Genomic DNA, 72089 nt, shown 5'->3' with positions numbered 1-72089 from the left:
ATAGCCATATGCATGGTCCACTCCATTTGGCTTCTTCCTCCATCCATTCAAAAAAGCCTTTGATTTCTTATGTGTGCCTAGCTGAAATGTTGTAGTTCTGCCTGCCTAATGCAGCAGCTAAAGCGCAGGAAAACAAACCTCTAGTTTTCTTACTTAAAAATTATTTGTAATTCATATGGTATAGATACATGGGTGAGTTAAAAAAACATCTTGAATATTCCCGCACTTCATCAGGTTCAACATACAACATCAAGATCACAATCATTCAATGCGACCCTTGAACATCCAATTATTTACCATTAACACTGGAACACAAAAAAAGCAATAGAGCTAGTGTGTTTTATTTAAAAAAGAAAGAATATATAAAACAAATTATTGTCAGAAACAAATATCAGTTTTGTGCATAACCCTTTTTTTTTAATTGAAGGGTAGACCTCTCCCCTTCTTTTTTATATAAAGATATTTTTTATTTTTATATCAGGAAAAAAATGAGTTATCAATATTTTTTTTTTAATTAAAGGTGAGACCTCTCCCCTTTTTTCTTTACTGCCACAGGGGAATAGACCTAATGGAAGCCTGCAACCTCCTGGGATACCTACATAACATATCCCTGGAGGGTGTGGGCTATTCTTTCTGCGCATGCCTGATCTCAGGGATGAACAGAAGGAGCTTTCCACTACTGTTCTGATCTCACACATGCACAGTGAGAGATTGCGTGACAGAAGGAAAAGGAAGAAGATGGCCCTGGCCAGTTCATTGCTTTTTTACCCTAAAAAAGGTAAGTGTTCTTTTTTAATGATATTTAAACTGTAAAACAAAACTAAGGAAAGCCAAAAATGTGTAAAATAAAAAAATGCACATCACTAACATTTATAATATCCAAAAATGAAAGTGTGCACTCATCAGAGCATAAGACCCTAAAAAACTAGTGGTCAGAATAAAAATGGTTAATATAGAAACTGTTCTGGTCTTCCAGGTCGTAGTAACAGACACAACTGTGTCAAGATGTTATTTTTCCTGTGTTGTTATGGAATAATTTCCTTACTTCCTCAGATGTACTCACAAGTTAAACAAGCAGATCAGATTTTTAGCACTGTAAGGCCCTGGTCAGTATCTCCAGACACCAATTCATGTTGAGCAAGGCAATGAGACGCCAGTTCTCCAGGTTTGATAGGTCACCTTTTTTAGGGATCAGAGTGATGAAACCCCATAGCCAGGAGTCCAGAGGCCTGTTAGTTGACAAAACTTCATGGGAAATCAGAAAAATAATTGCCCTTGCATATATGCAAATCCAAAAGAGATGTAGGGTCGATTTCTTAACCATTCACCCAGACTGGGGACATATAGGAGATCAAACAAATCCCCTACTATGCCGAAAGGCACGCAGGGGCAGGCACTCATGGACACCCTGCCAAACAATATCTTTTAATTTGTTTGATAGAAATTGATCGTCCACGTTTTTCCAGATTTTTGCTGACCTTTCTGTAGTAAAAGTAGGTACAAGTGTAATTTCCTCCTCTACTTTGATGAATTTCCTAATTTTGTTTGCATCCAATAGAGTATTTTGGTCCAGGTTTTGTAGGTTCCAGATACGGATAGATTTTTCCAAAATTTTGTAACTGTTTGGGGTGGTTGGTACTTCTCCTCCTAAACACATGACCAGCTGCATACTTGGGAAAATATGACCATTTGTTAGATTTGGTTTGGAGGCACTTGAAGCAGAGGGAGAAATAAACTGGACCACCTGTTTCCAACAGTTGAGTTACAGAAAAATATGAAGATATTTCAGGTAATTTTTCTAAGTATGGAGAGTGATGGTGGATAGACAAGGCTTAGGTATTGTAATTGAGGCAGAATTATTGATTTTACAACCAGCACTTTACCTTCTAATGTTAAGTTTCGTAGTTTCCAGAACTCTTTCCAGAACTTTTTGGCTTAATTTTCATTGGACAATGCTCCAGCTTTGTTGCCCGTTGATTTAATGGTCAAAAAACAATCCCAAAATTTTCATAACTTTACATGATGTGGCAATTTTTAGATGTTGAAGCTGCCATTGGCCATGATAAATACAATTACACTTGTTTATAGTTAGCTTGAATCCTGAGCCTGTGCAAAAAAAATCATTGTTTAGAACTGCCCTGTTGAGAGCAGCCTCTTTAGTACAGAGGACAGTAACATCGTCCATGTATGCACAAATTTTGGCGGACTGACCACCACTCCCTGGTATAGGGACTCCTCAGATTACCTTCTCCTTTCTTAATGATAACAGAAGTGGTTCCAAGGCACAGATAAATAGAAGAGGAGAGAGAGGGCATCCTTGTTTAACTCTGGACTTGAGTTGAACATCATCCGATAGGAAGCCGTTGACTAAGACTTTGCTAGAAGCACCACTGTTAAAACTTGTGGTGAATTAGTGTACCGGAAAACCCATTTTTTTCAACCCTTTCCAAAGATATGTGAAACTTTAGCTCTTTTTCACTCAGATCTTAAGAAAAGACTTGTTGGTCAACATGATCTAATTTAGGCTCCAAGGCTTCCTGTATTCCTTTCTGGATAAAGAAGGACCTTGTTTTCTATTTGATGTTATCCCACCTACTTATGAGGTTGGGATATTTGCATATGTCCCTCCGCCATGACTTGTATGCTAATGTGTATTGTGTTTTGATCCCAGGATCCTCTAGAAGCGTGGTATTTAGCCTTCAGATTACTGGTCCTTTGGATATAACTGATAATTTTAGGTGAATGTACAATAACTTATGATCTAAGAAAATGTTGCTTTGAAGAGTGATTTTCCCTGGAGTGATAGAGTGATGGCAAAAACAAAAGTCAATGCGAGACTTACTTATATTGCTGGACCATGTATAACCAGGATCATTCATATGTAACTTTTTCCAGGCCTCCTGCAACTCGAGATCAGCCATCATGTTTTTCAGCTGTTTAGATGTTTTATCGTGCCTCCTTCTACAGCCGACTCACTTTTCACTTGGTAATACACAGTTAAAATCACCACAAACAATCGCAGGGTGAGGAACCTGGAACAAAGAACTGTATGATATTAAGCAATTCAGCTTGCTCATTTTTCTCGGGGAGCAGTAGATATTAAACACCTTCTCTCACCTGGGCCATCATAGCTCTCCCATGTACTATTTCAAAAAATGATGAAAAGGTGATACTTTGCAAGGATACCAATACCTGTAGCTGAATTTCCATTGTCTCCTAACCATACTGAAGGGCCGTGAGTCCAGGATTGTCTAAGGTGGTTATAATTTGGGTGGTGGTCTGTTTTGCACTCCTGAAGACAAAACATCAGACAAACATTCACAGTTATTGCTATTTAAATAGTGAAATATTGCTGCCCTTCGTACAGAGCTTTTCAGACCCCTGACATTCAGGAAACAAATTTTAAACTCCCCCATTTTCAGAGTGGTAGGACTCTATACGACACTGGGTGCTGGACTAAAGGGTTTCTCATTTGAGCTGGTCAAAGGTGGAATTGCCACAGATGGTCGAACCTGTTGACTCAGTACAGTCAACTCCTCATAGAGACCTGAATAAGGTTCCTGGTCACCAACCTGTGCTGATACGCCAACTGCAGCTGCGCTTAACTGTAGTTTTTTCCTTGTATGAACTGGACCGAGACTCCCACCTGGTCCTCCTTTGTCCAGGTGTCTGGGGGTCAGTCCCTGCGGACTCCTCCACTGGTCTGGCTATCCCTTCTGTAACAACTTCAGGACTGCTTGGTAAGGCTTCCATCTCCTCCTCCTCATCCACCAGCTCGGACTGAGATGGTCCTGCAGGGGCTTCAGACACTGGGTCACTCTGAAGGGGTGCAGCTACCTGCGCCAAATGAGCAGCGACAGCATCCACACCCCCTGACCTTTGGCTACTTTTATATATTTGGCTGCTGGTGCAGTGGAGGCAACATCCGCCCCTGATCTCTTACTCCGATGTGGACACCCTTTAAACAGATGAGCAGAACTTCTGCACAGGTTACACACCTGTTTAACAGGAAAGTTTTTAGTTTTGACCCCCCAGGGCAAAAAGAGGAGGGAGGGTGTTTCAAGATTCAATCCCCCCAGGGTCAGACTTGAGCTTGACTCTATACTGAATTTTGCCATTCACAGACATTTTAAACTTTCTTGGGCTCGGATTCAGAGAAAAAGTATTTGTGGAGGAAGGTTCTGATGTCAGCTTCTTTTACAAATGGATTTTAAAAGTGGGTTGTTAATAATACTTCCTCCTGTGAGTACAAAAGTACAAACTCCTAGCCATCATCCAACATCCAAGTCCTCATTTTCTAGCTGTTTTTTCAGATTATTGCACAGAATATTGCAAGCACCCATTCCAATAAGTGACAGAATAAAATGACCTGACCTTTGTTCTTGCAGGCAGTGGAATTCCTTTTTGTTCACTTTGAGTTTTTCCACCACGTATTGCTCCACAGGTTTTTGCAAGGGGGGACGCTCCTCTTTCATTCTTCAGCTCCAGAATTCGGAAGGACTGGTGAACTTTCCCATCCTTATCACTTGCATATGAGATGACAAGGCCTTTCCTCTCTCCTTTCCTCACAAGGTCCTCCTCCATGATGCAAAATGAGCTGAAAAAGATAAACTATAACGGGCACCAAAGACTGGAAGCAGAGAGGCTATAAGGCCCCACCAGCATATGACAGCAAAGGATTGCTTCAGGAAACACTCTGCTAATCAGCTGCAACACAGCTCCAATTCCACTCAGCTGTGCAGTCTCAGTGCAGGGGATGCCGAGCAGAAAACCACAGCTAAAGGGAAACAAGGATGCATTCTTCAGAGCACTAATCCTCAAACTCCTGTGCTACTGTGAGCGCAGCCACCGGAAGGAATAGGCTTATAGATATCTCATTGGTTACTGGTTCCCCCTATAAAGTTATAAGTATCCAAGTGTCATGAATTTAGGATACGATAGTTCTAAGGTACTGGGGCTAAGTTGCTTCATTACACAGTATACCCATTATGTATAGGCCTTAGCAAATACTCTACAGGCATGTTTAATAACTATAATACTAAAATTATAATTGAATATTAGGGGAAGAGCCAAGGAACCATTGGGAAACACAAAAATTGGCTGGGGATACTTGTTGTTACCAAAAAATATCAATGTTAAAGGATGAATTAGGAGGAACATAAAATATAGAAGAATTTAATGTAGCGTTATGTACGCTGCATAATATGGCCCTATATAAATCCTGTTTATTATTAAAATATAATAATAAAAATTTAGAAGTATACTCTATAAGTGTTCTTGTGTTCCATTTATGTGATACAATTTGCTAGTCTTTTAACCTATCTAAAAATTCAGATCCCATTTCCAACAGAAAATAATTTTGGATGTCCTTTCTTAAAGTGATTTCCATAAATTGGCATGTGTAAAAGCTATGAAGCTAAAAATTGTTCCTATGTAATAAATTGATCACACCAGACTGTAATATTTACAGCGTCTATCAGTGACCCATTATGCTCATCTTCTGTCATTTTGTTGAAGAACTTGGTCACTATTGTTTCATCTACCTGGTACTACAGGGAGAACTGTAAATTAAACCATCAACTATATGTATCTGATTTTGATGATCTTAGACACCGTTTTGTAGAGAGCATTTACTTGACAACATACTGAGTGTCTTAAAAGTGGATAAAACTTGATATTACACAGTTCCACTCATATGTTAATGTGTTCTCACAGTTTTAAAAAGGACCATGTTACACTTAAGGGTCTACTAAAAAAGCTAAACTATTGGATTGTGCAAGCAAATTAGAGGATTATACTAGCATGGGGAGATCATACACAATCAATGCAGTGTCCATGGTGGGATTTTAACTTTAATCTCACTTTTTCTAAGCCATAATGCTCCCCACATTTGAATGGGTGATACAGTATGAAAAGCAGTCAATAGACTATATCTGTAATGAGAGGGCTGCTAGTACATCATTGTAGGGCAATATTTCTCAACCAGGGATCTGTGGAACCCTGGAGTTCCATTAGAGGTTGGTCGGGGTTCCTTGAGTAATGAGCAATTTGTGCCCCTAAGGTCAGTTTAAGTGACTTCAATATTCTGTTTTTCTATCTCTAAGGGTGACATTCTTACCAATGGACAGTATGTAACAAGGATTCTTCCCACTGATCACCACACTAATATACTGTGAGTTGAGGATATAGTATTTAAAGCATTGGTTTCAAAAGTTATTTCAGAAGCTCCCCCATGGTAAAAAAGTTGAGAAAAGCCTGGTCTAGGCAGTGGCCTTTGTGAGGGATTGGCACAAAATGTGAAGTGGAAACTGATAACTATGCAAGAATTATGTTAATTCACCCTTTGTAGCAAACAATTTTCTATAAACTGCTAAGGAAGGGAAATAAAACTAAAAAAAGCCCTAAAACAGACACTGCAGTGGAGTTGGATTTGAGTCATTAAGAAGTGCTGAAAGGCATTACTTGGACTTGTGTGACAAGCTTTTTTCTCATAATAGCTGTAGTCACTGTATATTTCTGATACATATTTGGCATGCCATGCCTGTATCAGATGATGCTGTCAGATCTATTCTGCTTTTATCCATGGCTTATAGTTGTGGAATTCTAATTTTCTCTGTAATATAAGAGGTCCAGTAATAGTCTGAAGTCACTTGGAAATGTACCAATGAGTGACAGCAAATGGATTGTGAAGTTCCTGCTCTGAAATGATCAAGACAAAAAGCTCTATTCATTCCAAAGACTAAAGCTTTGGCATCTATTCATTTAGTGGAATGGAGCTTATGAATCAGTGAATGCATTAGTGATCTTGTTTAGAGATTCACACCGAATATATCAACTGTATGTGAAATAGGCGCATGGTGGTAAGAAATGTTTCCAGTAAAAGCTATTGCTAAATTGCTTTCTCGTGTCATGATTCTGTATCATTTGCTGCAACTATTTTGTGATAGACTTATTCTTATTACAATTTTACCATGACTTTATCCCGTTAGGTAATAGACAGGTTTTGTTTAGGTAAAATGCATAGTTTAGGAATATTATACATATGAATGTAAAACATGGTGCACTACACACAACAAACAACCACCTATTGTACTTTTTTTCTACCTTCCATTAAGCACCCAGCCGTTAAACCCGACCTTGGTTCGGGGTAAAAACACTTGTAGAAAGTGTTAAACCCAAACTTTTCCCAGGTGGTTAAAAGCCATCCCTTAGTCCCTTGGTCCCGCTGTAATCATCCTGTGTTCTGTTGTTCCAGGGTCGTTTTCCAGCGTCGTTCTCCAACGTCGATCTCCCTCTCCAGCGTCAATCTCCCTCTCCAGCGTCGGGTGCCTGTCTTCTCCGCCAGCTTCTTCTTCTCTTCTCTGTTCGGGTTGCGTGTACGTGTCCCTCGGCGATCCCTGATGACGTGCGGGCGGGAGGCGGGGCAGGAAATTCAAATAACTTTGCATTGAACTCAATACAAAAAAGCTGTATTGAGTCCAATACAAAGAAATCTTTAAATAATATATAAATAATTGTATTGTATATATAAATTATATAAGCTACTGTACAATTACATTACATTATACACTATTTTCTTTTTTAAGATTTTTTTTTTTATGTTTTATAAAAAAAATTTTATTATTAAATTTATAAAATTTTGGACATATTTCAGTGAGTTATGCGGGAATTCGGTGAATTATAAGTAAATATTGAGTAATTCGGTGAATTTTAGCCTACAATCTAAAATAAATTTCCATGCAAAAAATTTTACACTTTTTGCATGGAAGTATGGAAGTTTGGAAAGAATTAGAATACCCGGCGTTCGCGTCCCTCTGCAATTCCTGATGATGTCAGTGCATGCGCCCGTCGACGGGGGTCGTAGCGGGAAATTCAAATATTTTGTATTGGATGCAATACAAAGTCCTGTATCCCATCCAATACAAAATAATACAAAATATATTTATGTGGTTTGTTATAGGTATGTGACGTTGGACTAAAATTTACCACACTAGGGAGGTGTTTTAGAAAAATATATTACTATACAGTATACCGAATTATTGCATTTCAGTATTTTTAATTTATTTATGTATTCTTGTTTAAGCTGATTTTTGTGTTTTTAATTTATTTTATTAAAAGTAATTTTTTTTTTTTTTTACATGATTGTGTGTGTTATAAACTTTTTTTTATATTCATGATATCTACTAGACCCTTGTTCGGACATATTTCTGTAAGTTACAGGTCTACAATAAAAAAAAAATTTCATGAAAAACAGTGTACCGCTTCTGGTACAGAAATCCAGACATCAGTGAAACGCCCAGGAGGTTAATACTTAGGGTTGGATACATTTAAGTAATGTTGGTCCTGTTGGTACAAGGTTTGTGTGGCCTTCTGCAGCTATCACAATACCCACAGTATGTTTTAAAACCCCAACCTTATAACATATATTGAGTTCATTATTTTTTTATGCTACAACACTTGTGATATTATTATTATTATTATTTTTAATAATAATAATAATAATAATAAACAGGATTTATATAGCGCCAACATAATATGCGGTGCTATATTAAACAAATTGTTGCAAAATGACAGACAGATACATATAGTCACACAGTAAGAGATAACCCTGCCACATAGAGCTTACAATCTAGGAGGTGGGGATACGTAACAGTTAATATCTTAACACAGTTACTAAACTGAAAAAAACAGCATGTAAACATTAATATCTAAACAAATATTAGAAGAGTTGTGTTATGTTGTAAACCCCCACTCATGTATAATGAAAGGTTATACATTTAATGCTTTGGATCAATGTACAATATCCTTGTCCCTTTTTATGTAAGGTAGCTAGTATATTATTTTTAGATGGGATATTAAAAAAATTTGGGCAGCTTTCCTAGACTTTGAGGATAAACCGAGGATTAACGATTTTTCAATATGCATCAGGGGTAGCTGAAGAACAATGGAACCCAAGGATATATGTGTTTATCCTACACTATCACTATTCTACATGATCACTATCCTCCTTAATGATGTCATTCTGGAGGCAGCACCCAACTATTTCCATTGCCTAAACATCACAGTGCTTTTTAAATCCAGTGAAAAGGGTACATTAAATGCTTTTGTTTGTACAATAAAGTTTTTTTTATATACATAGTAAAAAAAAATATATATATTCCATCAGTTTAAAAATGTATAAAATGGATACGTTCTTAATATGTTACCAAAGTCAATAGGGCCTGTTCCCACTTGTCCATATTTATGCAGAAAAATACATACAGTTTACTGTATTAGGATGCATGTCAAGTAGAAATCCTTATTGTTTTATGTAGATGAATCACATCAATGTGCTGCAATTTAGTATGAACAGGAAGGACTGAATTTAAACCTTTGTGTTTTTGCTTGATGTATTTTGGATTAGAATCAATAGAAATACCTCACAATTCACATCAATGCATCATGACATGCGTAAATATTGACATTTATTATAAGGTGAATTGCATCGAATATTAGAAAAATATGACAACGTCTGTTAATTCACAAAATGTGGTTTTACATGTGTTTCCAGTAATTTCAATGCAAAATGCAGTGGGAAATAAAGCACATATTTAGCCAAAGAAAAACTAAATATGCCTATTCATATGTGCATATATTATCATGCCTGCTGTAATGCAGAAAAGTCTGAATGTAGCTTCATTGTTTCCAGGTAAAGAGATTATATGGCAATAATTTGCATTCTATTAGTACAAAATGTTATTGGTAGCTAAATAGTCTCGGATAAACCGATATGGTAAAATCAAGTGGAGAAATCCATCTTTCTGAGTGTCCATTAAATTTCCCATGAAAATGAAACTTCATATTTTCTAAGGATATTAAATACCAATAGCAAGATCTACGTATAACACTGAGCAGCCAGAAACTGTTTTTTTATGATAGTTTTCCTTTCATTTCAAGCAGTTTTTTGTACCAATGCAAATAGATGGTAATAACATATTGTTCCTGCTGTAGTAACAACCAAGTATCAGGTGAACTGGACAGAGATAGTCATGTTTAATAATTCAGATGAAGTTTAGAACATTCATGTCAATTAGTGAGCTAGAAGAGAAAACACAGTTTAGAGACATTTTACTGAGAAAACCCACAGGACCCTGAACTATTAACAACATAAGATTACCAACACTGGGACAGGTTATATTTTCTTTAAACTGTCATATAAATAACTGAAACATTTAAAAATGCTAACCAATTGAGTTTGTTTAAGATGACATTTCTGGGCTCACTGTGCAAAGCAAAAAAAAACATGATTATCAAAAATAATTCCAGGATATAAAAGGATGATGATTGGATGATGTTACCACTTTTCTTTTTTTCTCCCTATGTTGGACTAATTGGGATGATATCCTATTCAGGTTATGCTTTTTATGTTACATAATAGTGTTCATACTGTTAATAGTTAGCCCTCATGGTAATAGTCAGTTCTTTACGTCAGGTCTTTACATGTACTTTTACACATATAAAGATAATCTTTATTGAAGATTTAAAATTTGCACAGAATAGATGAACAAGTCCAAAGGCGACAATGAAAACAGAGGATCTATCAATCCACAAAAATACATAAGCAAACAACCCCAAACTATTAGCCTGCTCTATGCTTTAAGCATATAACGATAATTTACACAAATATTTGCGATACAGATGTAAGTCAGGAATTTCAGTTCCAATGGCTGTTAAATAAGTTTGGTTTTGGAAGTATGGAGTTGCATAGTGAAGGCACAGACGTTTCTACACTTTGTCAGTCTTCATTGTGAGTCTCCGTCATACATTTTTAACATCACATGATTGTGTCTTTCTAATGGCATCACAACTATTTTCCATCCCCATTTCCAGATAAACCAACCATTCTTTTCAATATCAATAGAGGACTGCCAGAATATAGCTGGATGATACCTATAAAAATAAAATAAATGGCGATTATAATACACCACAATTTAAGATGATTAGAACCACCATTTAGGAGATTTAGGGTGATTAGAACTCTATCTCTGCAAACAATCACAAACATTAAGATTGTACACATATCTGTTATAGTATCATATATGTTATAGTATCATCTGGCATTCATCACAGCACTATTTAAATCGGGATTAGCCAACTCCAGCCTTTAGGGCTAGGATCTGCACACATTTGCAATATTTCTTTGACAACAATTTGACAAAATTTTTAAGGTGTGGTTTCCAAACATCATCATTAAAATGACTCTGTTTATATGCAATTTCTGGCATGTATGTTCTATAAAAAATACTATTAAACAGCTAAAGCCTAAATCTTGTGAATGTTATTTTTTAAAAAAACTATATTTTTTTTTAAAACTAAGATACTTTATGTGTACTTTCAGATACAGGATTTAAATAAGGAATAGATAAAGGCTTTTTAGATCTGGAGCATAATGGTCTTTACAACATGTATTTTCAAACCTGGTTAGTACTAGTTTTGATAGTTCCTTCCTTAATCAGTTTGTGGAATATTATCAGATTCCAAACATTGAAAAAGTGACCTATTTAGTTGAAAGTGAAGATTAGACACCACTGTATCTGTCTACCATTGAAATGTACAAGCAGGTATAATTTCAGGGATGAATAAAGAACAATTTTGTAGCTAGTAGGAAATTTAAGGGATATATGGATATGTAGGGATAAAAGTATTTATTGGAGTCAAATGTTTTTAGTGAGTGGATTTGTATCAAACATGGGGTTTAGAGCTTGATTTGATTTAAACAAAGTTGAGAGTTCTATGAGATCAAAATCTGTTGTAGTTGATTTACCAATTGTGTAGACATTTTCAGATTGAAAAATTTGTTTTCACCGAGCTTAATAAATAAGACGAATCTAAATTAAATTTCACTTGGAAAAAAAAAAGTATTTATAGTAATACCTTATATGTACTTCTCTGCTTTGAGTGTATGTTATGTTCCTTTTTCTGTCCTTACTAAAAATTCTTCAATAAAAATTATTTAAAAAAACTAAAATATTTAAATACTCAGTAGATGACGTTTCAATATCTCAGAAAAGCCTTTAAGCCACCAGAAAGTGTTCAATTGTGAGGAAAAGTTTTATTTGATGTACGCTGAGTAGCAAAAAAGTATCTAATTGCTATGCATACAAACCAGAAAGACTGCGGTGACAGGTGAAATTACAACAAAAACAAAATATTTTTCTTCTCACATGCTCTGCAAATTTCTCCCTCTGGCCAGGCTTCAACAGGATCAATCATGCAATATAGCTGCTCCCCACACAGATAACATTTCTTTGGGACAAAGGCAGGTAGGATAACTATTTGGATAAATTTGATTGAATTTGTGTTAGGAGGCGCTTATCTGGCTGATCCCATAGTATGCACCACTGCGGATCATCCCTGTTTTTTCTTTCCATTGGTGTCGCTTGCAGCAACCAGGAGATCAAAAAATTCATTGTCTGCCCTCTGCCATCTCCTGCTCACCTTTAAACATGCAGCCTGAGATATCTTCCCAGCATCCCCAGCACACACTTTAAAGACTATGCACAGTTGAAGGGCATTTTAGGAGCAGATTAGTTCCTGACTCTATCCTGCACTGCCATTGACTGCTGGGGCTTTATAGCCATTCTGCTCATAGTCACCAGTTGCCTGTTGTAGTGTTAGGCTTAGCTGACCTACTGTTGGAATCTAACTCTGACATTTCCTGTCACCCTGACTCCGTTTTGTGTTAACACTTGGATACCTTGTTTGGCAGACATATTTCCTGTGTATGATCTCTGGCTTTGCTTTCTGGACTTGCCTCTGCTGGACTCTCCTGTACTGAGTTACCTCTGGGTTCCGGGTTTTGTCAGTCCTTCCCCAGATGCAGTCCTTTTCACACAGAAGTCCTGGGGGGCAATGGTGTGCCGGGAAAGTGGAAATACCCTTCCCAGAGTGAGAGGAGGCTTGCTATAGGTGAAGAGTGTGGAGCTAGATTGAGGGACTGGCCTCAAGTGAGAGTTGGTGCTGGACCAGGGCTTTACTGGGTCTTTAATTGGGGGACAGTCATTTATGGTACATTAGACTGTACATTTATTCTTGTTTTTCTATTTTTACTTCAATAGGATCTTAATACCCAGAAACAGAAATTTACAAAGTTTAATATATGACCACCCATATTTGATATATTGGGTGTGTACTCCTTACTGCTAAATATTTAAATTTATCATTCTTAACCTCCCTAGCGGTTCCTTTCTTTCTGTTTTTTTTGTGTGTCCGTTTTTTATGTATAAAAGCGGTATATTCAAATTTTTCAAGTTTTTCATTCAAATTTATTTTACAGTATAATATAATAGTATGAGTATTATAAAGTTTGAAACACAAAATCATGTAGAAATAATAAATTAAAATAATAAAAAAAAAAAAAAATGTAAAATATATATATATTTTTTATTTTATTTTTTTTATTTTTTTTAAAAACTAGTTATTATACTCATACTATTTTATTACGCTGCTTTTACACATATAAATCCCATGTATTGCATTCAATAAAGTTATTTTGTATTGAATGCAATACAAATCTATTTTGAATTTCCCACCCCGCTCCACCGGCAATGTACACACACACCGGCGTCACCAGGAACTCCCCCAGTGACTCATTGTGTGCAGAAGACGCCAGAAGAAGAAGGAAGAAGACAGGGATCCCGGCGATTGACAATGTGGGATGCCAGTGGATCAGGTAAGGCTGTATTTACTAACCTTCCCATAGGTTTACCTGCCCTGAGTGTGACTCGCAGTTACCATTTTCACTCGGGGTTACAGCTAGGGAGGTTAAAGGACAACACCAGCTATGAAAACAAAAGGGCTAAAATAGTTTGCAGAATACAAAGTTGCCTCTGGTATTATTTCCCCCCACCCCCATTTTTGTATTCCTGTGCATATTTAAAAACATTCACCATTTAGCACCCTTGCACACTACCACCCTGTTGTACTTCTGGTAACCTGAGAGTGGTGGCTCCCATTAAATGACGTACCTTTTATTGCCTTGGCCTTTTACAGACCACTTTGTATTCTGTCATTGACCAGTTCTAATTATGGAGAGAAGGGAGAGCCCCACTAACATAGGTGCACCTATAAATGAGGGCTGTCATAAATGGAAGTACACCAAAAGCCGAACTGTACATTAGCACTAAACCTTGGTTGTTTCTAAATATACACAGCACAAACAGTGAGGAGGCCACTACAGGAGGTAAGGTAAGAACCGCTGTATTTTGGCTTTTTGATTTCCATAGCTTGAGTTGTTTCAGCACACCATTATTAAATATTGATTTACAAGTATTAAAAAAATGGGGTAAAAGGGAGAATTTTAACACTTAAATGTACAGATCACTCTTGGATTTTGTTGGTGATTGTTTGAGAGGTCAGTCACCAAGGACCAGCAATGTCGGGCTGTGGGGAAAAAAGAAGTAGGTCACATGCTATTGGACGAAATAGGTATTTCTTTCATTTTCCTGGTCAAAAGAAGCAGTGGGAAAGCAGCAGGGAAGCAAAGGGAAAGCATTGAAACTGGAGAGGAAAACAGTGTATAACTTTTTATGATCAAAAGGGCAACTATATTTCCTCACTATATACCCGAGTCATACTCCAATTGTAGTAGTGCTACACAATGGTTGTGCTTTTCTCTTCTTTTTATTCAAAGTGGACGATGCTGAAAATGTGCTTCTTCTATGGCCACTGTCTTATCTCAACAGCTGTCAAACAGTAGGGCAGAGGAGGCGTGGCATAGCCGGCTAGCTGGATGGACGGCTGATCTGTGTCCTCCGCTAGTGTTGATCACCATCCGCAGCATCCCGGGCAGACACAGGCTTTTTTATGGGCAACAAACGAAGGGTTAAAGTGGGGAAGTTCCCCCCTACTCCAGCGCCCCAGCAGAACTTACTTCAGCCCTCCATACGGGCTTATATTGAGGATTCCTCGCCGGCCTCCTCTCCTGTATCTAAGATGGCGCCGGCACCATCCCCGCGCACGTGGCAGCGGGGAGAGGGGGAACGGGACCCGGCTGCCACTGAGCTACGACCCGCTGATGACTCTCCGGATGACAGGGAGATATCATCCGCATCACCTCACAGCTTTGCCTCTCCCTTACTGCAGCCGGTGAGTCCTTCAACCTATAATGGGGAAATCTTCTCTGCTGTAACCTCCCCCATGCCGGGGATTCCCCAGCCATTAGATACCCGGGAGTCATTTAGAGGACAGGGGGGGTCTCCTGTGTGCTGGAGGAGTTCCCATGCCATTGTGCAGACCAGCTCTACCGAGGGGACCCAGGGTGCACAAGCGCCGGGCTCCCCCTCGGGTACCGTGAGTCCCCCTTTTTTGGATGCAGCCCCTGCTGTTGGTGGGGACCTGGTGGAGGGGACATCTGGCTCAAAGGCCTGGCGGGGCTCTAATATGAGGGGAGAGAGAAACCATCATATGCTGGATGACTGTTCTACTCCTCCCTGGCAGCAATACCTACACTCCTTACCCACCAAGGATGATTTTCAAAGATTAGTGACGGATGTTCAGGCGACCTGCCGTGCTGAAATTGGGGCCTTGCGTGATGACCTGCACTCCCTGGCAGTTAGAGTTGATGGTCTGGATGACACTGTACAAGCAACCAAGGTGGATATTACAACGCTCTCACACAAAACTGTGGACAGTGACCGGAAAATAAGAGAGCTTCAACGTTCACTTGAGGATTTGGATAACAAATCTAGAAAGAATAATATTAGGGTACGGGACCTCCCTGAGGCGACACGTGACTCTGATCTTAAACCAGTCCTACAAGCTTTTTTTGGCAAGGTGCTGGGGCGCGCATCCTCCAGGGTAGTACAAATATCTAGAGCGTTCCGAACCTCCAGGCAACCTGGGACGGCGGCCAGACCTCGAGATGTAATCTGCCAACTACTAGATGCGGATCTGAAGGATCAAATCATGACCACTGCCAGAAACATGCGTAATCTGGAATTCGATGGGGCTCCATTGCAGCTCTATCAGGACTTATCCTGGCATACATTACAACAACGCTGCTTGCTTCAACCCCTGCTGACTGTGCTCAGAGATCAACGTATTCCTTACAGAAGGGGATTCCCGTTCTGTCTCTCTGCCCGTCATGAAGGGAAGACGGCTTTATTGAGGTCTCCTGAAGATTTATCCTCTTTCTGCAAGACCTTGGGAATAACTTGCCCTAAACTGCCGGGCTGGGAGAGAGAGGAACCTTTGCGACCCCGCTCCCCACCTTGGCAGGTGGTGGCTTCTCGGAAGAGATCCAGGGGCAATTATCGGGACTCTGCATCCCCAACTGATCGTTCACCTAACCAACTTCGTTGATTCAACAGACTGATGTCTTGCAAAGTGCCCTTTTTTATATGTTGGTTCCTCACTTTACTCTTAGTCCGCTCTGCCCACTGTTCTGATGCTTTTTCAAAGTTTACATAACGTGATTTTGCTGCTCTAATTGCCCTAATATGGCTGTTTTCAGGTTTTTTTGCTGTTTGCCTAGGTATATCGCGGCCCTGGAGGGGGGTACGGGGCCTTTTTTCTCCCCGGCCTCTCTATGGTGGCCTAACACTGAAGGTGGTCGGCACTGGCCGTCCATAACTTAATGTGGATGGGAATTATAGATCTCCATCTTCTGGCCCTCTGGGTCCATGGTCCCTCTGGGAGGACTCTGCCACCTGCCCTGTACTTTTGTTCTCTGTTTCCACCTTTTAGGTGACGGAGACCAGCGGTTGTAGATCCCTCCCTACTCGCTAGTTGGCGAGTTTCTACCTACTGGTTTACATTTTCCCTTTGCTTATTGGTTTTTTTTGTTTGTGTTATGGGAATGTTATGTGTCTCCTTCTCCCTTCCCTCCTCACTTGTTTGTGACATATTGTGGGGCAGAATCTGTATATGGTTGTTGACTTATGGGATTACCGTAGGATACTTAAATGACAGGGTGACTCTAATGATGATTTATTGCTTCCCCCTTGTTCCTAATGGCTACTAGGATATTATCCTTTAATGTAAGGGGTTTAAACTCTAACACAAAGCGGAAATTGGCTCTGAGAGAGTTTAAACGCCTAGCCCCTGACAATATATTCCTGCAGGAGACTCATTTTGACACATCTGGGTCATTTAAATTCGCCTTCAGAGTCTACCCTCAGGCATATCTTGCTAATGCCCAGTGCAAGAAGAAGGCCGGGGTAGCGATCCTCTTAAAGGACACCCTTAAATTTAATTTGTTGCATTCTATAGTAGATACTGATTGGAGATATATTATTTTGCATGGCACAACCCAGGGAGTTCCTATCACACTATGTAACCTATATGCCCCTAATTCTAATCAAACTCACTTTGTCAGTAGTGTTCTATCCCGCCTTCAAGATTTCAACCATACCTTTCTCATAGTATGGGGAGACTTTAACATGATTTTCTCCCCCACTAGAGATAGACATACCTTGCACCACTCCCACCCGCCGGCCCAGGTGTCTAGACATTCCAAAGTATTTAGGCAATTGCTTAGAAAGCATCAGCTTTATGACAACTGGCGGATCCACCACCCTACAGGGAGACAATATTCTTTTTACTCCCCCCCACATGGCACCCATACCCGAATAGATCACCTGTTCACTAATCTTCCTCTCCTGAGGAACAGTATCTCTGCGGAGATACACCCAATAGCTTGGTCTGACCATGCTCCCATCACGCTAGATGTGGCCCTCTCCCCTGACTCAGTGATAATAAATTGTCACTTTCCGCAATGCTAAACTCCTTCTTCAGTGAAAATTTAGGTACTGTAGCTCATACTTCCACGCTATGGGAGGCCCATAAAACTGTACTCAGAGGACAGTGTATAGCTCTGGGCTCTCGCCTTAAGAGAGACTCTAATTTACAACGGACGCTTGTGACTCAGGCAATAAAATCTGTAGAGAAAAAATATATGGCAAAACCGTCCCTGGGTCTACTGAGGGAACTAACCACCCTCAGGTCTAAGCTGAGGGCCCTGGAGCTGCGGAAGGATAGCTGGTGGATGCAGCGTGTCCGTCAACAGTTATATTATAAAGGTGACAAGGCGGACACCCTGCTGGCCCGGAAATTGAGGGATTTGCGAACTCGTGCCTCTCCTGAGGCGGTCAGAGATGAGAAGGGGAGGGTGCGGTATGATCCCTCCCACATTGCTTCCTGTTTTGAGGCCTACTATTCTAAATTATATCAAACGGTTCACAATGACCAAGCTCCCTTGGGCAGATTATTACGGCCAAACATAGATTCTTATTTGGCACAGATGACCCTACCTAGGCTTGACTCGGATACTCTGGAGCATCTCAATAGCCTTATTACAGAGGAGGAGCTTGCAAAGACTATTACCCAATTGTCTTCTTTTAAGGTCCCTGGCCCAGACGGCTTTCCCTATTTATATTACAAGACATTTTTTTTAAGAGCTTTCCCCACATCTATTGAGTCTTTTTAATGACTTTTTGAAAGGCAAGCCGATCCCCCCCTCTATGTTGGCCTCTCATATCACCGTGATACCGAAACCAGGCAAGGATCCGTTGGACTGCTCGAGCTATAGACCTATAGCCCTTTTAAATTCTGATTTAAAAATTTTCACAAAAATTTTGGCCTCTAGGCTGTCTAAATTTCTTCCCTCCCTTGTACATGGGGACCAAACGGGCTTTATTCCGCACAGACAGGCAGCTGATAATACCAGACGAGTTATCAACATCATTGACATTATTAATAAAAGGAAAGTTCCGTCCCTGATACTCAGCCTGGATGCCGAAAAGGCCTTTGATTGCCTCAGCTGGCCTTTTATGCTAGCTACTTTAAATAAAATTGGTTTTATAGGCCCTTTTGTTAAGGCAATTGAGGCTTTATATTCAGCCCCGTCGGCCTCAGTCAAACTGCCCCATGCCTCCTCTACTACATTTCCTATCAAGAATGGGACTAGGCAGGGGTGTCCTTTATCACCCCTGCTCTTCGCCTTGTGTATAGAGCCCTTAGCAGTCTGCATTCGTTCCAATTCTAGTATACATGGGATACCCGTGCGGGGGAAAATGTACAAGCTTTCTTTATATGCGGATGACATCCTTCTGACTCTCTCCCAGCCCGTCATTTCTCTCCCCAATCTTTGGAGGGAGCTGCAGAACTATGGGGCGGTATCAGGATTTAGGATTAATTTCACCAAAACAGAGGCACTCAAACTCCACATTCCCTTACTGGATCTCCAAGCTCTGCGGAACTCTTTCTCCTTCACCTGGCAGGAACGTTCCATCTGCTATCTAGTAACCCAAATCACCTCCACATATTTTCAGCTATATTCCCATAACTTCCCACCGTTACTCAAAGAGGTGAATGCCTTTTTATCTAAGTGGAAAGGTCACCCCTTGTCCTTACTTGGTAGAATACCTTCAGTAAAGATGATGCTACTTCCCAAAATGTTGTACTTATTTGAGACTTTACCAGTTAGAGTTCCCCTTCAAGTTCTGAAGAAACTCCAAACTCACCTCTTGCGTTTTATTTGGGCCTATAAGAGACATAGAGTAGCTAAATGCATAGTGTGTACCCCTAGGGAGGGGAGTGGTCTGGGAGCACCGGATATTTATAAATATTATTTAGCGACCCACCTGAGACACCTCCAGCAGTGGACGTCCCCTCTTCCTCCTAGTATTTGTGTAGAATTGGAAGGAGAGTGGATAGCCCCCATACATCCCAATGCTATGCTGTGGAGCTCCTCCCTCTTAATAAAGGAATCAGACTTAACGGCACCCATGGCATTTACAAGGAATATATGGAGGACCTGCAAAGACAAATTTGGTCTAGCATCCTCGCCATCGAGATTAACCTCTATAATCCTCAACCCACAAATTCCAGATAGCCTGTTCGGCTCAATGTCTGGTCCTTGGAGGGATAGAGGCCTTTTCCAAATTAGACATATTCTGCACCCAGTTGAATGGAGGTTACTTTCTTTTTCCGAGCTAGAAGATAGGGTGGAAATGTTACATTACACCTTGTCACTTCAACCCACAGCTACCTTCCAGGCTCTTACTGCCTTTGAAAGATTATGCATGGAAGGCCCACATACCAAAGGCATGATCTCTGCTGTTTACAGGCTCCTCCATGCCTCTACTCAGAGGAATTCAAATAAATTTGGCTATATGCTTAAATGGGAAGAGGTTCTTGGTCGGTCCTTATCCTCGGAGGACTGGTTGGATATCTGGGAAGCAGCACACAAAAGCTCTATCTGCACTCTGTATAAGGAAAACCTGTATAAAATTTTACTTAGGTGGTACCACACTCCTGCGGTTTTATCCCGGTTGTTTCCTAATGTGGACCCCTTATGCTGGAGATGCGAAAAACACAGAGGGACGATAGAGCACATATTTTGGTTCTGCCCCATTATTCAGAGATATTGGTCACAGGTTAACGATATATTACCAACTGTGGTCCAGCAGCCGGTCCCTTTGGATCCCATTTCCCATCTCCTAGGTCAGCCCTCTCTAGCACTCCCTAATGTGTCTCGCAAGCTAGCATCTCATATGCTAGTTGCAGCACGTACACTAATCCCCTCCAGATGGAAGGCGACTACGCCTCCCTCCATGGAAGATTTCTTTAAGCGAATCCAAGAAATCCGTCCAATGGAGTATCTTACAGCACTCATTAGGAATACAATGGACAAGTTTGAAATGGTCTGGGAAGCATGGGATCTTTATTATTCTAACTTGTCCAACTAATTAACAGGTTTCTTCTCCCACTCACTCAGGTCACATTACCCCACCACCTTTGTTTCTTAAATTGTTTTTGTTATGGGATACATTTGAAAATGTTCATTATATTCTTGCAACTTGGCTGTGTAATGCTATGATCTATGATTGTTATTTTCCCTTTTGTGTACTCCCCTTTTCCTTTCTGTACCCTTGTTAGAAAATTTCCAATAAACATACAATTAAAAAAAAAACAAACAAAAAAACAAAAACAGTAGGGCAGAAACATTGCAGCGGTTTTAGAAGGCCTGAAGGAGGTGATGCGTAGGTTGGATGGGAATGGGGGGTGGGAAGGGGACTTGGCGAGCTAGAGGGGCCAGGGGGTCATAGTGGCAGTGTGGTGGTGCAGTTGCCAGGGCAAAAGGGTATGTGGAGTGGGGAGGGGGTTTCACTTAGTGATTTGGCGCAGGGAGAGGTGTACGTTTGTTGTGAGGGGCCTTTGGGTGCGCATTTGAAGAAGGATGTCCACTAGAAGATTTGGAAGGGTGAGTTCGTAGATTTCTTTTCACTTTTACCCTTAGAGCGATTTAATTTGGAGAAAAGTGCTGGGGGTGAGGGGCGAGGGGAGGAGAGTGAGTAGAGGCGGCATTGCTTGATTCCCTGCACATTTTTCAACTGGTTGAAAGCGTTTGGGATTTTAGCGAGCATATTTGTCGAATGACAGCCGGAACAATGTGTGACGTTGTTTTTGGATATGTATTTGGATACAATTAGGGAAGTCTATAGGATGTACCCAATCAACGATTTTTGTTGATTGGGCTGCCAGACAGTTCGGTGTGTAGAGTGTTGTTGGTGCATTGCAGCAGGTGCCGGAGCAGTTTGGGATTCCGTGGGCGGCAGACAAGACGGAGGGGCCATCTTGGGTTTGAATGGGATTCGGTGGCCATAGAGAGCAGCTTGCCAAGGGACAAGTTGCTGTCTTTAAGCGAGCAAGTTAGGGCAGTGTTCAGGCGGCAGAAGTTGCTTCTGAGGTAGTTGCATTCGCTGTCGGGCAAACTTAATTTTGCTTGTGGGGTAATAAGAATGGGGGGGATATTTTGCAGGAGGTTGGCTGCGGAAATGGCTGTAGCTGTGGAGCCGTCACATTTTATTAAGATTTTAAAGGAAATGCGGGCGGACTTGGAGGTGTGGAAGTTTTATTTGTATTTGTTTAATGGTAGGGCCTTAGTTGGACGGCCCCGTTAGCTTGTTTCAGGATGTGGTGTTGTCATCAGAATAGGTAAGTTTTCTTATTCGGCATTCAAAGACGGACCAGAGAGGGAGGGGTTTTAAGGTGGTTCTTTTTAAGTTGGAGGGGTCCAAGGTTTGCTCTGTTGGGGCAGTGGGGCGAATATGTGGGGAAAGACCGAGAGTGGGGGGGCCTTTGTTAATTCATGGGGATCGGTCTTCATGGGGATGTCGAAATTCCAGTTTGTGGCAGTGTTTAGGAAGTGTTTGGGTAAGGTGGGGGTGACGGAGGAAGGTTACTTCCCACACTCTTTTCGGATTGAGGTGGCTATTGAGGCAGCCAGGTGGGGCTTGGGGGAGGAAGCTATCAGGCGCATTGGAAGATGGGAGTCGAAGAGGTTTCAGCTTTATGTGCTGCCTCATCTGTTATAGGGGGAGATGGGGTGTTTTTGTATGTGGGGAGCTGTGTTGGGGTTTTGTGCTTTTTTTCTTTATGTTGTAGGTGGCCTAGTGTGCCTTCTGGAATGTCAGGCACTCCTATGTCTGGTGGGGAGCAAAGAAAGCTGAGGTGCGTCAAGATGGATGGCAACTTGCGAGAGGAAGCGAATTTTCGATGGATCGGGGTGCCGGGTTTGCCCTGGAGTAGGGTTGTGCCAGAAATAAAGACATTTACATGCGGAAATTTACATGGAAAATGGTGATTTGTGGTAAGGGGGATCCTCGGTGGTAGGGTCCCCTTTATGGTGGTCTGTTGATTATGGCTCCTGAGGTGGTGCTGGGCTGCTAGGGGCCAGGATGGTGTGTTTGGATTTGAATTCTGGAGGATTATGCTTTTTGGGACCTGAAGCCTGGTTGTTAAGGTTTAAGACCGGGATGTTGTAATGTTAATGTAAACGGGGGTTAATTTTGGTTAATTTGGGTATAATGGTTAATACAATTGTTAAAATGTCAGTGTTCTTTGTTTGTTATTTATTTGTTGGTTATATGTGGTTATTTAATATTTATATTTTATGGGTATTTATTTAATTGTTTTAATAAACGGCCGCTTGCCAGCCAATTTAGGTGCAATTTGGTGTCTGTGTATTTTTTGGTGGGTTTGGTTGGTAAGCAGGTTGGGGGAGTGGAGAGGTAGTCATTGGGTGGTTAATGGGTATGTGGAAGGGCTGACAGGTCCGAACTACCGTGGTCATGTCCAACCGAAGTTTCATGTTAGATGCTCACAAAAGCTTAAATTTTACATCTAGTTCAGGTGTATAAGGTTCATTGAGAACCAGAATTAATTTCTATGTAAATCCTGTGTGGCTAGTATTACAGAAACATGAGTCAATGGTTATTTTGTATAATCCATGCAAACTAATGAAGCAAAAATATTATTTGTCAAGAGGAACTTTTCCTAGAACTTTATATCCCAATATTTCGACCGATTTTCTTACTCAAGAGTTTAAATAAAGCAAACCATTCTTTAGACACAGATGGTGGTTGTCATTGTCAATCATTTTCTGAAGATAGTAGTCACCTAGCTAGAAAACTGACCTACTGGTTTCAATAAGGTTTCAGTCACATCCCTGACAGATGCCCTGTGAGACTTGAAAATATTGCTGTCGGTGATGTGATTGTTTTAATGGTGTATTTGTGTACTTAATATAAAGAGGCAATGTACACAGGCAACATAGTTTTTACTTGAGACCTGGAACAAGCATGTATCATTATTATTACACAGTATTTATATAGCGCTGACATATTACACAGCGCTGTCCATAGTCATGTTGCTAGCTGTCCCTCAAATGAGCTCACAATCTAATATCCCTACCATATCATATCTCTTTAATACAGTCTAAGGTCATTTATTTTTTTAGGGGGGAGCCAATAAACCTAACTGCATGTTTTTGGAATCTGGGAGGAAACTGGAGTACCCTGAGGAAACCCATGCAGCCACATGGAGAGCCTGCAAACTCCATGCAGATAGTGTTGTGGCTGAGATTCAAACCTGGGACCTAGCGCTGCAAAGGCCAGAGTGCTAACCTCTGAGCCACTGTGCTGCATTTTTATCTACTGTATAAAGTCAGAGTTCATTTGCATACTTTTTTTAAATGTTAAGGCACAACATCCAAGAAACTAGCATTTGCAGTATGAGATGTAGGACTGTTATCACATAGGCACATACCTAGGGGTTGGTAAAACTAACACCTGCAGGCCTGGGAAAGCACACAATCAAAGATAATAGCATACAGTAGCACTGAGTTGCCTACAGCCACAGTCAACTTCAGCCGCAGCAAGAGATCTGTCTATGCCCTTTGGCCACCCCTAAAGCCCTGGATAGATTTTAGTTTTTGCACTGCAACTACAGCCTGTTTCAGTCTATCACTTCAGACCATGCTTATGTTATGTTTTCTGACATGATGATGATTCCTTCTTTCCTTTACTTGCACCCACCTTCCATTGAGCAAAGACCCATGTTCTGATGAAAAAACATACCCTGTCAAGATGTCCTGCCCCCAGTGCTAAAATTTCATCCTGCTGCCTAACCTTGACCATTTTCTGCATTTTAATGCCTAAATGTAAACCCCTTTCTTTTTGTTGCCTAACTTTAACCTCTTTTCCCCTGTTGCCTAACTTTTACTCTACTGCCTTATGTCTAACCTGAACCTAGTGCCTTATTTTAAGGAGAAGCAACATACTCCTACAACATAGTTGCCATATCTCCTACTACTAATCTCTAATCTTACCCAAAAAACTACCATTTACCTGTGTAAGGTCATGAAGTTAGACAAGAGCTGGTTGGGAGGTGAACAGTAGCGGAAATAATAAATGGCAAACATGTGGAAAGGGGCAGAACAGCACTAGTGGAGAATAAAAATTGTGTATAAAAATAGATCTCCATAGAAACATATAATGTATAAAACAACAATATATTATCAATAATAAAATATTATCAGTAAATGAATTTAATTATTTGTTAGAAAACTATTATGGCTATAGCAATAATGTTTTTTTATTGCCTATATTTCTCTGAAATTCGTCTGTATTGTAAAAGATGTAAAGTGTGTTTAAAAACAAGTGATGATGGGTTAAAATCCTGTCACAAAACTAATTTGGTTAAGATATACTTTAAAATTTTTGTATTTTTTATGTTAACCCATATTTATCAAAACATGTTTATACAGTATGAGTCAACGTATCTTGCAGAAAAATTAATGGTTACAGCCAAATTTGACAGATATGGCCATACAGTGTGTGTGGAGAATTCTCAAATCTTGTGAGGACAATAAAGATATAGGACAATAAAGGACAATAAAGAAACAATAAAGAGCAGGCATACCTTAACGGTATTCCCATTCTGATGCAATTTATGTGCTCGCATTTTCCTTGAAATTCTTTAACAGATCACATATAAGATAGCCTTTTTTGCAAATAATTAGTCCTTGAAGACCTCAACATTTCTTTGCTGGAAAAAAACTCTTCTCTCCTGTGTCCCATGTCTACTACCTTCACTCCCACTGTGGAATTTCTGTACTTCCCACCATGCACCATCCTGTAGAGTTTGATGGAAGCTGCTGGGCTAAAACAGGCCAAAGTAAAAAGGTGCAGGCCCCTGGTGAGAGGTAAGTGGGAGATATTTAAATTACCATTCTCAGCCTAATAACTTTTACTTAAGAAACACTTCTAGGCACCACCATATAGGAGTGAATGCTTGTAGCAGTAAATTATAGCTTCCTAGAAATAGACTTACTTTTATTATTTATCTAATGTATAAGGATTAGCTGATGCTCCATGACATACTGGACATGTACTGCATATACTGTATTAATTACTACTACAGGAGGCTTCTTCTCCATTTTTTATCTATAATACTTTGAGGGATGTATTGGACTGGCATTTCACATTTTCCCTGTTGACCCACAGTCAGGCATTTGGGCTTAAAATGGTTGTGTTAAATACGTGAGAGTTCATTGATATCTGATAAAAGACCTTATTTTTGTACACAGTTTTATATTTATTACTGTGTTAAAGTTGTTAGCAGATTCATTCCCAATATTCTCCTGATAAAGCAGATTCATTTTGAAAAAAGCATTATGAAATTTCATTCACCATCCCATATGAAGCTTGTGAAGATAAGCTTCTTATGTCATGAATTTGTCATCTATGTAATACCCTTTACATTAGGATTATATTAGAAGAAAATGGTTGTTATTTTGCAAAGTATGGAATGATGGAATGTTTGACTTTATCTATGTCTTTTAAAGGTTGTAATAATACATTTTTTATCATATGCATTAATATTTTTTATACTAATTTTTGTTTCTAGAGCAAAAAGGATACTATTATTGGGATGTTGGTATCTTCATGACTAAACAACGTAGACTTTGTTGGGTGCCATCCATGCAAAAAAGTAATTGACTTTCATCGTTTTTTGTTCTGTATTTCATAAAAATCTCACTTTGCTTTAGAGTTATGGTTTAACAGAATATGTCAATTAATCTAATAATGCTGGAACTTTTAGTTTACCATTTTGCTGACAAGCCTTTAGAGGCCATCATTGGAAACAAGTGATTGACGTAGCTCTCAGTGAAGCTTCTGCACCTGTCAGTACTTCACAGGTAGCTTGGCCCACCATTCCAGAGCAAGTTTCTTCATGCCAGTTTAGTAAAACATTAGCAAATTCCAATCTGGCATTTTTATGTTTTCCTTTACAAGGTGGAGTCTTCCTGGGCTTTCTTCTACTGAGCCTGGAAAGTGTGTTCAGACAGTTATGAACCTTGACTTTGGAGTTCAGCTTGTATCCCACTGAAATTTACCAATTTCAATTTTGGGGGCAGTTTCTCTCCTACAACTCAATGCAGGGGGGTTGGCTATAGCTCCATGGACCATAAATGTTTTATGTTGCTACCATCCTTATTGATATATATATATATATATATAATATATAGGACAACTCTGTCCTTTGCTTTTTCTGGTCCATGTTCAGTGCGGCCAACACAATGATACCAACAACAGTGACTACTTTTCTCCATTTAGGTATTCTGAATGATGAATGACTAATTGCACAAAATGAGTCGTATATAATCCCAATGAAAGAAAAAAGCTTCTTTAAAAAATCACTTTAAACCAATTAGTTATGATCTTTTCTTGGAGTACCAACAAATATATCCAAGCCATTTTTGAATATCTTTGTTGAAGAAGCAATATTTTATCTTCTTTCACGCTTAATTTGCCTTCCTTGATGACAAATCAAAGGCATGCAGTGATACATGGAATCATTTATTTTCATTTAATCACTTTTTAGGGGAAATAAAGCACTTTTTCAATAGGCTCTAAGGGTATCAACAAATTTTTCTACGGCTATATTTTCTGCTAACGCTCATACATAATTCATAGATAAAAGCTACAAAAGTTAAAAAAATATAAAAAGCCAAAAAAATATAATTGAAAAACATTATAGCTTCCTCTTGATAGATAAACGCATAGTGCATAGTGCATTACGCAGGCATAACCTGACCATAACCAATGTTCTTCTTTCTAATCTTTCTGATAAGTAAATTCAATGGTCTAGATTATCTTTTTTCCAAACTGATTGGTGAAATCAATGCTTGTTAAGTCCTCCTGCTTTACTCCTCTCTCAGGAACAAGTCTTGCATGATAGAGTACCCCTAAATTTTAAAATATATTAGTAGGTAGCTTTGGTCTATGTAGTGACACTATTTAACATGCAACTTATTATTTAGGAAAAACACACAGATGGGCATGCTTTATATTATGCATTCTATGTTTAAATATATTCTGAACAAAATATTCTACACTAGCATACATGTTAGTGTGTATTATGGAAGAACTAATTCAAATGGTTTATTTAAAGTAATCTGGGTTATTCATGAACTGGTAAAGCCACTGGACAGTGATGGTTTAGCATGACTACTAAGACTCTTCAGTTTTGCATTGTATGTTGTTTCAGTACTACTGGAATAGCAAACAACAGTGATTTTCTTAATCGCTAACACAGAAAGCAAAGTGTGTGTTTAAACTGTAAACCGTATGTTCTTGGTAAAATTCTAAATTAAGGTAGTGGAGAGGAAAACCAAGGATTTGGAATGCTCAGTTGGGTTTCAAACTAAGCTATGAATGATCATCCTTTACACTTGTGCACATTAAGGTGAACCTCACTGATGTCTATTAGGGGAAATCTTGTTATTTAATTGAGGCAATTTGTAGAGCCAATAAGCAATCTATTGTGAAACAAAACAGCATAGGGATGATGGGCACTGCCAGGAAGGACATGGACCAATGCCAAAATAAAGAAAATAAAAATGAAATAGAACAGAATTCTTGCTGCTGCTGTTCTGAACAGTTGTAACACACACTATCAATATGGCTGCTGTAAACCCACCTTACAGAAACAGTGGTGGGTTATACCTACTGTCAAATTATTGGCTTTTTGACCAGAGGCAAAAAAATGCACTGCATTATAGATGTTATTTATTGCTAGTAATGAACCTGCAAAGTTTTTAGCTGAAAGTTTGTGTGAACCTGTTTTAGCAGCCAGCCTGATACCTAGTGATCTTTACATATGAAAACTATCCATTGTTGCTCATTAGATTGGGCTCTAGGAATGAAGTCAGCATACAGCCTTTTGGATGCAGTCAAGCTTCAGAGTGTGGTTGAATTACTAAATATTTAGGCTGGTCACTTACCAAGGTGAATTCTCCCTCTGCCAGGGTTAATTTACTTAGCTTAGGGAAAATGGTGAAAATTGCAAAGAATATTCAACCATGTGCACGGAAAACTAAAAAAAACATTTCTGCTTGCACATGATGGCTAAAGTCAGCACAACTTTATCCCACTTACTAAAGTGAATTATCCCTTGCAGAATCATAATTTACTTGCAAAGTGAAACAGCCTAAAACTCTTTGAATAGTACAATTTTGTTGTGTCTAAAAATGACAATGTACTGTCTGTCACTTTGGGCATTTTGGCTCTACGTGAAAAAGAAGTTCAAAACTTGGAAAAGAATGGGCAAGCCTGTGTTGTCACATAAAGGATGTTCAGTGATGCGTCACTCACCTGCATGTAGGGGCCAAACTTTTTTTTTTAATGAGAACAGTACATAAAGGTTTTTGGAGATGTGCCAAGTATCAGTGAGAAACAAGTAAGCTACACCCATTAAGGCTGAATTGCAAGGTTGAGTTGAAATTATGAAGGATTGTGTTACTTACATTTTGCAATAGTTCCAGTAAAAAAAATAGGGAAATAGAAAATGAGCCCTTTATGTACATGAAGGGTCCTGGGTCTAAATACTCAATTTCAGCCTGGCAGGTGGGAACTTTCCAATCACTACTAGTCAGACAGATTGTACAAAGCTGTGTTTTTAAAAATTTTGTATTTTTATCAATAAAATGGGTCTTTTTTTCCTTCATGCAATGCTTTTGACTAGTACACCTTTCTTCTTTAACAAGTCACCATTATCAGCAAATAACTAAAATAATAAAGCGGGACACATGTTTTTGTTGTTTCTGTTACTAGGTCACTTTTAAGTTCAAATTACCTGCTGCCTGCTGCATACTGCTTTGTAGTGATTGCATGTTTGGTGAAGATAAACCCTGTGTTCAATGTCCTGTCTGTCTGCTTCGAGCTGTTTTTTTTAATGATTCAATAAAGTGACTGTGGCTTTGATTCACTGCACAAGAAAGATATTGCTACTGGGAATAACACATATGATTTTCATGATATCGAGTGTGCTGAATCCAAATCTGAACTCAGAATTTGCCTTTTACGTACAGATTTTAAGTTACATGCGTGCTATACTTGTTTAAATGGTCAGTAATTGGGTAATGTATTTTTACATGGGAACATTATAACAGTTGCAGCTACCACTATGCCTGCTGCTGCCTCAGGTGAATCACGTCTCCTGGTGGCATGTATGTTCCAGCAACGGCTGGGCATGTCTGGGAAAGTCAGTGACCTGACGTCAGCAATAGGTAAATAAGGCGAGATGGACCAAGGGCTTGTCTCTAGTGGGAAACCATCTTATTGGATAGTACAGCTAGGCCAAAGTGAGTCTGTTTTGAGCTAAAGATGAGTAGACGCAGCTGTGGTAATAAACTGGACAACTTTTGCTACATTTGCGGCAAATATACCCCGTGTGATCAACGCAAGAACCTAACCAAGAGGGTGAGATTTGCTTAAAAGTATTACTTTGGATGTGAAATTGAAGATCAGGATAAAAGCTGGGCACCTCATATCTGCTGTCTGGTGTGTCACGTTGGCCTAACACAATGGTTAAATGGGAAAAGGAATAAAATGCCTTTTACTGTGCCTATGGTTTAGAGTAAGCCAAAAGACCATCACTCAGACTGCTATTTCTGTATGAGTAAAATTGCTGGGTTTTTGAAGAAGTCAACAATCATCTATCCTTGTAAATCTGCTCTGAAGCCAATGCCACATGATGCAGAGAATCCAGTACCAGTCCCTCCTACATCTGTTGTTACTGACAGTGACATGTCGGATGAGGAACAGGAGGATGATGGTATTGAATGTTATGAACCCCAATTTGAAGAGGGTAAGCCACATTTTATAAGCCAATCAGATTTAGATGATATAGTAAGGGACCTGTCTTTGTCAAAAGAGAAGTCTGAACTGTTAGCCTCCATGTTAAAGGAGTGGAATTTGCTACAAAAAGGAACGACAACTTCACCTTTTCATGATCGTCACACAAAGTTTGCAGGTTATTACAAGCTGGAAAACGACATTTGCTTCTGTACCGACGTGAGTGATCTGATGATGGAGTTAGGTTGCGAATACATACCAGAGCAGTGGAGATTGTTCAAAGACTCGAGCAGAACAAGTTTTAAAGCTGTATTGCTGCATTAAGGTAACAAAAAACCTTCTGTTCCTCTTGCTCATGCCGAAGGAATGAAAGAAACATACAAATCCATGGAGGTCATTTTGAAATTGATTAACTATTCATAACACAAGTGGAACGTTTGTGGTGACTTGACAGTGGTGGCACTCCTTTTTGGCCTGCAGTTGGGACATACAAAACATATGTGCTTTCTGTGTCTGTGGAACAGTCGTGATGACAGCAACCATTACAAATTGAAAGAATGGCCACCCAGACCTGAACACACTTGGCCAGTACAACGTGAAGCATAAATCCATCCTCATTGATCCACAGAAAGTTTACCTTCCGCCACTTCATATTAAACTTGGACTAATGAAAAACTTTGACGTTGCAATGGATCGTGATGGTATTGGTTTTCAGTATCTGAAGGACAAGTTTGGAAAAGTTATAACAGATGCTAAACTGAAAGCAGGCATTTTTGTTGGTCCCCAGATTCGCAATTTGATGCATGAGTTCACATTCAGATACAAACTCAACCCACTTGAACTTGCTGCTTGGGATTCATTTGTGCTAGTTTGTGCAACCAGCAAGCTGAAAACCATGCTGAACTTGTGAACAACATCTAATAGCATACCATCAATTTGGCTGCCAAATGTCACCTAAAATGTGATGTGAGTGATGAACAAGGGGATAGGTTCCACCAGGACATTTCTGTTATGGAAAGAAGATATCAAGGCCGGTGCAAACCCAGCATGATGGGTGATTACTGCAAGGGGAGACAGCGGAGAGCCACAAACGCAAAAGCAAGTGCCTGTAACACTTCTGAAGAGTACATGTGTGTTGAACAAGGACTCATGTGAATTATGTGTAATTGTACATAAAACTACATTTTGGAAATGTCATGGAACTATGAGGCAAAAGTTAGTTATGTATATTGATTACATAGCAACTGCGGAATGAGAGAATGTAGCTAATCACGTCTATACGCAAAATTAACTTAAGATCCTGACGTCCTAGGCAGAATTGGACCAAGTAGCAGACAATATTTATTTTTTTGTGATGTAGTGTTATTGGACAGTCTGTAAAAGTTTTGTGGACTGAGTTTTCTATCCATATACCAAGAGCTCCTAGAGGAATATGTGGTTACATTGCTGTCATTAAGTATTTTTATTTACAGTATATAGTTGTGTAGCAATAAAGTCCATGGTTTAAATTTCGTCCAGAATACAGTCTGCATGGAGTTTGCATGCAGAAAGTGCAGCTAATCCTTAAAAATTTCACTGCTGAATGGAAAATATCAAAAATTATTCTCACCCTAGAAACAAAAGGACATTTCCTGACTCTGAATTTTGTGTTAAAGTAGAAATGATACCATACTGGACATTAGTATGATAACATATTGCCCCTGATTCATCATTGAAATCCGCGATCGCTGGAAGCGCGAACGTACGCGTGGCCAGCGATCGCGGATTACCGCGGTCCGGACTCGAGTATGCGCGTACGTTGCTGAATAGCGCGACCGCGTACGATTCCGGATCGCTAATACGAATGCGCGACCGATAATCCGATTCTGCTTGATGAATCAGGGGCATTGTTTGGTAAAGCAATGTGTAACAACAGATGCCATTTTTTAAATCTTTTTTTTTTCACCCTAAAAATAAGATCTAAACCCAAACCCTAAAATCCTAATTAACATATTGAACTTAATTTATTAAAGTTTTCAAGACTGTAGAAGATAACTTGGGTGATCCACCAAACTGGAATAGATTTCTTCAAGCTTATTTGCTATTAGATGATAAATATTTTTAATCCTGGATGAGATATATTCTAGGTTTGTTGGATTGAAGTTCTTACACAATAATCTGTTTTTTCCATTCCTGGAGATCTTTAATAATCAGGCCCTTTGATGTAATTTCAAATATAATTTTTAGCATTTTCATCCTTCTATAAAATATTGTCTTAAGATCTTTGTCCACTTCCTGTTCTGATCTCTGTGCTGAGCTGTTATCTTGTCATATTCACATCCACTGGAGATTAGAAGCGTTACATTAATGATCATTATGTAGTCAAGTACCTGTTGTCAGTATCAGGAAACTAGTCCAGGGCAATGACATACAATGGCATGCTTCAATGCATAGATTCATAGATGGCTTGAGAGAGGCTGTATGAGATTTTCAGAACAAAGGATGACAAAGTGGTGAAAACAGTATAAGGAAAAGAACAAAATGTCTTTGGTAAAGGGTCTAGATCTACTTTAAGTACTATGGATATCTGTTAATAAATGAAAGTTTCTAGGTTGTTGTTTTTTAAGCAGTATAAACTGATGAAAATATGGTTATTTATTTTTATTTTTTTCCTTTTTTTCAGGTATTTGCATGTAGTAGTGTTGCTGTACATTTATATAAACACTACATGCAGCATCCAAGAAATGTTTGCTGTCACAACCATCTCCAAGTATGAAATGAAGATGCTTGTTATCACTTTTGCAAGCTTTTTTGCATTCCTTTTTTTTCAAAGTAGTTTCAGGCATCCTGAAGAACTAAAAGTGGGGAAAAAAGTTTCCTCCGTAACGTCTGAAACCACTAAAAAAAGTGCTTGTGAATGCTTCGAAAAACTTGCAAAATAGGTAAAAAGCAGTTTCAAGTCTATGTGGGGGGAATAATGCACCTCATAGCAAGGCTGTGCAACTACATACACATACAGTTGCTGCTTTGTTGGCTTTTTACTGCTAGTCATATTCTAGCCTTACTGTTCTGTCTAAACTCCAGGAAAATGACCAAAGGAGGCCAAAATGTACTTATATTTGTCCTAAGATTAATTCACAGGATATGCCCATTACTACTTTCTAAGACCTAAAACCTATAGTGGCTATTCAGCTTTTTACAGACATGAAAATACTGTACAGTACAGGGCCGCCATGCTAGGTAAACTTCCTGAGCCCCCCTTCCCCCTGTGTAAAAGTTTCAGTTCCATTGCAAATGTCATCTTCTTTTGAATAGAGCCCAGTACAGTAGTACCCCTTGTCACCCCCAGTGGCAGCCCTGGTAGAGTCTATTGCCTTACTGGGGCTATCAAGGGCTGTTTGGTCCCTTTTGTCCAGTAAGTTGACCACCATTGGACTGTTGCTTGGTCAGGTTACATAAAAAACATTATCTTGTCTATAATACCACCATGTTATAGTTACCAAAGACCAAAAACTGTTTGATAACACAGCTTTTTTTATGGTAAACAGTGCATCTGAAAGAGAAACATCGGACAAAATTTTCAGAATGCGGACTATGCCTTATTTTTAAATGACCCCCCTGAACAACTGAAATGTTGATTGGAATTACATATTAAAGTCACTACGATATCAAGCTGTGCTATTTTTTAAACCAGCTGCAGGCTGATGATTGCATATAATGTTAGCTTGTTCCAGATGGCATCAGTAGCCTTAGCCCATACTTAGCCCATAGGAGCAATGATTTGCAAGGCCTTACAAGGATTAATGAATGCATTGTTTCTGTTGTCCTCACAATACTCCTAACACATTGAAGTCTAAATATTGGATTTTTCCCTTTGGATTCTGGATAAATGGAAGGTCATGAGAATTTACTGTTGTTCAATTTTTAGAAGTCAGATTACAAAACATTGTAGTAAATGTAGCATATTTTGTAACACACTATCAGAACAGAATGAGTTTTCAATATGCTCTTTTTTCTGAGAATATTGATTTTTAAACTTTTCCACTACATCTATGTATGAAAACAAGTATGGAGAACTAACAACCTTTAAAAATGTGTAAAAGTCACAGGATTGTACCAGAACTATAAATATTACAAACCAGTATCATTGTGCTAATGTTGAGAATGATATTTTTCAGAATAATTAAAAATGTAGGGAGTTTTTTGTGTGAACACAAATAAACTCAAAAACTAAACTTCATATAGATCATTGGCAGGCAGCAGTGCTAGTTGTTATCTCATATGTATTTAGTATTTGTTGGTACCTTTATGATAGAAAAGAGCTATAAGAAAAACCTCTAGCAGGGATCCTGATCATGTGATTATGCCACATTATTGATATGTAGCTAAAAGAAAAACCCATGTCCACATTCTACATCTGGTCTCAGAAGTCTGGAGCTACTTCACTTGACACCAGAAATTTTTAACAAAACACTCTTAACTGGTATATTTAGCAGACCAAACAGGAGCAAATAAGGTTAGTCCATTATTAGATTCTGACAGGGTTAGACCAAGGGTTATTAAAAGTTCTGAAAATAAAACTACTGTGACAAGTTCCCCGCACCATAATCTAACATGTGTGACATTTGCATCACGCTGCCAAAAGGCTTTTACTTTTTAACTAGCCTTTTAGAAGCCAAAAGGGCAGATAACATAGCAACAAGGATGGGAATGAAAGGGAAATGCTTTTTCTGTATAAAATGCAATGTGAGCAGACATCTGGACAATAAAGGGGAGGAGTACTTAGGATTTTTCGCTAGGAGATTTTGCACCCTGTGCAGCTGCACCCTGGACTAACCTAGAACAATAGACTGCATAGTCAGCTAACATAAAATAATACCTTCTTTCTATTCTATACCAATAAGGGAAACATGACATTAAGTATGTGGATGTCGCTGCCAGTTTGTTTGTTTTTTGTATATATAAAGTGACATTTTGGGTAGGTTTTATTGTTTTTAAATATACTGTACTTTGCAAAGCAGGGAAAAAGGGGCTCTGTGCAAGCAGTTCGACATACTTTTTTTTAGTTATGTCCTTTTTAATTAGCGCTATAAAAACAAATCACTTTCATCAATTTTCAGGTCCTCAAGAAATGTATATTAATAATATTTGAACCACATCTTGCCAAACTTGGCGCATTTGAATCGACTGCACTAATTAATCTATTTACCGTATTTTTCGGACTATAAGACGCTCCGGCCTATAAGACGCACCCAATTTTAAAGGAGAAAAACCTAGAAAAAAAAGATTCTGAACAAAATACTAAAAAATCACTCTGTGTCAATGTATCCCCTTCTAATCACTCTGACACAGAGTGATCAGAAGGGGATACATTGACACAGAGTGATTAGAAGGGGATACATTGACACAATGTATCCCCTTCTGATCACCCTGTGCCAAAAAATCATACTCACCCGATACCGCGATCCCGCGATGCTGTGGGCTTCTTCTTCTCCTCGCTCTCCTCCTGGCTGCAGCGCGTGTCCCCTCCTCCTCTGAGCGAGGAGAAGCCGACACGCATACCCCAGCGATCCCATAAGCAGGCTGCACCAGCCTGCTTATGAGATCGCGGGGGCACGGGTGTCGGCTTCTCCTGGCTCTCCTCCTGGCTGCAGCGCGTGTCTCCTCCTCTGAGAGAGGAGAAGCCGACATGCATACCCCAGCGATCCCATAAGCAGGCTGGATCAGCCTGCTTATGGGATCGCGGGGGTATGCGTGTCGGCTTCTCCTCGCTCAGAGGAGGAGGAGACACGCGCTGCAGCCGGGAGGAGAGCGAGGAGAAGAAGAAGCCCACAGCATCGCGGGATCGCGGTATCGGGTGAGTATGATTTTTTTTAATTACCGGTATATTTAACATGTATTCGGTGTATAAGACGCACCCACTTTTCCCCCCCAGTTTTGGGGAAGAAAAAGTGCGTCTTATAGTCCGAAAAATACGGTAAAACCATCCTCTTTCACAGTCCAGAGACCACAGCTGTGCTGCCAAATAGAAGTAATTGTCAGGCATGCTGGAAGAATCACTTCAAAGTCCATTGTTGAGTCACTTTAGAACCATAGTTTCCTAAATTCCAATTTTTAGGCTTGCCTTTAGAGGTAATATAAATGTAAGAATAATTTTACCTGTTAGGAGAGGTATTTTACATCTATTTTATTACTATTTACATTTTATTACTAGAATGGGTAGATTGTATTCCGAGATGCATATTTTGTGAAAGAATCAAAAAAATGTGCATTATTCATCAACCAATTCAAAACTGTTGTAAATACTCTATCCAGGAACACATACTACAGGGCTGCAACAGCAATCAGGGGAGTGGAGCTGACAGGACTCCTGTGTTTTGGATAGAAAAACTCTATCCAAGAACACATACAACTAGTAAAGGGCTGCAAGAGCAAGCAGGGAAGTGGAGCTGACAACTCCGCTCCCCTGATTGGTCTTGCAGGTCCCAAAAATTCTGTCTCTCCGTCCGAATTTACAAAGGCCGTTCTCACTTACATGTTTGGTAACCGAGAACGGCCCAATTCGCCGCAAGACTAAATTTAATAAATTCGCTCGCTCATTCCTAGTGACCACTAAAGCTATGTACACATGTAAGACAAAACTACTTTTAAATGAATGTGAGCGATCAAAATATGCATGATCACATACAAATGGTAGCAGTATGATTGTTCACAGACCATGTCAAATGGATATAGTGTAGGGTTAAGACCCTGATATTTAACATTTAAAAGAAAGGACTTGCAGCTTAAAGTGCAACTGAAATCTGTTCAGCAAAAAGTGCTGATGTGCTGCCTTTATTATGACGGACGAGACACCGTAGTCTTTTCTGTTAAAGCAGTTTACATAGGACAGTCAGCAATTCTACTAAGAGTGTACACTGAGCCATGCATTTGTAGGTCAGTTTACAATCTTGGCAGAATAAAATAACTCCCATGCATGTTCATCACATGTTCGAAAATTACATCATCCCAACCCAGTCAATGTAGGTGGCCAAGAACGGGTAAAAAAAAAACTTATAAAAAGAAAAGATGATGCAGAGATCACAGCACTGGAGAGGTTCTTTTTGGCAGGTAGGTATACCATAACCAGGGGTGTAGTTGTAAAAAAAGAAGAGGGGGCACGGTAATATCCATGGCGAGCGAGCATGCACATCATTGTTTTGTAAACACCTCATTCCCGAAAATTTGCACATTTGCACTAGTACCAAGACGTAGTAGACGAGTAGACGAGTTTAGCTGTACTTTAATACCAGAAGAGAGCAGGGCTTAGTGTTCACTTAAACAGAATGTGGGACCCTCTGTATACCAGTGGGCCTGCTTATTTAAAGCTCTCCAAGGTTGGAGAGGATAAACTTTCATTAGTGAACCTGGGTGACCCAGCAAACCTGGAATGTATTACTTCAAAGTCATTTGCTATTTGTTAGCAAATGTTTTCAATCCTCGACCAGATCCAGGTATTCCAGGTTTGCTCGATCGCCCAGCTTCACTGATCAAAGTGTATCTTCTCCAGTTTTGGAGAGCTTTAATAAATCAGGCCCAGTATCTCTAGAGCAGCCTTTCTCAACCTTTTTTTTTAAAACATTCTTTATTTATTTAGTCAAGAAAGATACAAAGATACAAAGGCTACAGCAACAGAACAAAAAGCATGCCACATATCCCAAATGTGTCGGTGCAGATAAACATGGCAGATATTCAAACTATAAACCTTGTGTGGTTTCTTAACCTTTTTACCCCTAAGGAAACGCTGAAATAAGTTTTAGGTCTTGGGGAACCCCTGCTTAAACCAATTTATTGGGAGTCAGTAGGGATAAAAAAAGTCCTTATAGTGGCGGCTAGATTACCACTTTTTGAGACAACTGAAAACATCATTAGAGTCATGTAGATTGGTTCTCCCAAGTGGTGTTAACCCGAGAACTATGCAAGCATCATCAATAGGGGGCCACAGTTTGAAGAACCCCATTTTATTTCTAAAGGAGCCAAAAATTAAATTGTACAGTAACACTAATACTGCTTAAACAGTGTTGTTACCTTGAATGAATTTTAACTTATGACAGGTAAGTAAAAGTAGTAACCAATGTGGTGCTGAACTGGTATCAAATCTACAAGTTTCTTACACACTTGTAAAATGAGTCTGACTTTAAAAGCTTTATTTTCTGCCATAGTAATTAAATTGTTCCTATTGAATAGGTCATAGCTATATTAGTGAGCTAGTGTATGCCACCATATAATACTCACCTGCAGTCAGTGCTCACCCTTAGATTCACATATAACAAGGACAGAAAAAGAAACTAGCTACAACTAACCCAATGAACGATGACGCTTTGTCACAATACAGCCTTTGTTCTTGCACCAACAAGTGGCATTCCTTTAGACACTGAAAATAATTAATAGTTATTTGCATGGTGAGGCCTACCATGAAGCTTCTGTTTGTATTGTTCAGCTACCTGCAGATGCTTTGCATGCAGCATCTGGCAGTCTTTCTATCTAATTAGACAGCTGTTCACAGTACATACTTTGTGCACTATGTTAGATTCCTGGGAAACTGAAATATAGGTCAAGGTATTGTTTAGGAAAAACAATATACAAAGTCAACATGTAAATTTATGAAAATATTGCAGTGGAAAACACATTTACTTTCCGCAATATTCAGAATTTTCAAAATGTGCATTAATTTTAAGATCTAATACATTTAACAAGAGATACAAATTTTTGCAATAATCACTTTTCACAGTTCCCGCAAGCACTTATAAACATGCATATAGATGAGCATATCAACATACAGGATATCAAGCCTGTATTAAAATAGGGAGGATTCCCAGCCCAGCTCCAGGAAATTATAGAACTCCTTAGACACACCACATGGTGTGATCTTAGGGCCCTGGGTGCTTCTTAAGTAATAATAATTGCATTCTATCACTTTTTTTTGTGGTTGTGTGCTGCTCAATTTGGCAAAATCTAGTGCCTTATTTGAATGTCTGAACCCCTATATAAAATTATATTATTATATTCTAATATTTGCAAAATAATGTTGTACAGTAAAGTGTCTGTTGCTAACTTTTTCTTCTGAAAAGGGGTTTGGTTTTTTGTTAAATATTTTGTTTGGTTTTGTTGTGTTTTGTTAAAAATGTCTACTGTACTCCACGAAAACCGAAAATTGAGGTGGGGCAGCGGTAGCTAAAAATGCTTGACTTGTCTTGACTTGTATCTAGTATCTAGTTTTTCATAATGTTATAAACTATTGTACTGTTTATTATTGGTCGTTATAACTACCTGCTGCTAATAAAGACATATTAAAAAAATAAACAAAAATAGGCAGGAATATTTGCCTAAATTTAAAGCGGCCTATCACCAAAATGTTTTCACAACATGAAAAGGGTAGACAATCGTTAAACGCATATCTTTTTGAATAGTTAGAGATAGGATAATTTAGGAGGCCAAGAAACACTAATTTCCACTGCTCTATGGACTGGGAAACTTTATAGTATGGTACTAGTAGGATATTTAGAACCTACTGCCAGCAAGGTCTGTGTCATGTATATATTGTTATTTTAGTGTGTGACTATCACCCATTTTCAGAAAATGGGGCAACAGCTATTTCTATTATTCTGACACACTAGGCCTGATTTAGTAAAGCTCTCCAAGACTGGAGAGGATACACTTTTATCAGTGAACTTGGTGATCTAACAAAACCTAAGATTGATCTGGTCCAGGTTTCCAAACATTTGCTAGCAAATAGCAAATTAATTCAAAGAAATCCATTCCAGATTTGCTGGATCAGCCAGCTTCACTGATGAAGTCCATCCTCCCCAGCCTTAGCTTTAATAAATCAGGGCCAATGTATTGAGTTAAAAAAAGGAACCGCTTTTATTACTGTCACTTGTCATAAACATTTTATATCAATATTAAGGATCCCATAAAACTAGAAATGTAAAGATTTACTTTTTTTTTGTTTCCCTCCAAGCAACATAAAATGGTCAATACCCACTACTGTTCTCAGTTTTCAATTTTTTAAGTTCCTCAGACCTTTTGTGGTCATCCCATGCCATTTTGGTACATTTGACTGTAGTAGTTACTGGGTAGAAACCAGAAAGAACAGAATATTTTCCAGTTGACTAATGGTGTTCAGATTCAGAACTTGTCACTAGAACCAGAGGCAAATTCTAGCAACACTAAATAAAGTTTATACTTGAGTTTGTTCATATGCTTACAAATGTCCGGATATGAAAGCACAAAAATAAAATGAAATCCAAAGATCCAAAATGGGTTAGGAAGATACAACATCTGTGAACTTATGATAGCAATCATATCTTTGGACAATGACAATTTTACTTCCAGATCAAGCATAATTCTGTGTATCATCTAATCACAAATCAAGTACTGTTGTAAGAATATTAGGTTTATTATTATGTGTGATTAGATGCACCCTGATTTGTTTAATGCATATATAACTATAATTAAAGATGCTCAGAACCTTTTGGCACTTACTGTGCAGCCCTCGGTGGCCATGCAAAACATTTTCAGTGATTTGTTGCTTACTTAAATCAATAAAAAAACTATTGGCTTCTAGTAGTTAAATATTGTGATTATTTTACACCATCTTACTTTTTCTGTGCTGTTTTTTTATAATAGATTTTGCGAAGACTAATTTCAAAATTTAGGTGTAGCTCATATAATTTGTAAGGAAGTTGTAAAGGGCACAAATGAGAAAGTATTATTATTAAAAAAAAATTTTTTGGGGTGTAGATACATTTTGGGCTCTACCTATAAAACAGAGAATCACACATTACCTCAAAAATTCCCTCGTGGGAATCTTCCAGATCTATGTGTTCAAATGGCAGTAATTTATTCCCACTAGGGAATTTTTGAGGGAATGTCAGATTCTCTGTTTTATAAAAAATGCCCAAAAAGTGGCTTTGGATTTATTTTGATTGGTAACCAATAGAGAAAAAAAATATTGCCTAGTCAATTTCAGTTGACATTATATGCAATGCAAGGAACATGTACTGTAGTTCCTTATAGGAAAGTAGCTGAGAACTGAATTTGCAGACACTGCTGCACTCAAGTTTTCAGACAGAAATAGCAAAAACTATTGTGCTCTTTATTTTTTCTTAATGTCTTAACGTGAAGACTGTACCTTCAAATACATAACTTGCACGTGCACCTATAAATAGGATTAAACAGCTCCAAATTATTTAATTCACTGAAAGTAAAGTTGCCAAGCATAAAGGACAAATAGGTCCTGTAACTGAATCAAGTGCAACATTGTGGCTTGCCTGCATCCATCAAGGAATCTGAGCTATCTCTAGTGGAATGCTGGTAACATTAGCATGTATGGTCAGGACCATCTGCTTAAAGCGTACCTAAACTCAGAAATTTCAATTTACATAAAAGGGTAGACAACTCTTTTATGTTAAGTAAAAATTCTGTTTTTATTTTTTTTTAAGTGCAACACTTTTAAAAAAAAAAAAAAAAGAGAACAGCACCACCCTCTAATTCTTGATTGCCACCCGGGATATCTATGTCAAGCATCCTGGGAGGCTCTTGGGTGCTCCTTCTGCGCATGCCCAAGCATCGCAGGCATGTGCTGAAGTTCCGTTTTCGTGGGGAAAAAGAAATTTGACGATCTCACGCATGCGCAGTGAGATCAGCAAGTTTTTTTTTCCAACCTACATCACCCAATCTCGCGCCTGGGTCGGGTGACGTAGAAAGGCGTAGAAATCTTCTTTGTCAGTATAGTGCAGGTGTTCTGCAATCTCTATTGAAACCAATAGAGAGTTCACACTCCACCAAGGTACAGATTGTCCATACTGATGACCCCTACAGTGGTCTGGGGATCAAATGGTGATCCCTGAGTACCAAGGTGAGTACTTTGAAATGGAAGCTGGAGAAGGGTTCGCAGAGTTTTATGTCAACAAAAACATCTGGCCAATGTACCTGACATGAATCCCATTGAAAGATCACTGTATGAAGAAAAATTTTTTTCCTTTGCAGTATTTTCTAAGTTTACTTATTCCCTGCTACAGTTAAAACAATGACAATATTTAACCATCCTGCTAGTCCACTTTTTATTCCAACTTCCTGATTATAATTCCATTGTCCTATTTGGGTAGGTTTACAGCTTTTTCCTTTGTTAGTGTTAAGTTGTTTTTGGATTTTACAACAGTAGTTCTATGCGTATTTGTTTTTTTTATCTTTCATGTAGCCCATACATTTTTATTGTTCTTAAGGCAAATATATTATATATATTATATATATATTATAGAAAGTAGAATACCAGCTGACATGTTTACCTACTTTTCTTTACAATGAAAGGAAGCAAGTATAAAGTACATGTGGGGATTGTATCATTCGCTATACTTTGAGGAAAAAGTATAATACCCAAATGAATCAATGATATGAAACAGAGAGCCATGGGGTATTGCCTTTTTCACATTAGTGATCTAATTTTTTAGATGACAGGATTTTATTTTCATTCCTACTGTTCCTAACTAGATGACAGGTTTATTCTATTTTACAGCTAATGACATCTTAAAAAGGTACTTGGAGCAAGAGATCTATGGGAACCGCTATCACGACCTCCTTCTAAAAAAGTTACCTGGCTGTTATTTTGATTCTCTAATCAGAATGGACCTGAAACATGTATACAAATAAGCAGGGTTATAAGCAGAATCTGCAGAAAAGCAAAATCACTGAATCTGCATAGTCATTCCAGGTAAATAATTTAGGAAGCATATTGGTCAGTTAAGCACAACTGCAGCTGCAGTATTTTGTCCGCCTGTTTAGAAGGCGCCAAGATACCAGCCTCCTGATCACTTCCATTGTAGGTTTACTTTAAAGGCTTTCTTTGATCCAACCTAGCCATTTCTCTTTTTATCCTCCTGAAATGTATACTTACCTTGCAATGGTTTTACATTCTGCTGATCATCCAGATGACAGCCATGCCTGCACAGTACCTCCCAAAGGTTCCATCTCTTAGATGTCTTCTAGCAGCAAAAAACATGCCAGAAACCAGAATCTCATAACCTAGAACAGCCTCTCTTAACAAGGGTTCTGTGGCAGTTCCCCTCAGGGGTTGCTAGAGGGCTCCTTTAACAGTGGCTGAACGCCTATTTGATGCTGTCGGAATTCTTCTGGGGTTATTGCCATTGAGTAGAGCAATTTACCAAGATAGAGAAACTGCTCCATAATATTGCATTTTGTGCCCAATATCGGTACACTGTGTTGGCTGTGAGGAGAGTTTACATGTTCTTTCAGCATTATTTATGCCAACTCATTCCTTGCCCAATCAAAAAAAATCTTGTAAACAGTGAGTACAATTCTGAATGGGCAAGGACAGAAGAGGAAGAATGAAAATGACCCTGTTTAGCTGGAGTTACACATTTTAAGAATAAAATGAACTGTACATTAAAGAAGAACTAAAAACAAAATTACCTCAAAACACACAGTAGCCATTCATTTATTCTGAGAATAACCCCTTAATGTACATTTAAATAGAGTTTATTCTTATATATATATTATATAACAACATTTTCAATGCCCAGTACAATGGCAGAGACTGAAAACCACTGCAAGCCAATCAGTCCTGAATCAATTTAAACTACTTTAACAGCTGAGCAAAAAAAAAAAAGTTAAGCCAGGAAGTAACCTGAAATAAGTGGGAGAACCTCAAGAATGGTTGAACAGAATTACAAATCTTTTGACAGGTGAAATAGTTCACATTAATAGCTGATTGCCTTAAGTTCTGCTTTGAAAAGGGCTTCACAATCAAATAAAATGTCACAGCATCATTCTCCCTTAGGACATTGACATTCTAATACGTTTATTTTCAAAGATTCCTCAGAATAGGAGGAAATATTCTAAAAAAAGTAACAAGTGTAGTTTTGGGCGTAGTTCACTTTTATATTTTTGCTGCATGTATACAGAGTTTCTATAACTTCCTGTAACCATTTTCCCTGTAGTGGTATGAGAAACAAAGGATATCCTGTTATGTTTCCTTATCCATTACCTGATTCCATACACGTACATATAGCACATCCTAACTCTTATTACCTAATTATTAAAATTAAAAAAAATTTGAATTGTTTTAATATATGAGCCTATTTAATTTCAATTTTTTTTTAAAATTCGCATGTAGCTAATTATTTATATAATTTTATGTGTGTGACTTCATGTACAAAATTGGATATTTGTGGGTTTTTTTTTTTTACCTAACTATACAAACAGGTTTAAAATTGTTTCCTGTTAAACTGAAACTTTAAATAATCTATTTGTGACTCGACGTGTTACAATAGGGCTATGTTCACACTGGCCATGAGGGTCTGGTGCTTTTACCGCTTACTCTTGCCAGGGAACCACTGTCTTTGGGGAGACACTACATGTAGCAGCCCCAAAGAATTTAAATGGGGGCCACAGTTAGCGGTACAAGTACCACTCACTACTGCCAGCTGTCAAATGACCAGCAAAGTAGCAGCTGCCAGGAGCTGTGTTTGATTGCACAATTCCAAAGCAGGTCTGAAACTCTAAATAGTATATAAAACAGAATAACAATTTTGTTTAAAAAAAACACTGTATTATTATTTCAGTTACTAAACTCCAATCAAGAAATGTATCATCAGTCTCCTGAAGTTTAGAGAAAGCATGTCCTCTCCTCTATCCTAGTGATCAGACTGCAATACTTACTGTACATCATACTAAAACACAAAGAGGCTGCAGCACTGATAAAAAAAATGGCTTTAGAGTTTTAAATGTGTGATACATATGCTACAAAAGATATCTTCTAAAAATAAATACAGTGGTACCTTGGTATAAATCCTTAATCCATTCCAGATCCTTGGACTTATACCAAACAGGACTTATACCCAACAAATTTTTCCCATAAGAAATAAAAGGTAAATGATTATTCATTGTAAACATGCCTAATACTAAAATACATAAATACAAAAGCAATTAGATGAAATAAATGTAACCTCACTTTACCTTGCTGGGAACAGTCGAGTGCCTACTAGGATGGTGCTGAGAAGGGAGGAGATGTTCTGTAATTCACAGAGAGTTATAGCGCGGGTTGTTCACCGATTGGTAGCAACTGGCGTACTGACACTCGTGGGCAGTCGTGGCCTTGTCTCAAGAGAGGTGAATAAGGGTAGCGCACGGTGTTATGACTCATTTTGACCCATACAAGTTCTAGCACAAAGGTTGTATACCAAGCAAAGGTTGTATAGAAAGCAAAATTTTTCGTGTCCAAACAGGACTTATATCAAGGTGGACTTATCTAAAGCAGACTTATACTGAGGTACCACTGTATATATCACTGACAATGTGGTAAAGTTGGCAACAGATATCTGGATATATGAAATTACCGTATTTTTCGGCGTATAAGACGCACTTTTTCTTCCCCAAAACTGGGGGGGAAAAGTGGGTGCGTCTTATACACCGAATACATGTTAAATATAATAAAAAAAAATCATACTCACCCGATACCGCGATCCCGCGATGCTGTGGGCGGAGGACGACGCTGGAACATGGACCCGACGCTGGAACACGGAACCGACGCTGGATTAGCACAGCGGGACCAGGTAAGTGGGGATTTTAGTGTAGGCGAAAAAATACTGGGTTAACCAAAAGAGCAAAAATATTTAGTGCGAGAAATTACGGGCTTAGCGGTTAGGGGGTTAATTTATTGAATATTAATATACGTTTTGTTATTTAAATAAACGGCTGCTTTGCAGCCATTTTAAACGCATACATGTGTGGAGTCTTGATTTGAGGTGAGGGGTGTTATGGGGGGTGAGACTGGGTAAGGTGTGGGGTTAATTTGGTAAGTATGGTATAGTGGGGGGAAATGGGAAGGCAAAGCTACAAGCTAGCCTAGTCAAGCAGTTTACAATGTAATCTGCTTTTAAATTTCCCACCAAGCCACGCCTCTCACAGAGGATGCCGCTGGATCGAGGGGAGCAGGTAGGATTATTTTTTTCCTATCCCTAATCTGGCTCGGGGTTACCAAATTTGATATGCACCCCGAGCCACACTCAGGAATACTGCCAAGGTGGTTAAGAGCCCATGTTTGAAATTCTATATCTATATATATAAAATTGGGTGTATGTATGTATGTATGTATTTCAACTACACTTGCTATGTATCAATGCGTTTCCGTGTGATGGTGGAACAAAGCAAGTTTGGTTGAAATGTCTCCATCTGTTTCCTAGTGATGACATACAAACATACACACATACATCCAAATATAGCTCTGACATCGAGACATAGCAAGTGTGCTACACTCACATGATCACATGAGTCTTAGTCATATGTATAGCAAGTTTAGTTGAAATGTCACCATCACTCAAGAAACGCATGGACACATTTTAACCAAACTTGCTAGACATATGACTCATGTGAGTGCACCGCTGACCTTTGTACAGCGCGGTATGTCAGAGGTATATTTGCATGTATGTATGTATGTGTGTATGTATTGCTCAGTGACAGTGTGCCTTTTGCTTATATTTTTACATACTTTTTTTTGGACTCTTTTACAGATTTCTGGCCTGTAATAATGCCTTCGTGAAATTGTAAGGCAATTGGCCGAGTGCAATCAAAGGCAAAAAAATAAAACAACACCATAGACAAAAAAAATCACTATAGCTTCATTTGATTGCTTTTTCTGTATAATATAAGATTGCAATAAATAAATACCCACGCAACGCCGGGTTATCAGCTAGTGTATATATATATAGACACACAGTGTTTTTTACACGAGTCTTTATATGTGAAGAGATAAAAACAAAATCACTTGCAGTTTACACTTGCAGTATATATGTATATTTATATATACCTATATATAAACTTGGCTGAAAGAAATGTTATAAAGTTTTAAATCAAGTCATTAAAAAAAAAATAATTGTGTGCATTGTCTTGTACCTGTGGTACTACTTTCTCTGGGTTTTCTTTAATGAGGGTGCAATGGAAGCTCCAAGCAACAAAAAAAAATGTTCTCCTAAATGTACTAATATAATTCAAGTATTTTACAGAAACTTATTAAAAACATTGGGGTCCACTTTACCCTTTATGTAAAATATTAGGTTAATAAAAAAGTTCCAGGAGCTCAGCTAACTACATCATCAAAGGCCCCTTCACAGCAGCATGTAGGGGAAATGTGTAGCAACTTCGATTTTTGAGGTATATAATACTTTTTATTCAATTATACAATACCAATAAAATACAATAAAATCCAACAATCTCTACTTTAGCTCTGAGTATCTTGCATAACCTTTTATTTGCAGTAAAGCTGATGTATTTACATTAATAAGAGTTCCTCAAAGTAATGTGTAGCAAATCATGCTCATTACCGCCTCTCATGCTAATGCACCAGCAATAGGAAGGTATGCAGCGGAAGCCTCCAAACTACCTTGGTAAAGGTTTTAAGGCTTTTAGGCCAACCCTTTGAAAGGTGGACAACCCTTTTATATAAGGTAAAAATTACCTCCTTTCTTTTGGGGAGGGGGTTTATAACTCTTTTGGAATAAAAAGGGTAAAGCCCCAGCGATTAAGACAGAATGGGAGCACAGAGCCTTCTGGGATATATATGTCATGGATATAGGAGGCTTCTGGCTGCTCGTTTTGTGCATGCCCGGGATCCAGTGCAGGAAACCTCAAGAGGATCTGTGAAGGTAAAAGTGAGTTTTTTTTTTTCAGTTTACTTCAGCTTTCAAGCAGTTCTAAACTGAAAAAAACTGGTCACCCGAAGGCAGAGCTAACTGACAAAAGAGACATGCTCCACGGTGGAGCTGAGAGTGAGGATGGTGGCTTCCAGGGAGCTAGCAGTTACAGGAATACTTCTGGGTACAGAAAACATCTCTCTTCCCGTTCTCATGTGACAACTATGGTGCTTGCTTAAAGCGAACCTAAACTCAGAATTTTTACTTTACATAAAAGGGTAGACAAAAAATATGGGTGCAGCACCTCCTCTTTCTGACTTGATCACTGCCGCAATCAAGACAGGATGGAAACGCAGAAGGCTGCTCCTTCTGCGGATACCCAATTCCCTTTCATCAATAGAAATTTTTTTCCCCAATCTGCCTGCGCAGTTCGAGATGGGGTGACGTAGGACCCAGAAGAAGAGTAGTGATTACTATTAGCAACCAGAAAAAGACAGTGGAAGGCTACATTAAAATTGAGAAGAAACATTAACATTTACCTATGCTTTAACACAACAATTTCCACGCAACACCCAGCTGTCAGTGCTGCTTTGAAATAAATTTGATCATTGTAGTAATAAAAGTGCAATGGTATCTTACAAGTAAATTACAAAAAGAGATTAGAGATTCAGTTTTTCTCCAAACAGGGTCTGGGATTGTTTTAAGGAAACTGCACAGACCAGAGAGGCAACAGATACTAGAGAAAACAATTAGCTAGTTGTAATGAGTGTCAAGACTTGGCATCACTACCCTGCCAGCAATCTATTTGGCTACAATTCATGCAGTATTCTCCCACTCATCCAAGCTTACAGTTGAGCATCAAGGACCCTGCCAAGCTAACAAAGGCGGTTTTATTGTAAACAAAAGATAGTAGTATTGATGCATTTATTATGGTTTTCTTTTTTTCTCCGGGGATAGTGGATGTTCATAAAGCGATTTCATGTTTCAGTATTTTCTTGTTTTCCGCAGAGATCTTTTGCTTAACAAAAAGCTCTAAAAATCACACGTTTATCCTAGGTTTTACAGAGAACCAGAACCTGTGAGCATCTTTAATATTTTCCACCCTTGAATTGGTTTAAATATATCTCAGGTTCTACTTGTTATTTACATGTTACATTCTCTTTTAAAAAAAATAGGCCTGGTTTATTAAAATTTTCCGAGGCTGGAAAGGATACACTTTCATTAGTGAAGCTGGGTGATCCAGCAAACCTGGAATGGATTTCTTTAAAGTCAATTTCTGCTAGCAAATGTTTTGAATCCTGGACCATATCCCTTCCAGGTTTGCTGGTTCACCCAGCTTCACTGATGAAAGTGTATCCTATCCAGTCTGGAGAGCTTTAATAAATCAGGCCCAATCAGTCAGGCTGAGCATGAGGGTGTTAGGAAATCATGTCTGCTACTTAAACTTTGTGCAGCATCCTTAGGGGCCTTCACTGTGCTAGTAGTTCTGCTCTGGTTACTAGAAAATAGAAGCAAATAAAAAGGCACCTATCCCTAATGGGCAAGACTGCAACAACTTAAAGCAAATCTGTGTTTTAGCCATGCATGCAGCCGCATGTTCAATCTAATGTCTTGGTTGCCTTCAAATTTTTTTTAATCTGGCTTTATTATTTTTTAATACTTTTTTAATGGATTAGTGATTTTTTTGCTGAGAACAAAGCTGTGTATGATCTTTTAAAAAGCAATGAGGAAAATGTATTTAATCCCCAGGGAGGCTCAGTAAAAAGCATTTGAAACTCTGAAAAAAAGATTTGCAAACAGCACCAGCTTTGGCAACAGTAGAAAATCAAGTAGTATTTGTTTTGCGAGGAATATATCTGAAAAAAGAATTTCTGCTGTTTTACTCCAAAAGCAAGTAGGAATTAGGAGGATTTTTGGATACTTTTTCAGGCTTTTGACACCTGTAGAAAAAGGTTTTGATACTTGTGTTATACAACTTGAGGGTTTTCACTATGCAGAAAAGGCAGCTAAACACATTGTGGTTTTCAACAATAATATTTTACAAACACCTCATTCCACAATAAAATCAAAGATTTTTACAACAGCTTTTGGCATTATCAACAAAGCAGATACAGACTGATTACAATGTCAGAGATGCAATTTGATATTACACAATTGATGGAATTAAATGGGCTAGAACATGAATGTTGGTGTTAAATCCAGGAGACTCGCTCTTCTTTTTTTCATAAGGAGGCAGAGTTGACGGATGAAACAGGTTTTGGGGATAGCTCATGATAAAGTGTTTCAGGAAAGTACTTTTCTGAGCTATGAGTAAATTTAACTAATATGCTTACAAGGAAAGTGAGTGCTTTTCCTATACAATTTAACTCATCACAAGTAGAGGATATTCCATGGGTAGAATGGAAGGAGGTTATACAAAAGATTAAAGATTTATAAAGCTACAAAAAAAGCTGATATTAATGAATACATGAATAGGGAAATCTACAACAAATAGAACATGAATGGTCTGAATTTTCATTGTTATATTTTATACAGTGTTATATTGTGGGGAAAACTTCAGTTTCTACTGCTGTAGGAAATATTTTATTGGATCTATTACCACCTTTAATGTGACCTGTAACCTGTACAATTCAATTGTTTTTTAAACAAATCTGTTGGGGGGGGGGGGCTACAATATGCTGGATGAATAGGTGTGCACACCCCTAAACTAATTGTTTGTTGAAGCACCTTTTGATTTAATCCCAGCTAGGAGTCTATCAGCATGGTACATCTTGCCTTGGCAATATTTGCCCACTCTTCTTGAGATAGAGCTCCACTTCTGTCAGATTGCGAGGGTATCCCTCTAGCACAGCCCTTTTCAGCTCACCCCACAGATTTTCTATTGGATTTAGGTCTGGGTTTTGCCCGGGCCATTCCAAAACTTTAATTTTTATCTGGTGAAGCCATTCTCTTGTTGATTTGGATGTTTGCTTGGGGTCATTGCTGTGTTGAAAGGTCAAATTATGAATAGTTCTAAATACCAGTCGCCTTTGGCCCAAAACCTTCATGCATCTGTTAAAAACCTGAAGATGAATTTTACTTTTCAGCACAACAATAACCCCAACTATACATCCAAATCAACAAAACAGTGGCTTCACCTGAAGAAATCTAAAGTTTTGGAATGGCCCAGACAGAGCCCAGACCTAAATTCAAACCTGTGGCATAATCTAAAGAGGGCTATGCACAAGAGATGTCCTTACAATCTGACAGATCTGCAGTGGGCAAATTTTGCCAGGGCAGGATGTGCCATGCTAATAGACTCCTACTAAAGAGGACTGAATGCTGAAACTAAATGAAAGGTGCTTCAACAAAGTAATAGTTTAGGGTGTGCACACTTAGCAACCAGCTTTTTGAATGTTTTTAATTTTTTATATTTCCAATCAATGAATGATACATAGTGCTATATTATTAAATATCAGGTCATATATAAACAGAACATAATGAAATAACCTATCCCCATAGGTGTGACCCAGGGTAGTTACACTTATTATCCAGCTTGCTGGCCTATTGACTAAAATCATTCTTGCAATCGCCTACTGTCACGGTCCCTTCCATGACTGAGGTTGAAAGATCTGTGAGACAAGATGCACGTGAGGTTATCTGACAGTCTCTTTGTTTTTACTTGTTTCTGTGTTGTTGTTTGTAATGACCATACCCCTTGTATCAGCTGCAGCTGGTGGTCATTACTGCTCCTCTATTTAGTCTGGCCTTACACTTCATGCTGTGCGGTTGACATTCACTTCTGGGATGTGAAGAGCTGGTGTATTTTGTTGTTCTATTGTTGTTACTAGGCCTCAGGAAGATGCTGGTTCTTTCATCAGGGAAGGAACCAGTAGTCTCAAGCCCAGTCAATATTCCTAGGGTAATTCAGGGCAACAAGGGCCTAGGTTCCAGTGTATGAATATTCCCACCTTCAGGGGATATTCATACTGATAGGAGTCAGGGCTAGGTTAGGGTGTCCGTAGGGTGTGACTGTTTCCTTCTCCCTAGCCGTTGAAGGCCTAGTCCCTTGCCCTTATCCTGGTGAACCTTCCCCCCTCCCCATAATCCATTACACCTACTGCTGAAAACTGCAGGTTGTTGTGCTGGGACACCAAGGGGTCAGAAACCTTCTCTGATCCTGATTCCCTGGTTTATCAAAGTAGAATTCAAGATTACCAGCTGACCATAAAAAATTGCTGGACAAAAACATTTTCATTGACTCATGCTGAATATGAACTCAATGTGGTGAACACAGTAAGTCAGACTGAGTTCTCCTTCATCCTATGTCAATGGAGTAGATGGATACATTGTAGTTTATTCAGTGGACACTGAAAAGCTTCCAGATTACAAATGGACTACGAGGGGGTGCTGAAAAATTCCTGTCTTTGCCCCCTTTCAGATGAAATAGAAAAATGAGTGTGGGGGCATATGACAGCCTAATATCTTAGTTTGTAACTTTGCAAATATCAGGTCTATGCAATTCTTAAAACCGTTTTTTCTTTTTTTTAGTGAGAGCTGTGATGGCAGAGACACAAGCAAGTTTCACGTAGTTGGAGTTACGGGCCGTCATGAAGTTTTTGTTTCTCCAGGGAAAGTCAGCAAAAGACATTCACACTGAGATGTCACAAACACTGGGGAAGAAGTGTGCTTCCTACAGCACTGTCAAAACCTGAATATCTCGTTTCAAGACTGGGCATTTCACCGTTGAAGATGAACCCTGCAGTGGACGCCCCCCAACCTCAACTGACCCGGCAACCTGCGATGCTGTCCATGAGCTGATTATTGAGGACTGGCGAATATCCACAAAAAAGATAGCCCAGATACTTGACATCTCAAGGGGGAGTGTTGGGTTTGTTATCACCACTATTCTAGACATGCGCAAGCTCTCAGCAAAGTGGGTGCCGAAATGTTTGAACAGTGATTAGAAGAACGAACGAGTTGAAGCATCCAAAGCCGTTTTGGCCTATTTTGAAGCTGCACAGGAGGTTTTGGCTAGGTTAGTGACTGAGGATGAAACCTGGCTCCACATCTATGATCCTGAAACCAAGGAACAGTCAAAGTAATGGCGCCACGGCGGGTCCCCGCGGCCAAAGAAGTTCTGAACCTAGAAGTCGGCCAAAAAAGTCATGGTGTTCGTCTTCTGGGACAAAGATGGTATTCTGTTGGTGGACTACCTACCTCAGGGCTCTAGTATCACCGGACAGTATTATGCTAACCTCCTGGACCAGCTGGACGAGGCAATTAAGACAAAATGCCGTGGAAAGTTGACCAAAGGGATGCTTTTTTTGCAGGACAACGCACCTGAGCACACGTCCAAAGTTGTTGCTGCCAACTTGAACACCCTGGGTTTCCGATTGGTCCACCATCCCCCTTACTGACCTGGCCCCTTCGGACTAATACATGTTCCCGAATTTGAGGACATTTCTGACATCAAAGATGATGCTGAGAGCTGGTTTGGCTCAACCAAAGGACTTTTATTTGAACGTTCTAGAAAAGCTGCAACGACTCTGTACCAAGTGCATCAGTCTCAGGGGGGAATATGTTGAATAAATGTGTTATTTCATAACTCTGGCTCTCTTCTTTCGGAATTTTAAGCTCAAGGACAGCAGTTCCTGAAATGCTTTGTACAGAGCCCAAAGTGTAGGAGGGATTTGAGTCAGATGATAGGTCACAGAGTGGATCTCATAAAGATTTCAATAGACAATTGTGACAACCGTTACATGCATGATCCTGCAAGGTCCATTTTACATGATGTAGAGAAAGGATTTTTTTTATCCAAGATAAGTTTGGCATGGTTGGCACAGATGAAGACTTGACTAATGCTGTTTACTCTTTGGATATTTTGGGTTTGAAAATTTATGAGAATCATGCTAATAACAAGTGAAAGGGGTATACATTAGTATTTGTTGGCTCAGAGTATAGGAAACCCATAAATTATTTTCCAAAACAAAGGCTTTATGTCAGAATCGTGCTGTTATGCCTTGCAAAAAGCATTAAATGTGCATCACAGTCAAGAAAAACTAGGCAGACTGACCAAATGTCCACAATAGGTGAAGTTAGCAATCCTGGTGTTAATGCTCACTATTTCTGCCAAGTCTTGTTGATGACAGATCCAGTACACCTACTTGACCCAGATGTCCTCTTTCTCCTTTTGCAGGTATAACTAATCCAAGATTATTTATGTGTCCACCTGGTCCACCAGGCACCTTTGGTCCTCCTCCTCCGGAACAGCCACTTCCCTTACCAATAAAGCATACCTAAACTCATAATTTTCACTTTACTTAAAGGGGAAGAAGGGATTGAAGGTAAGCGTGATTTTATTGTTTTGGGTTAGTTTTGGGTTTAGTTCTGCTTTAAGTAAACCACCAAATCAGGGCAAATATCCAGCTTTTTCCAGGACACTTTGGTGACACCTTTTTGCTGTAATTAAACATTCCAAAGTGACTTCTCAGCTCTCTGCAGGACTGTCTTCATGGAACTGAATCAAAGTCTTATGGTGCTGGGTGTTCCAGGGAAAGACACCACAGTAGTTCACACTAAAAAAGCAGGTGTCACAAATCTTGCACATGAGATGACCATGATGACTATTAGTGGGAAAGTTGGAAGATTGAGAGGCACTGTGATTCACGTCACCATTGACCTGTTGACAGAAAAAGAATATCTTAATATCATCTAATGAAAACGTTTGTTTCATATGATATACCATCTCAAAACTTACAAATGAGCAAATCTAGATGTAAACAAAGCAATTCGTCAAATACGGTACCAGTAGATTTACATTAATTTTTTATGTTGCTGAAAGGTTTTTTTTTAAAGGAAACATGTATGACTTATGAATAATAATAACTCTTGCAAGTTGTGTTATACAGTATATGGTCAATTTATCATGTACAAGCAATTAGGAAGATCAGTTTTTTATTGTTTTCTATTGTTGTTTATTCATTTTATTGAAATGTTCATGTTCTAATAAAGTCTGTAAACTATATTACTTCAATTACAGTGTATGTGGTGTTATATTAAACCCTTTAATAAGACAAAAAAATGAATGTCTTCAGACCTGCATAAGCATCATTTAAATGACTTGGAGCATAAATGGGGCTTCCAGTGACTGAACAAAAATTAAATACATTTTTTTTTGAGATTGTATTTTTATTGAGAATTTTTCAACAGAATTACAAAACAGGGTTACAAAACAGGTAACAGTGGATCTTGACCATGGAATAAACCATAAATGAATACAGAAAAATCTACAACAAAAATTATGAAATACATACATACAGTAGAATGAGTGCAAATTTCCTGAGAACCAAACTGAAAGAACAAAAGGGAGCGGGGAAAGGGTAGGAGTAAGGAGTGTGACTACAGCCTAAGTCATTAAGACTCTGGGTATCAACTGGACAATCAAGCATATTATTGGTCCCAGCCTTCCCACGTTTTTTCATATTTATCCATGGTGTTTCTAAGGAGAGCGGTAAGGTACTCCATAAGTCGCCCTTCCTGAATTCTCTTATATAGGTCCTCCATAGAGGGGGGTAGAGTAGCCTTCCATTTAGTAGGGATCAGTGTTCGTGCAGCTACCAAAATATGCGATACCAGTTTGCGAGCAAACTTGGGTAGCATCTTGAGTGGTTGGCCCAAAAGGTGGGTCAGAGGATCTAGAGATACCTGCATCTGAACCACCTCTGAAACCAATGTGTTAACTCGAGACCAACAGCCTTTAATGATAGGACAGGACCAGAAGATGTGCTCCAAAGTGCCTTGGGGGTCCCTGCAATGCCAACAGTTAGGGTCAGTACCCGGAAATAGCCGCTGGAGTACAACTGGGGTATGGTACCACCTGAGGATGATTTTATATAAGTTTTCCTTATATAACATACAAATGGAACTCTTATTAGCGGCTTCCCAAATCTCCTGCCAGTCATCCAAGTCCAGAGTCTGCCCCAGTACCTTCCCCCATTGCAGCATGTATTTGAACTTGCCTGAAATTGCCCGAACCAAAGTGTGCAGGAGGCGGTATACAGAGGAGACAACACCTTTAGAATATGGGCCTTCCGTGCACAATCTCTCAAAAGAGGTCATGTGCTGGAACGTAGCAGAGGGCTGCAGAGCTAGGATAAAATGTCTAATTTGTAAGTATGCTTAAAATGAAGTACGAGGGAGCTCAACCTTATCACAGAGTTTTTCAAAAGTAAGCAAACATTTCTCCACAGGGTGTAACAGATGTCTGATTTGAAAAAGGCCTCTCTCCCTCCATGGCCCCGACATGACCCCCGACAAACTATCTGGAATTTGTGGGGTGTTAATCACTGATGTTAGCTTTCAAGCCTTGGATGAAAGGCCATATCTATCCCTGCATGACCGCCACAGGTTCCGTGTAAAAACCATGGGTGCAGGAAGGTCACTGTCAATCAGGAACAGAGATGAACTCCAAAGCATCACATTAGGGTGTGCAGGAGCGATCCCTACAAACACTGGTGGGGTGGGGTGACGTCCACAACAGAATATATCTTAAATGAGCCACTAGATAATATTTGTGTAGGTCGGGGGCTCCCATACCCCCCAGTTCTCTGGGCGTACAGACAACATGTTTAGCAAGTCTATGCCTCTTGTATGCCCAAAAAAATTTTAGGAAATCAGACTGTAGTTTCTTTAGCACTCCTGATGGTACCCCAACTGGCAGGGTCTCAAAAACATATAGTATTTTGGTAGGAGCATCATTTTTAAGGCAGCTATCTGTCCCAGGAAAGACAAGCGGTAATTTTTCCATTTATTTAAGAGAGACTGAAGCTCTCTGATTAATGATGGAATATTGTGGGAGTATAACTGATTATACATAGGGGTGACCTGGACCCTCAAGTACCGGAGGGCGAGGTCTCTCCATGCAAAAGTGTAGGAGGACCGCAGAGCCGATACTTGTGTGGGAGACATATAAAAAGACAAGGCTTCTGATTTAGATGCATTAACTTTGTAACTGGATACCTCACCATATGTATGTAGTTCTCTCCACAAATTCGGAAGGAAAGTGGTTGGCTAAGGTAAAGTCAAGAGAACATCATCTGCATACAATGAAATTTTATACGACTTTCCCTTAACTGATACGCCCTTGATGTCGGGGTTGTAGGCTGCCAGGGGTTCAATACATATAGCAAAGAGCAGGGGGGACAAAGGGCATCCTTGCCTGGTACCATTTCTAATAGGGAATGATGAGGAGGAAGCGTGGGATGGTTTAACTGAGGCCAAGGGGGATTTGTAGCGATTTAACTGCCGTCATAAAGGATCCACAAAAGCCCAATTTGTGTAGAGTAGAAATATGAACGGCCAACTAAGGCGGTCAAATGCTTTTTCAGCGTCTAGGCTAAGCACTACTGATAGCGTTTTCCTCTTGTTAATAATGTCAATAATAATAACTACTCCCCTAGTGTTGTCACTAGCGTGATGAAAAGGTATGAAACCAGTCTGGTCCCCATGGATGAGAGAAGGGAGGAGTTTTGATAGCCGGGTAGCTAGTATTTTTGTGAAAATTTTCAGGTCTGAGTTTAAGCCTATAGCTTGAGCAAACCATGGGGTCTTTGCCCGGCTTAGATACTACAGTAATGTGGGAAGCCAGCATAGACGGAGGGATGGGTTTACTGTTCAAAAACTCAATAAACAATGTCAAAAGATGTGAAAGGAGTTCTGGCAAGAAAGTTTTATAATACAAGTAAGGTAACCCATCCGGTCCCGGAGCTTTTGCAGAAGGCAGTTGTCCAATTGTTTTCAAAATTTCTGCTTCTGTGATAGGGCTATTAAGCAGTTCCAAATGTTCTGGGTTGAGTTTGGGTCTATAGCAACTAGGTATGAGTCAAGTTTCAATTGTAAATCACCTCTTAGGGAGGTTTTGGGTTTAGTGTAATGTTTGATATAGATTTGTATTATAAGCCTCAAAGAGATATGACCCCTCTCACATTGCTACATTGAGGCAATGTGGGAGGGGTCATATCTCACCACCACACTCTCATCTTTAATAGCTGGAGAGGCATTAGTTTTCAGGTCCCTCAATTTGCGCGCCAATAGTGTGTCAGCTTTTTTACCCTTGTAGTAGTACAGTTGTCGGGTTCCCTGCATGATCCAACTAACCTTCCATAGTTCCAGGGCCCGTAGTTTAGACCGAAGGGTAGTTAATTCACAAAGAAGGCCCAGAGATGGTTTGCGAGCATAACTCGCTTCCGCAAGGCGTAGGGCATGCGTAGTAACTGTGCACTGCAGATTAGAGACCCACTTAAGCCGGGAGCCTAAAGAGATACAGTGTCCCTTAAAAACAGTCTTATGGGCTTCCCAAAGTGTTGATGTATGCACCACTGAACCCTTATTATCCTGGAAATAATGTTGCAATCCCATAGTTAGCGCTGATTTGGTGCCTTCATTCTTGAGCAAAAACTCATTTAATCTCCAGTGACAGACTCGGGCAGTGGCCGGGGAGAGAACAACATCTAGTGTAATCGGGGCATGATCCGACCAGGTTATAGGGTGGATCTCAGAAGACACACTGTTCCGCAGTAGTGGGAGATTGGTGAAGATATAATCTATACGCGTGTGGGTACAGTGAGGAGGGGAGTAAAAAGAAAACTGCTTCCCCGTGGGGTGATGAATCCGCCAGTTATCATAAAGCTGGTGTTTGCGGATCAGCTGTCTAAAGACCTAAGAATGCTAGATCAATTGTGAATAGGGGGTGGCTTCATGGAGAGTAAGCCTATCCTGTACCGGGGAGAACAATAAATTAAAATCTCCTCCGACTACCAAAAAAAGTTTGGTCAAATTCCTCCAAGTTTATTAGCGTTTTAGAGAGGAATTAGGTTTGGCCAACGTTTGGGGCATATAGATTACATAAAGTAATGGATGTACCCTTTTAGGGTTCCATGGAAAATAAGGAATCTGCCTTCTGGGTCTACTATCGAACGAGACAATAAAAACTTAAAGGAGGGTTTCATGAGAATGGCGACACCAGCCCGTTTTTTACTAGGTGAATTAGCCATGTACACCTGAGAAAAAAGTTTTGAGGCAAAGTTAAAGGAGCCCGTACTGTCAAAATGTGTTTCTTGTAGGAAGACGACCTCAGGAGAAAGATGCTTGAATTCTCTAAAGGCCAGCTTCCGCTTCCTGTTGGAGTTCAGACCCTTAACATTAAAGGACAATATTTTAGCAGCCATAGAAAACATGTAGGAACCTAGAGACAATGGCTTTCCCCTTCAGCCAGGCAGGACAATCAATTGTGGGTGGACTAAGAGTAACATTAGCCCAGGTGTAGTCAAGCACCTTGTCACACTTCCAAAAAAACAGGATATAGGATTAGGGCAGAAATGCACAAAAGGGTCGAGGACAAAAAAAAGAACCTAACAAAGAAAGGCAACCAGTGAACATTAAGTCGCACTTCGGCAACCGGGGAGGTCTGACACTCGCCGAACCCTGACCCCGCATACGGGGAGTCTGGGGACAAAACCAACTGGTGGGTGAACGTACCTTCCTAGAGGGGCAAAAGACCCGGAGGGCCACAACAGAGGGGCAACAAGGCCAGAAACAAGTGAATATAATCTCAACGGTCAGCGCTGACCACTTGAGGGGTTATAGCACCCGGGAAAGCCCACCACCCCGCCCAGTGCAAGCTGAGCACAGAAGCAGGCCCCCCCTGGGGAAGCTAGAGAAACCAGGAACATGGTAATCTATCTGAATTAGCATCCAAATTAGCAACTGTTTATTAAAAAACAGAGAAACAGCAGCAAGGTAAGTGCAATACAGTACAAAATCAGCATGACAGTTCAAGTTCAAAACAGTATAACTTTACATACAGCAGCCATCCAGGATAACGGTCATGTAGTAACATTCTAAAGCTGCATACACACGGCAAATTTTTCTCGCCCGATAATCGGTATCGGCCAATTATCGGGCGAAAATCTGCCGTGTGTACAGTCGGTCGTCGTCCATCGGCCGACGACCGTCCTGGCGGATCCCTGGACGATGGACGACGACCGATCCTAATGAAAGGGAAGGGGAGAGCGCGCAGCAGGGTGCCGCTCCGTCGCTCTCCCCCTCCCCTCTCCATAGAGCATGAACGGTGCTGTATGTACAGCATCGTTCATGCATCGTGCAGTCTTTTCTCGTTGGAAAGGATCGTGAAAGATCCTTTCCAACGAGAAAAATTGCAGGTGTGTACGCAGCTTAAGAATCAGTAGTGGGGTAGATACAACACAAAATACAGCCTAGATAACAGTTGTTAAGTGATAGTCGGGAGACAGTAGTAAGGCTAGCTTAGAGCAGTGCACCGACAAAATCTCCTTTTAAGTGTAAGGCAGTATAGTCTTCCCCCCCCCAAAAAAAAAGGTGGACTAGGATAGCAGCAGTGAAAGAACATCATGAGAACAGCCTTAGAGCAGGAAGAAAACAGTGCACACCCAGAATAACATTGGAAACATGAACCTGTGTAAAGTTCTAATATAAGGACCAACTGGTCTGATAAAAGAATACTAGTGTCTCAGTCTAGTGGGGGCCTCTGGTGGGGATGAAGATTCCTGTGGAGGACATGTATGGCGACGCTTGGATGTCACCGCTTTCCATGGGGGGGAGCGGGGGTGTGGGGGGCCTCAGGTTCCCATCCGGGAAGTTTTGGCCGTTCAACACCCAAATCCGTACAAAAAGCAGTAAGATTCTCTGGGCAACGAAGAGTGGATGTTCTTCCATCTCGGCGTACAGATAGGCCAAAAGGGAAGCCCCATCTATAAGGGAGACGGTTGTCCCGGAGCACAGTCAGTAATGGTTGTAGCAGACAACGTTGCTGTAAGGTATGCCACGATAAGTCTTGGAACAGCTGAAGAGGAGCACCATCAAACTCAAGATTGCGTATATTTCTAGCAGTTGCCATGATCGCATCCTTCAGGTCAGCACTATCCAGTTGACAGAGTACATCCCGTGGTCTGGATGCCATGCCAGGTTGTCTGGAGGTGCGAAAGGCCCTGGTAATTATAATTTCTCTCCCGGCATGGAGTCCCCGTACCCAGCTAAAATAGGTCTGCAGAACCAATTTCAAATCAGCATCCTGGGTGGCTTCAGGTAGGCTCCGAACCCTAATATTATTTCTGTCCTCAATAAGGCGGTAGAGATCCCTAAATTTCTGAGAACTATCTAAAGATTTGTGGGTGAGGGTCTCAATGTCCTCCTTAGCTTGTTGAACGCTGCCATCCAGTTCATCAACTCAGCCTGCTAATACTTGCAGGTCATTGCGTAAGGCCCCAATTTCTGAGCGACAAGTGGCCTGGACCTCAGTAACCAAATTTTGGAAGTCTGCTTTAGTGGGTAAAAGCTGTATATACTGTTGCCAGGGGAGAGGCGGAAGCCCCTCTATAAAAGGGTATCACCCTGTCTAATTTCTGGAGGGTCACGGGGTCCCCAAGTTCATGGGGACAGATTCTGCCCTTCTGGTATCCTCTGTTGGTGCTGAGGATCCTGCTGGAGAGGAGACCACCGTGGCATAAAGGGGGGGGGCCTGAAGCGAGAAACCCACCAGAACCCTGGGCTGGGGTACTGTGCACAGGGAAGGAGCCACCCTGTCTAAATGCTGCTGGTGTCAGTGCATTCAGAGTAGATGTTGGATCTGGGGACCTAGAGGGGGCTCGCTGGGGAGATGCTGCAGGGGAGGGGGAATCCTCCAGGCTGGAGCCCTGACTCACCGGACTTGCTGTGGGAGATCTCAGGGACCTTGGAGATCCTGGGTCCTGTAGGTGGGAGGCTGGAGAGTCCCTCTGCTCAGCAGGGTAAGCCTCCATCCGTTGTGGGGGGCCCTGTGCGTCTGCTCTGCTCCCCTGCACGCTCCAGTGCCACGTGGCTGAGGAGCGTGTCGGCGCCATCTTGGAGGCCTGTGCGGGATCCAACTGAGCGTCCACAATATAATCCCCGATGGAGGGTTGGTCCATCAGGTGCTGCGATGCTGGGGTGGGGGGAAGCTTCCCCACTCTTCCCTTCCATGCCTTGCCCATGGGTGGTGCAGGTGAAGCCCGGATTGCTGTAGATCGTGGCCGGCGCTGACAGCGCCCAGGACCTATGCAGCCATCTCTCGCGCTCGCCAAGCCATGCCCGACTTATATACATTTTAAAACAAACCCTCATTCACCAATGTATCTATAAGCATTGTGAATAAATCAATTTTCAAAGTTCAGTAAAATTCTAGTTATTTTCCAAAGACAAGAGAATTTTGGCAGCCTGCCAGCCATCTAATATGATCATTCTGCACATGTTTCTAAGCTGTTAGAAAGTTAAGAAAGGAACTTGGAAATTTACAATAAAAGAAACTAAAGATTTCAAGGATGACTTGTTACAAAGCACTTTGGTTGAAGGCCATAATTTGGAAGTAGGCGCAAATAATGAAAATTAACAAAATTATCTATCAAATGTGGTCTGACAATGTGAAATTTTAAATGGGAATAATCATAATCATTGTAAGCCCCCATTGGCAGCATTGGAGGTACTAGGTAATTCACTGTAATCCTATTGTTTCTTTCCTCTATCTAACAATTCACCTGTTTTAAAGTGGCTTTCCCTCTTGACACTTTTCAAGCAAGGGTGTATACTTTATATTTGGCCAGGTGTAAATAAGGGTGTGAACAGCAATAAAACTGAAATAAGTAAAAGGAAATTACCTCTGTTGTTGTGAACAGTTGCCAAAAGTATTTTAGTAGGTTAAGCAACTATTGCTAACACCTTATCTGAACATTGTAATAATGTAAATGTACATAATAGATTATAAAGAACAAGATTAAAACAAATGTAGATCTCTGAATTAGGCCAAGTTAAGTATAATGACAAGGTTTACATTTACCTCCATGCACTAATCTAGAGATCAAGTTGCTGAGCTTGGAGTCTTTACCTGCTTGCCCTCCATTCTACAACTATTCGTTTGTTAGTAAAATCTTCATGCCTATAGGGCACATAAATAATTTCAGCTGGCTAGAGAGTGTAGTAAGTGGAACAGAGACGTGTCAGTTTGGCAACCTGTAGGATAGGAATCTTTGAATTGAGGACATTGAGGTAAGTGTAATACATACTATTAAACTGACAGTTCCCCATTTGAGTGATGTAGCAATTCTGTCCTATTCCAGAAGTAGTTCTTTAATGTATATACCACTCTTTCTTTCCTAAATTTGTAGTTTAATGAGCTAAGAATATTGTTTCAGCAAAGAAGATGTCAGTGGCCTCCAGTTTCATATTACGGTACGGATGGTATTATCAAATGGTTAAATTGGGTCAGTACACTGTTATTTGAAAGGACTGGTTAGTTCACTACCTATGTGATGTATATACTGCAAACACAAGCTTGCAACACAGCCCCCTGCACAGAAATCAGTTATCAAAAGTAAAATAATGCACAGCTAAGTGCTCAGAAAGCAGAGTTAAGGAGTATGTAAGTACAGAGAGCAGGGGTTAGGTGTAAAAGAAATGCAAATCCTAGAGAACAAAGGAGTATGTAATGTATGTATGCGAGGGTCCGGAGTTATATATATATATATATATACTGATCACTCTATGCCATTGACTGTCCCCTTCTGATCACTCTATGCCATTGATTGTCCCCTTCTGTTCACTTACCGGTACTTCGTTAGGGCAGGGATGTCCGTTAGGGCAGGTAACTCCGTTGGGGCAGGGATCTCCGTTAGGGCAGGGATCAGCAGCTTGCTTCCTGGTGCAGAATGCCGGCTTCTTACTTTCAGTTTCACTCTGCACTGCAGCCAGGAGGAGACACACACTGCAGCCAGCATCAAGGAGACACACACAGGATCGGATATCAGAGGATGTCTTATTCACGGGTGAGTGCCTTATTTTAATTATTTTATCAAAAATCGGGGGTGGCTTATTTAATGGGGATGGCTTATAATCGGGGAAACACGGTATATATATATTTATATATATATATATATACATACATAGACAAATAAAGTTTTATTTGTGTCACCGTTGGGAAGATTTTCTTTACCTTCCTGTTAGAATTACAATACACAGACTGTAACACATTTTTTCATTAAAAAGCAAGATATAGAATCCTTGCCAGTATTTTCTATTGTGCAATACTTCTTGTTATTATTACTGTGCACTGCCTCTATTTCATGTCAGTTTTTGCCCCAACCCCATTTAGGGCCACACAGACCCTGTGTATATACATTTCAAGTTTCAACAAGTTTAAGTTTTAGTTTTTAGCTATTTGAAACAGAGCATTGTGAACATTTGTGCTTATCTATAGTCTGGCCCTCTGCCAGTCATAGAATGAAGTTTATGATAGTTTAGATATTTAACTGCCAAGTGAATAGTGAACAATGGTAAACAACAGGTGTATCCTGTCTACATAGAAATATACTGTATATCGTACCTATATGGTAAGTGTGTTTGTCAATGCTTTTAAATAAAAGGGCTCAGACAGATTACACAAAAGAGAAACATTTGTACGTGTGCAGGACATTGTGAAGGTTCCAGAAAGTGTAGCTAATGGACACAGTGAAGATTGTGGCATGTAGAGCTGGTTCTAGGGTAGGGCAAGTTGGCAATTGCCCAGGACCCCCACATTCTCTATTGCCTATTATCCTGATTTCTGGATTATTAGGACTGCCTATTTTTGCTAATACCCCCCATTTTAGGCTACAGATTCTAGTAAGGTGAGTTGTGTGAAACACAATAAAGGGGGATTTATCTGAAAATAGCAGAAAAGTTTTTGCTTATTTTATGGGGCTTGTGCATCCTATACAAACTAGAATTGTTTCATGTTTAGATTTTAATACAGGAGGCATTAGTTCTGCAGTCATGACAGATACATTATACATACAATTAAATCAAACAAGTACAAAAGTGACATTGGCAGGTGCACCAATAATTTTACCACACGAATTTGCTCTGCACAATTCACTGAGATCCCTTTCACACTTGCAGTGGAAAACCACAGGCACTACCGGGCATATAGCAAACTGCACTGCAGATCACTGTGTTTATGCATTTGTCTTGCTTTTACGCCTCTGGAGCAAGTACCGCACCACAAATGCAAATGCAAGTACACTGGAAGAAGTGACATGTAAATTGCAGGAACTGCCCTGAAACCCCAATTCAACCCCAAACATGTGCACAAAATGGTTTCCGACTATTTCTATTTGGATGAATAAAAGGAGTGCGGTCAAGCATGTGGTAGAATGTTGTAGTCTACAAGTCTGAAAGTTACCTTATTATTCACACTGTATGTTTTAGCATTGTTCTCCAGTCCACTGATTTTTGGGTATGCAGTTAAGTCCATAAATATTTGGACAGAGACAATTTTTTTCTAATTTTGGTTCTGTACATTACCACAATTAATTTTAAATTAAACAACTCACATGCAGTTAAACTGCAGACGTTCAGCTTTGTTAAACAAAAAGATTGCATAAAAATGTGAGGAACTAAAGCCTTTTTTAATACAATCACTTCTTTTCAGGGGCTCAAAAGTAATTAGACAAATTAAAAAGCTGAAAATAAAATGTTCATTTCTAATACTTGGATGAAAACCCTTTGCTGGCAATGACAGCCTGTAGTCTTGAACTCATTGACATCACCAGATGCTGGGTTTCCTCCTTTTTAATGCTCTGTCAGGCCTTTACTGCAGCGGTTCCCTGTTCCTGTTTGTTTGTGGGCGAGCTGTTCCACGCCTTCTCCATACTTTTTTCTTGCTATCATTCTGGTAAAGGTTGATCTTGGTTTCATCTGTCCAAAGAATGTTTTTCCAGGAGTGTGCAGGCTTTTTAGATGTTTTTTTAGCAAAGTCCATTTTGGCCTTTCTATACTTGAGGGCTATAAGTGGCTTGCACCTTGCAGTGCACCCTCTGTATTTACTTTCATGCAGTGTTCTCTTTATGGTAGACTTGGATATCGATACGCCTACTTCCTAGAGAGGGTTGTTCACTTGGTTGGTTGCTGAGTTCACTAGTGCTTTGTTTCTTTCTCATGATTTACCAAACTGTAGATTTTGGCACTCCTTATATTGTAGCAATTTCTCGGATGGGTTTTTTCTGTTTTTGCAGCTTAAGGATGGCTTGTTTCACCTGCATTGAGAGCTCCTTTGACCGCATGTTGTCTGTTCACAGCAAAATCTTCTACATACAAGCACCCCCCCTCAAATCAACTCCAGGCCTTTTATCTGCTTAATTGATAATGACATAACAAAGGAATTGCCCACACCAGCCCAATAAATAGCCTTTGAGTCAATTGTCCAATTACTTTTGAGCCCCTGAAATGAAGTGATTGTGTAAAAAAAGGCTTTAGCCCCTGAAAGTCTGCAGTTCAACTGCATGTGAGTTGTTTAATTTAAAATTAATTGTGGTAATGTACAGAACCAAAATTAGATAAAAGTTGTCTCTGTCCAAATATTTATGGACCTAATTGTATGTGCAGTAAATAGACTCCTTTTCTAAGCCCTGCATACATATCTGTCCACTGCATTTTAAATAGACTTTCGCCAGTTAAAGTGAGGTAATAATTAAATGCCAAGTATGTTCCTATAAACAAAAATGCAACAAAGAGAGTATTGTCCTTCAACAATATCCTTTATAGTTTTATTAAATTCCTGACTGATAAAATAAAAGCACCATTCATGAGGTTTTGCTTTGATTAAAATATGTAAAAATATATATATATAATATATATATATATATATATATATATATATATATATATATAAATATTTAAAATATTGTCTATTGAATACCTTCAGTTTATAGAGAGGTGAGTTCTCATTTAGCAAGGTCTTCAATGCTTTGAATTTGTAAAAAGTTAAAAAAACAGGGAATGTCAGGTTATGAATAAAAATGTAAAATAAGATTTATGCAACCTGATCTATGAAGGATTCATATTTACTAGACAGGACTAAATACTGATATAACCACCAATGTACACGTGCCTACCCTTCCAGCTAATTCACTATCCATTCCAGCAGTCCTATTTGGTATTGGGCAGCTGTGTTAGACTTCAATTACACCAGCAGCACTGGACAGAAATAATAACAAATAAAATAGTAATATGTTCACAATTAGGGGAGGTAAAATAACTCAAAGATGTTTTGGAGAAAAACCTTTATGATAGTGTTATGTACACTTTGTGTTTCTTCATTTCAAATGTGAGCTTCAGAAACCCCCTAAATCTCCTGAACGTCGGCACCCCCAGTCACCAGCTTTTAGACCAGGGGTCAGCAAACTTTTTGAACTACTTGGCCATTTCAGGAGGTCAAGAATGCACACTAGGCAAAAAGAAACAAGGTGTCCAATGAAAGGTTTTTTATTTAAAAATACAGTACGATCAATGGGAAACATGATGTTGCATGTTCTTTTAGACGGGTACAATATCAGGTTTTACAGCTGTTAGTTACTCGACAACATAGTCATATGTGTGTGTATATTTATATAATTATGTATATATATATATATATATATATATATATATATATATATAGGAGTTTGTATTGAATCCAATACAAAATGTTTGAATGAGTTTCAGTTTGAATTTCCCGCACACGCGCCGACGTCATCACGCACGCAGGGAGGAGCCGTCCGGTTTTTTCTTTCTCCGCCGGACGGCTTCTCCCTGCAGAGATCATCCGGCGCTGGAACGAGAAGGACGTGGGACAATCAGCAGGACCAGGTAAGAAGCCGGCCGGCATCTTGTGATCCGCTGGCCCGGCGGATCACAGGATGCCGGCCGGCGGAACACAAGATGCCGGCCGGCGGAACACAAGATGCCGGCCGGCTTCTTACCGTCCCGCTGGCACCCGACGAAGGCACCCGACGCTGGAGAGATCGGTGGACGATGATCGATGGAGGACGACGCTGGATAAGCACAGGGGGACCAGGTAAGTAAGGATGTGAAAAATCTCGGGCTTAACCATCCTTGCACTTTTTTTTTGCCCGAGCGAAGGTCGGGCTTAACTGCAAGGAGGTTAAATAACTTTCAGTGTTACTGGTTTGAGTCCCTCACCTTTAATTTTTCTATTATTTGTAACACAGGACTTGCTGAAAAGCTGCTAAGCTTTAAAATAATAATTTTGTGCAAACTGTGTCATATTTTAGTAGGTATATTTTTGCACTCTTCATTCTTGTCTGTTAATGGAATGCAAATCTCCAGTCCATTTAGTTATATTCTGGAATGGTGCATGGTTTCTTCAGTACCCAGTAACATGTTGTAGCCAAATATTGATCTGAGTAAAAATACTAGAAAAAAAATGAGGCAGCTTTAAAGCCTTTATCAAATATTTGTCAAGAGACATGTAGCAGCCACTCTACAAAAAAGGAGAGTATATTTAGATCCCCTGAAAGTTAGAATTTTAACAATCAATAGAATTTAAGATAATGGATACAGGGAAGGAAACAAGTATATGCCTTCAATTTATAAGAATATACATAAAAAGAAATTCTAGCTAAGGTGCAATATGACTTACCCAACGAGAGAGAGAGCAGAGAGGGAGAGCAGTCTCTGTATTCCCTTGTCACACTACAGGTCCTGTGCTACCACAAGCGAGGAACTATGGCAACCCTTGCTGACACGAGTGGGCGAAGCCAGAACTGAGCCAGGGCTCTGCAATTGACTTGCCTAGCCATGGTGATCCACCCCTGATTTGGATAATTTCCCACGGTACACCTGAAGATCTCTCACGGCGCACTAGTGTGCTACAGCACAGCGGTTGATGATCACTGACATAGAGTATCCTAGTCTACCATCGGCTATACGCCCAGTGACTCATTCAGATAAAATCCCAGTGCCGGTTTTCGTTATACTACCCTCTCTTGAAGAACATGATTATGGTGATGAACTAGGTGACAACAATGATGAAGAGTTTGAAATTGAAGAGGACTCTGTTCGTAAGGGATTTGATCAGCATGAGTTGAGTGATTTGGCATGTGATTTGGGACTCAAAGAAGGCTTCAGAACTCCTAGCATCAAGACTGTATGAGCAAAACTTACTTGAAAAAGTAACGAAGGTATTGTACTTTCGAAGCAGAGAAATTGCATTTCTGCAGTACTTTGAAACTGACAGTGGCTTTGTGTATTGCAATAACATACCTGGTTTAATGGAGGAATTGGGAATTCCAATCTATAACTCAACTGCATGACGGCTATTCATCGATAGCTCAGTATGTCCTCCTTCACAATGGCAAAATATTTGGGTCAGTCTCAATTGGCCATTCAGTTTCTCCTTGTGAAGAATATGCAGACATAAAGAGAGTCATTTGGGTTTTTGCAATATCACTAATACAATTGGGTTATCTGTGTTGATCTTAAAATGGTATGCTTCCTCCTTGGTCAGCAACGGCGGATCCACTAAGTACTCCTGTTATCTGTGCATGTGGGACAGCAGAGCTTGCTTGAGAGGCATTGGGTGGAAAGGAATTGGTCTCCACGATCTGCCCTAAAACCAGGTGATCAAAACATTCTACATGAGCCACTTGTTGATAGAAAGAATATTATATTCCCGCCTCTTCACATGAAACTGGGTCTGATGAAGTTGGTTAAAGCTTTGCCAACTGAAGGAGACTGTTTCAAGTACCTAATTTTGGCATTTTCTACCCTGTCATTTGAAAAGATAAAGGCCGGTATACTTGATGGTCCACAGATTCAGCAGCTCATCAAAGATGAACATTTTATCAGGACAATATCTGAAGTCGAAAAGAATGCTTGCTTATCATTAAGCTAATCCTTGTCAAGGATTTTCTTGGAAACGCACGAGCAAATAATTACACAGAAATTTTCCAGAAACTCTTGGAGAGTTACAAAATGCTTGGTTGCAATATGAGCATAAAGGTGCATTTTCTGCATAGCCATCTTTCTAACTTCCCGGAAAACCTTGGTGCAGTCAGTGATGAGCAAGGTGAACGATTCCATCAAGATTTGAAGGTCATGAAAGGACGGAATCAGAGTAGATGGGATGACCATATGATGGCTGACTATTGTTGGAGCATCCGGCAGGATTGTCCTAACACTGAACACTCCAGGAAAAGCTATAAGCGCAAATTTTTACCTTTACCGCTTAACCGATTCATTTTCAAATGTGTTACTGTAAAAAAAAATGTCAAAGAATAACAATAAATCCTTTGTATGTACATTCCAGTTATTTCATTATTTTTTAATTGTATGTAAAATTTGTATGTTTTTTGGCATAAATGTAGGGTACCCTGTATTGTAAAAACTATATGTGATAGAAAAAAAAATGGGTCATTTCTGATTCACCACCCTAAAAATAGTAAAAAACAAATGTAGGATCTAACTCAACAAAAAATTTGCTCCCCAGCGTAATTTACTAGTAGGTGTAGTAGAGTAATAAAAAACCAGTAGACCCAACAGTCATGACATGCATGCTCCTGGCTACTGATTCTGTATGCCTAAACACAATTAATTAAAAGGGATTGTTCAAAATAATAGCAGTGTGGAGTTCAATTAGTGAAGTCATTCACTTGTGACAAAACAGGTGTCAATTATGACCCTTACTTAAAGAAGGAAGGCAGAAAATGGGTCATGAGTAAATGGATCCTTTCAGATATTGCTCAGAAGAACATTATTGTTTGATTAAAAAGTTTAGGCGATTAGGGAGGGGAAAACATATATAGAGTTGCAAAAAATGATAGGCTGCCCAGATAAAATGATCTCAAATGCTTTAAAATGGAAAACAAAACCTGAAAGATGTGGAAGAAAACTGTCATTTGAATTCATAGAATAGCCAAAATGGCAAAGACTCAGTCAATGATCAGCTCCAGGAAAATCAAAGAAGGTCTAAAGTTACCTGTGATTACTGTTACAATTGGAAGACAACTATGTGAAGCAAAGTCTTAATATTGATAAAAAAGACATGCTAAAGAGGTTACAGTTTGCCAAAGAACACAATGGCATAAAGGGAAATAGTGCAACATTTTGTGGACTAATGAAAGCAAGATTGTTCTTTTTGTGTCTAGGGGCCGCAGACAGTTTGTCAGACGACCCCCAAACACTGAATTCAAGCCACGGTACACTGTGAAGCATGGTGATGCAAGTGTCATGATATGGGGTTGTTTCTCATACTTTGGTGTTGGGCCTATTTATCACATACCAGGGATCATGGATCAAGTTTGAATACATGAAAATGCTTCAAGAGGTCATGTTACCTTATGCCAAAGAGCAAATGGCCTTGAAATGGATTTTTCAACTAGACGACTCCAAACCAGTAAATGAGCAATGTCTCCAGAACAACAAGATTGACGCTACAGAGCAGTCAGCCCAATCCCTGGACCTTAATTTATTAGAAAACTTGCGGGGTAACATCAAAAATGTTGTCTCTGAGACAAAACAAAGAAAATCCGGAAGAATTGTGGAATGTAATTTAATCATCCTGGGCTGGAATACCTGTTCACAAGAGCCAAAAGTTGGTTGACTCCATGCAACACAGATGTGTAGCAGTTCTCAGAAACAGTAAATATATAACTAAATATATATATATATATATTCAGTGATTAAAAGGAAAGCAAAATCCTGAAACATTTTTTCAGTTAATACAGTGAATTCTTAAGTTTTCCATTTTCTTCACTTTCTGTAAATGAATAACACAGATTTGATAAAGGTTTCTTCATGTTTTGATTTGGTATATGGAATGTGCAGTGTCCCCAATGCATTTGCGTATATAGAAATAAAAGCTATGTTTTGCAAAGGATTTTGAACTTTATTCACTTTTTTTAAACACACTGCTTTCATTCTGAATGCAACTCTATATTGCAGGATTGATCAGGAACCACAACATACATATAATAAAAAAAATCACATACATAGAAAAGAATGCTAATTATATAATTTATTGGTAAAATAAGGAGTTACCTGTGCCAATTGCACAACTCAACAGCCACCATCCGGAGAGATATTGCCTCTGAATCTGTATCCTCTGGAACTCTTGAAACCT

The sequence above is a fragment of the Pyxicephalus adspersus genome, chromosome 5 (genome assembly GCF_032062135.1).
Source record: "Pyxicephalus adspersus chromosome 5, UCB_Pads_2.0, whole genome shotgun sequence".
In the NCBI taxonomy this organism is placed as follows: Eukaryota; Metazoa; Chordata; class Amphibia; order Anura; family Pyxicephalidae; genus Pyxicephalus; species Pyxicephalus adspersus.
This window is presented reverse-complemented; position numbering follows the sequence as displayed.